The 72,089-nt window shown below is 41.8% G+C and overlaps 2 protein-coding genes across 7 annotated transcripts; one reads left to right on the top strand and one right to left on the bottom strand.

The window, feature by feature from the left end:
• Positions 1–1,612: 1,612 nt before the first annotated feature.
• Positions 1,613–28,695, bottom strand: mmadhcb (metabolism of cobalamin associated Db). Of its 6 annotated transcripts, none has more exons than XM_059647471.1 (8): positions 28,302–28,688; positions 22,837–22,870; positions 21,756–21,900; positions 18,210–18,427; positions 17,090–17,198; positions 15,936–16,066; positions 4,092–4,178; positions 1,613–2,171 (listed from the first exon to the last, which is right to left on the bottom strand). In XM_059647471.1, exons 2-8 carry the CDS (start codon positions 22,843–22,845, stop codon positions 1,968–1,970), a joined length of 903 nt encoding a protein of 300 aa, XP_059503454.1. In that variant the 5' UTR covers positions 22,846–22,870; positions 28,302–28,688; the 3' UTR covers positions 1,613–1,967. The 6 variants fall into 6 exon arrangements, with proteins under 6 accessions (XP_059503454.1, XP_059503450.1, XP_059503452.1 ...); XM_059647467.1 differs by having other exon boundaries at positions 28,281–28,688; XM_059647469.1 differs by having other exon boundaries at positions 28,233–28,688.
• A 76-nt stretch (positions 28,696–28,771) lies between these two features.
• LOC125454087 (spermatogenesis-associated protein 24-like) lies at positions 28,772–46,440 on the top strand. Its single transcript, XM_048534403.2, has 6 exons — positions 28,772–28,904; positions 34,556–34,621; positions 36,029–36,159; positions 39,447–39,517; positions 46,092–46,194; positions 46,289–46,440. The coding sequence occupies exons 1-6, from the start codon at positions 28,812–28,814 to the stop codon at positions 46,398–46,400; spliced, it is 576 nt and encodes a 191-aa protein (XP_048390360.1). The 5' UTR covers positions 28,772–28,811; the 3' UTR covers positions 46,401–46,440.
• The last annotated feature ends 25,649 nt before the right edge of the window (positions 46,441–72,089 follow it).

The raw sequence follows: 72,089 nt of genomic DNA on the forward strand, positions 1-72,089 counted from the left end.
TTGTACTCATGACTACTCATCATATTGCCTTGGCCTCATTCTACAAAGTCGACTGCCTCAATAAAATGGTGCCTTTTTCAGCATTTCACACCATTCTATGGCAACTATTTCACTAGCATGGCTGTGAAGAAGCCATCATCTATGCTCCATTGCAGTACTGAAAGCATGCTGCACTGTTAGAAAAGCTGCCTACTGGAGATGTTAAATTGAGGTCCCATCTGCCATCTGTTGGAGGTAAAAGAATCACTGTCATTCTGAAGAGGCGTTTGGGGTTCTCCTTGGCTAATACTTAACACTCAACCAGCATCACCAAAAATTATTTAACTGCATGTGGCATTTGTTGTGTACAACTTTTCTGCCACATTCCTCCATTACTAGCAGTGGCTATACTTCCATCATACTTAATTGGCTGTAAAGTGCTTTGCGACATCCTGATGTCTTTGAAGGCATTATACAAATGCTAATATTACATAGAACATAACAGCACAGTACAGGCCCTTTGGCCCTCGGTGTTGTGCCGACCCGTCATACCGATCTCAAGCCCATCTAACCTACACTATTCCATGTACGTCCATATGCTTGTCCAATGATGACTTAAATGTACCTAAAGTTGGCGAATCTACCACTGTTGCAGGCAAAGCATTCCATTCCCTTACTACTCTCCGAGTAAAGAAACTACCTCTGACATCTGTCCTATATCTTTCATCCCTCAATTTAAAGCTACGCCCCCTCATGCTCGCCGTCACCATCCTAAGAAAAAGGCTCCCTTTCCACCCTATCTAACCCTCTGATTATTTTATATGTTTCAATTAAGTCACCTCTCAACCTTCTTCTCTCTCATGAAAACAGCCTCAAGTCCCTCAGCCTTTCCTCGTAAGACCTTCCCTCCATACCAGGCAACATCCTAGCAAATCACCTCTGCACCCTTTCCAAAGCTTCCACATCCTTCTTATAATGCGGTGACCAGAACTGTACACAATACTCCAAGTGCGGCCGCACCAGAGTTTTGTACAGCTTCACCATAACCTCTTGGGTCCGGAACTCGATCCCTCTATTAATAAAAGCTAAAACACTGTATGCCTTCTGAACAGCCCTGTCAACCTGGGTGGCAACTTTCAAGGATCTGTGTACATGGACACCGAGATCTCTCTGCTCATCTACACTGCTAAGAATCTTACCATTAGCCCTGTACTTTGCCTTCCGGTTACTCCTACCAAAGTGCATCACCTCACGCTTGTCGGCATTAAACTTCATTTGCCACCTCTCAGCCCAGCTCTGCAGCTTATCTACGTCTCTCTGCAACCTACAGCATCCTTCGTCACTATCCACAACTGCACCGACCTTAGTGTCGTCTGCAAATTTACTAACCCATCCTTCTACGCCCTCATCCAAATCATTTATAAAAATGACAAAACAGCAGTGGACCCAACACTGACCCTTGTGGTACACCACTAGTAACTGGTCTCCAGGATGAACATTTCCCATCAACTACCACCCTCTGTCTTCTTTCAGCAAGCCAATTTCCGATCCAATCTTTCAGCAAGCCAATTTCTTTTCCTTTAAAGCGATACTTCAGTAAAATTTGAAATAAATAATTGTATCCACACTCCTGGAGTTTTATAAAATGTAATTTATTATTTGCTCAGTTGAGATAGACTGCCTTACTGGAATTGGAACAAACCACAGAACGTGAACCAAATGTCATCAGTAAACAGTTCTGAAGCATCACTGATGTAGACTTTAGTAACATTTCCATTACATTGTGTACATATCCCAGTAACAGTTTTCATGATCAGTCTTTTACATTTTCATTTGAAGTAAACTAAAATAAATATCACTGATATATTCAACATTTTACAGCCCGCTTCTCAAAGTACAATATACATTGGCCACCAGAATGCATCAATAAAATGGAGCTTTTTAAACAGTCTTCTGACCTCCTTTTAATGCTAAAATCATGACTGAAATCAAAGTGGGGTGCTCCCTTGCAGTTTCTTCATAACTGAGCAATCTGTAGGTGCATTTGTGAAAAGACTACCAACAAATACATGAGTCCCCCAAAGCTTGTGCTGAATAACTTTACAACAACCAAGATCTTCAATACGGAAACCGAGATGTCGGTAGCGCTCATCTGTTTCAAACAGTGCATTATTTGTGTATGGTCCAAAGTACTGTAAGAAACGATATGAGGTATCACTGCAATTATTTGAAAAAAAATACTTGACTGCTTTAAGCAACATAATATTCAACAAGAAAAACTGCTACTGCTCTAAATGTTAATATACTTTATTCCTCAAACAGTTACAAATTTTTTTGCAAGATTGGTCTACTTAAACTTCTAACAGGGCAACACTGATCTTGATTAAATCATAAAACACTAATATTCAACACAGGAGACTGCACCAAGTTAGTTAACAAATCATGACAGCATCCTATTTGATGTAGTAATTCATCTTTCATTCACAAGATCAGATACTGACATGATTCAGATGTAGCAGGGTATTTTGAAACTTCAGTGGGTCATCATCCCTAACCTTCATCAGTCACCTCAGGCCCAGTTATGAATCTCATGGTCAGGTTTATGAACCTTGGCAAATGGCAAATTTTTGCTGGTGATGGTGAAAGACGTGAAGCTCAAGAGATGCTTTCAAATGGAGGACGTTTCAGGAAGACAGTCTGTGTTTCCTCTAAGCACACACAGAGGCAATGGAAATGTATATTTTAACCTTTTCTCCAGTTTTACTGGTCATTGAAATTGGTGGCCTATTCAAGCATTAAAACCAAAGAACAGGACTCTAAGGCACAGGAAAATGAGCAGAGGATGACAGATGACATTTACATTCTTTCTTCCTGAAATCTTGATTTAATTTCTAACTTATATATTTACTCTTGGATAGAGCTTTCAAAGTGAGAGTATGTGCGCATAATTGTTTATAAAATTAACAAGACAATGTGGGTCAGAGTTTTATTTCTATTACTCCAATCTTACTGCTAGGCTGAATTCCATATTGGCTACTTGGTAGAGACTGTGACGGGATCCTAGAAGCAATTATTGAAGATGCAGCCAATGTACAGGCTGTATCTGGGAGCCTAGTTCACTTAAAGAGGCAGGATGACTCCATGGCTGGAGAATTGGGTAGCCAGCAACCCAACTAGGGAAGGTTGGTGTTCCTAATCCTAGATGTGAGAATACCTGAAGACCTAAATGTTTCAAAATATAAAGGTGCCCAGAACTGCGAGTCCATCAATTGGAGAGGAGATCAGCTTCACAGAATGATCTGCAATCTATGCTGGGCTACTTTGCTGGATCTACCTGTGGCTCACAACATACCATCTACAGGCGTTACTACATTGTGTATGTAGAAAACACACAATTGGCATTTTAATTGGTTTGATTAGCTCTACACCATGGGCAGATGGGTAGCTGTCATCATCTTTATCCCCACCAAGAACTGCACCATGGGCTGCATGCACCATGCCGACATGTAGGCAGGCTAGACAATTGCGCATTGTCAGCACATCAACCTCAAACTGTATCCCCCACAGAATTAAAATCCAACCCATTATGTACCATGGCACAACTAATTCTACTGTCATGTAAAACTGAATCATTTCTACAAAAGGCCATGAGATGTCATTATTCTGATCTTCTCAGATGTGATTATAGTAACATCTCTGCATAAAATATCCATTGCGTGTTGCATACTGCTCTTCTAATCAGGTAACTTCTCACTATTTAAAAACCTCTTTGGTTGCATAAATTCCTATCATGTTTGCAAGCCATTACAGCAGTTAGCATTTTGCAGTTTTAACAAAATGAAATGGCTCAGCCCTTTCAAACCTCAGACTTAAATGTTAGGTGACAAAAGGAATAAAGTTTAAATTGTGCAAATCTGTCATGAGAACAAACTCTCAGAAAGCCAGGAACTAATCCAAATGAATCACAACAATAAAGCACTTCTAAAAAAAATCTAGTTTAAAGACTATCAAAAAGAACTTCACTACAAAGAAAATCTTTAAAGTTAAAGCCTTCATGACCAAATATCCCTAATGACGGAAGAATTAAACAGTAATTACTGAAAGATACCTACTGCAAGGCCTGAGGATGGATCAATGAAGTCCGCCCAGTAGCCCTCTGAGCGAAGTGCATAGCAGATTTCCTTGGCACCATTAACAAACTATAAAAATCAATAATTATTATTTAGTTTAAAATAAAGTCTCTTTAAAACAGGAGGTACAAAATGCAGACAGTTATGACTTTGTTCTTGATTATTTTTCATTGGTAAATGGAGATTGAATAAATTTTAAAAATCAGGTAGACAAAGCTCCTGCAACCTCTCAGTTTAAAATAAGTATATGGAGATTAATGGTAGAAAAGTTCATTTCAATGTATCTACATTTACTGTTGAAAAATGAATTGTCAATGTTTACCACACCTTATACAGCATTGACACTGTAAACACAGATTTCTGAAATAGTCGAGATTAGTCTCAATACACAAGCAAAGATCCTAACAAATGGGACGATGAATAGAACTAAACCAAAAACACTAATTGATTATTGGCCCTAAAATATAGTGAACAATTATCCAGAGAACATCAAATAATTGTTGAAAATGTCTTTGGTCAGATTTACATCTAACAAAAACATGGTCTCATTGAGTGAGCGTAGAATTGAAGGACTGAATAACCTTCTTCCCCAGCCCAAGAAAGTGGAACCTTTGTCTCAGATAACAAAGCGTGGAGCTGGATGAACACAGCAGGCCAAGCAGCATCTTAGGAGCACGAAAGCTGACGTTTCAGGCCTAGACCCTTCATCAGGTGAAGGGTCTAGGGCCAAAACATCAGCTTTTGTGCTCCTAAAATGCTGCTTAGCCTGCTGTGTTCATCCTGCTCCACACGTTGTTATCACGAATTCTCCAGCATCTGCAGTTCCCATTATCTCTGGAACCTTTGTCTCAATTGTGCTTTAGATTTTTGGGCTCCTGCCAGCTATATTTTATTCAACATAACGTTCTGTGTTAATCTACAGTGAAACAGATTGTCAAAAGCATGGTTTCTCCATTTTCCATCATTTATTTGTCCTTGGTAGTTGTGGGTGGGCAAAGGATCATGGAATATGCCTAGTTTATTCCTCCCAGGTTCACGGTTGATTTCATGATTTCAGAACAGTTTTGCGCAGAGACATGGCTTTGACTGGTTCTTGGGGAAGTGGCTGCAACCTTGTTGAAAACAGGAGAAATTTCTAGCTCGAAAAGAAAAAGCATCTTTCTCAGTCTCCTGTGCAGAAAGTAACAAAAATCTTCTGATAGCTGTTCTCACCGTTTCACTAAACAGCTCTATCTTCAAATAAAAAGGAAAGGATAGGTGGAAGGAAGCAAACAAACAAAATTCTCAACCAATGAATGGAAGATAGCAGTGGTACGCAAACAACCGTGTTTTATTAGCTAAGTACTAAAAGGATTCAAAAGGAAAAGAAAACAACTCATCAACTCGGGTAGTCTGATACTATCAAGCTGTTTCTCTACTATTTTTCCTTTTCTCCCTATGAAAATCCTAGTTTTTTCTGTGTCTGTTTGTATGTATATTTTACAGCATTTGTTTAAAACAAGAAAGGGGCAAGTTAAAGTTATTAGCAATTCATGTTTCTTTCCTTGCCATTGGTTAAAAGTGGCTTGATTACATCTTTTATTTTCTTGTTAATGGAAAATTTGCGTTTCATATTCTTAACCTCATTAAACAGTTAGGTAAAATTATGAAATTTGGTGGTTTAATCAAATTTCCACTGGCAACAGCTCAGGAATAATGGGGCTCAATTTCCAGTGCACTATCCCTGTAAATTGATACAAATTAGTCAAAAGAAATTACCATTGTTAAATTCATTAATAAACATAATGCCCTCACATAGCCTCCTTCTTCAACCTGCCAACACTTACACCATTAACAATCGCAAAAGAATCATTACAGTAAAACACTTCCATTCTTTCTGCATTTAAGGCAGTTTGAAATCAACAGAATAACATTCTCCTGATTTAAATCAGCTTACTGAAATACATTGGAGAAAACAACATTGATTTTGGACATATTCTGGCAAAGAAAGTATTTCATTTAGACTGGCTCAGATTTCACGTTCATAGCAACTCCAGTAAAGGCATAAAGCACAGGAAAATCAAGGCAAGACAGGCAGGAATCATTACAAGTGTCCACAGAAGTTCAGAAAAAAAATTAGGGCATTTTGTTTAATCAGGCATTTTTAATACTAAATCTCTTGGTGATTAATAGTTTCTATCAGTTAGCTTCCGTTAATTTTCGTAATAAATCTATGGGTATTTCCAATGAAGTTGAATTGTAAATAGTCACATTTGAAACATAAAATGAGAAAGGAATTTATAATACAGAACATACATGCTTTAGGTTCTGCAGTAAAGCTGTTCCCAGTTTCACAAGGTCTCAAACATGACATAACCAACGGAGATAACATCCTGGAGTATTTGCTAGTGTTACAACAACTTTTCAGAACTGTGAAGCAGACCATGTGGTAGGCATTAGCCAACATTATTTGTGAAAAAGACTCTCCCCTGCTGCAGCGTTCCCATTGGGAATATCAAAGGAGAAGAATTTTTACACAAGTTCTTGGACTTGGAGAGTAGCTCACAAGTCTGTCCTCTGATTCCACTCTCCCATTTTCAGTACTTGTAGCTCCTTTTGCTGGGGGCATCGAAAGAATTTCATATCTTTTTCCACAGCCAATCTCCTGAGCACATTCATCAAGTCAGGTATTACAAAGGGCACAGAACGTCACTTACTGTGTAATGACAGTTGACAGTCCAAGCATACGATCAACAGAAAAAAAAGTGTCCAAAGTTCTTGGAATTCTTATCATATGTGGAATGAGATATACATTTTATAAAATATAATACCTTACAGGAATACATTCAAGTGTAAATTTAAAAGTTGTCCAGACTGATAGCTTTTTACTAATGAACCACAGCAAGTCTTTTTAAGACCATAATGTATAAGAGCAGAATTAGGAAATCAAATCTATTCCACCCTTCAATCATGACGAATACATTTCTAAAACCCATAACCCTGCCTTCTCCCCATAACCTTTTATGCCCAATAGCCTACCTTAGTCTTAAATACACAGCAAAATGGCCTCCACAACCCTCTGTGGCAACAGGTTCCGAAGAATCACCTTGTCACAGTTGTAAAGGGTTATGCCTTCAGAGGCGGTGCCATCAGGTACTAGTTTCTCTGACACATGGAAACATCTTCTCCTCGTCCACTCAATTCTTCAGAAGAAGGGTCCCGACCTGAAACGTCACTTTTCCTGCTCCTTTGATGCTGCCTGGCCTGCTGCGTTCCTCTCAATATTCTGAGAGTTTCAATGAGATTCTCTGTCATCCATCTAAACTCCATCAAATACCAACCCTCATGCGGCAAGCCATTCATCCCCAGGATCATTCTTATAAACATCCTCTGGGCCCTCTCCATTGCCAGCACATTGTTCCTTAAATTCATTGCTTGTAATATTCGAAATATGGTCCAACCAGAGCCTTAGTAATAGATAAAAGTGTGGAGCTGGATGAACGCAGCAGACCAAGCAGCATCTTAGGAGCATAAAAGCTGACGTTTTGGGCCTAGACCCTTCATCAGAAAAGGGCGATGGGGAGAAGGTGCTGAAATAAATAGGGAGAGAGGGGGAGGTGGACCAAAGATGGATAGAGGAGAAGATAGGTGGAGAGGAGTGTATAGGTGGGGAGGTAGGGCAGCTTGAGGTGAGTGGAAGGGATAGGTGAGAGGAAGAACAGGTTAGGGAGGCGGGGGCAAGCTGGGCTGGTATTGGGATGCAGTGGGGGGGGGGGGGGGGGGGGGGGGGGCGGCGGAATTTTGAAGCTTGAGAAACCCACATTGATACCGTTGGGTTGCAGGGTTCCCAAGCGGAATATGAGCTGCTGTTCCTGCAACCTTCGGGTGGCATCATTATGGCACTGCAGGAGGCCCAGGATGGACATGTCGTCTAAGGAATAGGAGGGGGAGGGGGAGGGGTGTGAAGTTAAAATGGTTCATGATGGGAGGTGCAGTTGTTTATTGCGAACCAGGCATAGGTGTTCAGCAAAGCAGCCCCCAGGCCTCAGCTTGGTTTCCCCAATGCAGAGGAAGTCACAACTGGTACAGAGGATGCAGTATACCAAATTAGCAGATGCGCAGGTGAACGTCTGCTTAATATGGAAAGTCATCTTGGGGCCTGGGATGGGGGTGAGGCAGGAGGTGTGGGGGCAAGTGCAGCACTTCCTGCGGTTGCAGGGGAAAGTGCCGGGTGTGGTGGGGTTGGAGGGGAGTGTGGAGCAGGCAAGAGAGTCACGGAGAGAGTGGTCTTGAAGGGTGGGGCTGGGAAAATGTCTTTGGTGGCGGCGTCAGATTGTAGATGGCGGAAGTGTAGGAGGATGATGCATTGTATCCGGAGTTTGGTAAGGTGCTATGTGAGGACGAGTGGGATTCCCTTTTGGCGGTTATTGTGGGGTGAGGGGGGGGCGGCGGTGTGAGGGATGAGGTGTGGGAAATGCAGGAGACACGGTCGAGGGTGTTCTCGACCACTGCAGGGTGGGGTGGGGGTGTGTGTGGTTAGTTGCGGTCGTTGAAGAACGAGGACATCTGGGATGTACAGGAGTGGAATGCCTCATCCTGGGAGCAGAGGCGGTGGAGGCAAAGAATTGGGAATAGCGGAGGGAATTTTGCAGGAAGGTGGGTGGGAGGAGGTGTATTCTAGGTGGCTGTGGGAGTCGCTGGGCTTGAAATGGACATCGGTTTCTAGGTGGTTGCCTGAGATGGAGACAGATGTCCAGGAAGGTGAGGGATCTACAATCCAACCCCACCAAAGACAATTTCCCATCCCCACCCTTGTCTGCCTTCCAGAAAGGCCACTCTGTCCGGGATTCCCTTGTCCGCTCCACACTCCCCTCCAACCCCACCACACCCGGCACTTTCCCCTGCAACCGCAGGAAGTGCTACACTTGCACCCATCCCAGGCCCCAAGATGACTTTCCACATCAAGCAGATGTTCATCTGCACATCTGCCAATGTGGTATACTGCATCCACTGTACCTGTTGTGGCTTCCGCAACATTGGGGAAACCAAGCGGAGGCTTGGAGACCACTTTGCAGAACACCTATGCTCGCTTCTCAAAAACAACTGCACCTCCCAGTTGCGAACCATTTTAACTCCTCCTCCCATTCCTTAGACGACATGTCCATCCTGGGCCTCCTGCAGTGCCATAATGATGCCACCCGAAGGTTGCAGGAACAGCAACTCATACTCTGCTCGGGAACCCTGCAGCCTAACGGTTTCAATGTGGATTTCTCAAGCTTCAAAATCTCCCCTCCTCCCACTGCATCCCAATAGCTGCCGAGCTTGTCCCCGCCTCCCTAACCTGTTCTTCCTCTCACCTACCCCTCCTCCCACCTCAAGCTGCACCTCCATCTCCTACTTACTTACCTCATCCTGCCCCCTTACCTGTCTGTTCTCCCCGGACTGACCTATCCCCTCCCCACCTATAACTCTCCTCTCCACCTATCTTCTCCTCTATCCATCTTCGGTCCGCCACCCACCTCTCCCTATTTATTTCAGAACCCTCTCCCCCTCCCCCTTTTCTGATGAAGGGTCTAGGCCCGAAACGTCAGCTTTTGTGCTCCTAAGATGCTGCTTGGCCTGCTGTGTTCATCCAACTCCACACTGTTATGTCAGATTCTCCAGCATCTGCAGTTCCCATTACCTCTAGCCTCAGTAATAGATCCCTGCTCTTGTATTCTAGTTCTCTTCAAATAAATACTAGATTTGCAAATTCCTTCCTAAGTGCCAAATGAACCCACATTAACCTTAAAATCCTGAACTAGGACTCCCAAGTTCCTTTGTGCTTCAGATTACTAAAGCATTTCTCCATTAATCTATGCCTCTATTCTTCCTATCAAACTGCATAATCACACACTTTCCCACATTGTATTTCATCTGCCACTTCTCTGCGCACTCTCCTAACCCATCCAAGTCCTTCTACAGCCTTGCCGCCTCCTCAACACTACCTGTTCCTCCACCTTTCTTTGCATTAAATCGGCAAACTTAGCAACAATACCCTCGGTTCCTTTGTTCTGATTAATAATCCAAACCTCTATCCATGCCATATCTTGTCCCTCACTTTATGGTCTTTTATTTAACAGCATCCTGTTTGATACCTTGTCAGAGATCTATTTGGAAATCCAAATAGATCACATCCACAGAGTCTTCTTTGTCTAATTTGCTTGTTGCCACCTTACAGAATTCTCACAGATTTGTTAGGCATTACCTCCCCTTGACAAAGTCATGCCCATTCAACCCTGTTTTACCATACACTTCCAAGTAGGGAGTGCTTACAGGGATATGGGCCAAGAGCTGACAAATGGGACTATGCAGCTCTCATAGAGGTTGCCGCCTCGCCGATGGAAACTTTAATAATCACTCCTGAGCCCTCCTCTGCTTTAACTTTGCATTTAGGTTTGCATGCAGGTGAACCCACTCTCCCATGCTTTAGTTTAAAGCCCTATCTACAGCACTAGATATGTGATTTGATTCTGGTCCTAGAATAATTAAGATGGAGCCCATCCCATTGAAATGGAATCACTAATGGAAACCAATGGTTCACAGTTCATCATGCATTTCACAATTCAAAACCAGTCGCCCCATTCCAGCCTGGAAAATGAGGAAGTCCAAATCATCCGTTTCTCCATAGTCACTATGCGTGCACAACATGCAAACAAAATATAACTGGGCATGAAATGCTTTGAGTCAATCAACCAATAGGAATAGTGGAAGTCTTTTCCCAGAGAACCAAGAAAAAACAAGCAAGCAAGCAATTTTCTCCATCTCAGCACACCAACTGAGCTTTAGATTTCTACAGTGCAGCCAAAAGTGAATTTGTAATGAAATATTTGCGTTTAAATTTATTTGATTATTGCTAATAAAACTGCACAACATCATTGCTTAGAGTGTCTCTATTTATGCAACATGATATCTTGTATTGCAATTCCCCCGGTTGTATATTCAGCTCATGGTCATATGACTTGGTTCTGATAGCCCACGAAGTAACTTGTTTCTAGCTACACAAAAGAAGCCATGCAAAAGAACACACAAGTTTTTTTAAAAAATTCACTCACAGGACATCAGCATTACTGGTTAGGCCGGTGTTAATTTCCAACCCCTAGTTGCCCTCTAGAAGATGGCTGTGAGCTGCCTACTTGAACTGTGGCAGTCCGTTAAAAATAGGTACACCCAAAATACCATTAGGAGGGAGTTCCAGGATTTTGACCCAGTGACACTGAGGGAATGATGATATATTTCCAAGTCTGGATGGAGAGCTGCTTGGAAATGAAATGAGAGGTGATAGTGTTCTATTGTTTTTGCTACCTTTGTCCTTCTAGAATGGTAACTGTTATGGGTTTGGAAAGTACCATCTAAGGAGACTTGGCGAATTTGGGCACTACAACTTGCAGATGGCAGATTGCAACCTTGCTGCCACTGAACATCGGTGGTGGAGAGGCTGAATGGTTGAGATGTGGTATCAAATGGGCTACTTTGATTCGGGTGGTGTCAAACTTCGAGCGTTGTTGAAGCTGCATTCATTCAGGCCAGTGGAGAGTATTCTGTAATACAGATCAGACTCATCCTTTGCAGACTGATGCTTATTAGGGACATATTATGACTAGATCAGTTTAGTTTCTCATCAACAGTGGGGGTTTCAGCAGTGCATGTTAAGGGGTGATGGTTAGATTCTCTCTTGCCTGGCACATCAGCGGTGTGATTGCCACTTGTTACTTGTCAGTCCTAGCCTGTATATTGTCCAGATCTTGTTGCATTTAGGCATGAATTGGTTCAGTAGGAGTAGGTATTGGCAATGGATGCCTTTGAGCCTCCTCCACCTTTCACTAAGGTCATGGCTGAACTCAAAAAGTTCTACCTAGTCATATATCCCTTGATGTCCTGTCTTTCCTCCCTCGAAAATGTTTAGTGACTAAGCATTTTATAACACTCTGGGGCAGAAATTCCAAATATTATCAAATGTTCTGAGCGAGAAAGATTCTCTCATCTGTGTTAAAACAGGAAGTCTTCAGAAAAAGTGCCTTTTAACATCATCCCACTGGAGAAAGGACTGAATTTTGATGATCATCAAACGATTTGCCAAAAGTGACTAGCAACTTGTTGCTTTGGGAATTTCACAAGAAAGTCTCCATTCTCACTAATCTTCAGCAAAAACTCAAAGCAATCACTATGTTTATTATTTTTCAACTAAGCTTTATTATTTCACCCAAAACTAAAACTAAATAAAGTTACTGAATTGTTTCAATGCAATAGATGTGAGTTTGTGAGCATAAGTTGCATGTTTGTTCATTTCACTATGTCCAATTTACGGTTTTCAATTATTGAAATTGTCATTTGAGAAAACAGCTGTTTTGTAAACATTTTCCTTTGGATTAGTTGCAGATTCATTAGCTTCTGCACATTTTTTTTCCACATTGATAGAATAAACTAACAATATCGTTTATTCAGAGAAACCACAATATTGACAAATATGCCCTTGGACAAGATTCTTGGCCACTGTTATTTAACTTCAATTAATATTGACAGGACACAGAGTTGAAAATATTTGGATAAATGTTTAAGGAGGAAGTTTCACAAACCTGCCCTTATCTGAATTTGAAATAAACTAATATTTTAACTTGTGTTTCTATATCATTACTAATACACATCCCTTTTTTTCTGATTATTAGGTTAATGCAAGGGTACAGTTCAAATTGCTTAATGCATCATTTTATTAATTGTTGGGATTAATGTTTACTAGTTGAAAACCCTAACTTGATCCAGGCAATAAGACAAAGCATTGTTTAATTCACAGAGAGAAGTCAAATTTGATTAAGTATTGCAGATAAATAAATATTCACCTATTTGGAGATATTGTTTTTTTTAAATCAATTATGAATGAGCAAGACATCTTGCATATAGGATACTCATCACGAGGCGGAAATGCACCTTTTGACTTGGTTGGAGGATAATAATGTTAGATGGCTATTACCAATTAGTGGAACTGACTGAATTAAGCTATTTTACTTGCATTTTCTGTTCCATTTTCCCCAAAAGAGAATATGATATTGCTTCTGTTTTGTTACATTTTTTGGATACAAAGAGCAGCGCTGTAGCTCAAGGCATTATTTAAAACTTAAGGATTTTTTTAATAATTGAGAATTACTCCCCTAGTTTGAGAGAATCAAATCCAACAAGTCAGAAGTATTGCTGAAAAAAAAAGTGCCACCTACTGGTAGCCGCAAGAAAACACTGCCAGCCAGATTACACTGCTGGAATAGAACTACAGATGCTGGAAATAATATAAAAAGAAACAGAATATGCTGGAAATACTCAGGCCAAGTGTGTTAACATTTATGCCTGATGCCCCCTTCATTAGAACTATCTAAGGAAGTGCTCTTTTCACCAGGTTCACTCCTCCCTGTTGCAACACAGTTTAATTTTTAAGTGCCAGTACTTTGCCTTTTTCTGCCTGACTGGGAGAACTGAAGTTTCCTGTCTATTACTGCAACAGTTGACTTTATGGTTGGCTACCAGCAATTGTTAATCTAAGGTTCCAAATTGAAATCCCATAACGATAAGTTAAAGAGAACACTGGTAAATGCTTTTGTCATTTTATAGTTGCCAGAAGCCTCATTATAACAAAAGATGACAATGTGACTTTTTCGACTGCCTTCTATCAGAACAGGTTAGAGTGGAAATCTTACAGAACTATTAGTCCTGGATCGTTTTCTTCATTCACTTTTTTTTCTCCTATTAGTCTTGGATCGTTTATTTTCATTCATTTTCAGCATCTCAGCTGATTGCACGGTAGTGAGGGTGGACAGGAGTTGACATTTGTGGGTGATGAGAAGAATGTTTAGACAGCGAGACTAGCTGTCATGATGTAGGGCAAACCTGACAGTTCAGCTGATATTTTCCTGCCAGGTAATTGTGTGTGCTCACTTGTAGTTTTAAAATATCTCCTATGGTCAGTATTCTCACATGATCTTTAAGATTCACAGCAATATTTGCTTTTATTGAATAAGTTAAGTTCTGTGGATGCTGGAGCTCTGAAATAAAAGCAATGCATTAGCAAAACTCAATAGATCTGACGGCATTTATGAAGAGAAAAAAACAAAGTTTAAGTTTGAGTCCAATAGTACGTTTCTTTGGGACTTCTGAAGTCATACTGGACTCAAAATGTTGTGTTTCTCACATTACAAACGCTGCTGGATCTGCTGAGTTCTTCCAGTGCTGTTTTTAGTCAACTTACTTCAAGTTCACCAAAACACAAGCACTCAGCATTTGAGCACATGCAGCACACTGTTTGCGTAAAAGCACGAGAATGTTAGATCTATCCATCAATAGTTAGTTTTCTGTTAGTTTTACCTAATGCAAACACTACCATCCCTGCTTCTTCAACTTGTCTATCATCTCTCCACCTATCTTCTCCCCTATCCATCTTCGATCTGCCTCCCCCTATTTATTTCAGAACGATTTCCCCCTCCCCCTTTTCAGATGAAGGGTCTAGGCCCGAAACGTCAGCTTTTGTGCTCCTAAGATGCTGCTTGGCCTGCTGTGTTCATCCAGCTCCACGCCTTGTTATCTCACTACCACTGTGAGATTTGGCTCATTTGCATGAGAATCTGACTGAAGGCTATCTGCACATGTGCTAAGAAAACCTGTGAATTAAATGAAAACCTGTCTGAATAATACAAAACCAACAACTGCTGCACTAACCCAGCCAGATGTTACCAACCAATCTGTCTTGAAGCTATTTCACCTCCAACATTTCTCCAAGTGATTCAAATTAAAGACTATCAGAGGAACCGATATTAACAACTCAACTGCTGGCACTGTCATCACACAGATAGCATTTATTTTGAAGCATTAACCAAAATATTAAAGAGATTACAAAATGGCTGAAAAACTGCTTGGCTCAAAATTAAGCTCTCAGTTTAAAAAAAGTGAGCCAGAAATAAAACACATCTATAAATTAGTCAAGTCTATCAACAGATCACAGAAACCCAACAAAATGAAAGTTTTGATACAGCAAGAAAGCTGGTGGAAGAAAAACAACGGGTGAACGAAAAATCAAGGGATAAAACAAACTTGGTTGCAAGATGCGGAGTTCTGCCTGCTTTCTATTTGTCAATGTAGAGATACAGAGTTAAAACAGGTTCTTGATTGTTAACGGGATCAAGGGTTACCAGGAGAAGGCAGGAGAATGGGGTTCGGAAATCTATCAGGCATGATTGAATGGAACAGCACACTAGACGGGCTAAATGAAATTTTCTAATTTCAATGTGCTACAGGGTGGACAGGCTTGTTGGAACTATGGAAGGCCAACATGTCAACACAGTTATTTCAATCAGCAAGATCAGACACGTTTTAGTACACCTCTGGAAATGGAGAGACTTGATCCTGCACAATCTGGCCCAGAGGTGGGGGCACCACCACAAATGTCACAAGTCACCCTCCCTCAGCTTACAAGTTTTCTTTTTAATCAACTTGTTCAGATGTATTGTGATATATTTCTGGTGCATGTCGGTCTTGAACCCAGACCTTTTGGCCGAGAGGAAGGATGTTAACACCATGCCACAACAGCCCTTATCAAAGTGTGTAATTTCCAATCTTAGGTAAACTTAGGCTTAAACCATATGGGCCCAGAAAGTGACTGCCCACCACTATTCAGCCTATTACACCCAGTAATTCTCAGTGTCTCATCAATTCTACCAATTATTAAGTAAAGCTTACGAGCAAACGAAAAGACATGTAAATCAAGCAGCATTGAAAGGTAATGTCAAGTTAGCGTTTTAAGCTCTAGACATTAAAATGTCTATTACTTACTTTCTCCAGTAGTTGCTCTCGTTCCTCCTCCACAGCTTCATTCCAAATTGTCATATCATTAACACTCCGTTGTGTGACAGTAAGTACTGTGAATCCTGCAACTGGAGCCTCAGGAAACATTGATTGAAAATCTTGGAAAATAACATGAAGACCAAATAAATTCTGTGGCTCAAAATATACAAAATAAAAAATTTCAAGTAATTTTGTTGTACGCACACCTGGTTCTGAGCTGTGTAAATCTGTAACATGGACTACTAGTGGCAAGAAACAATAACTTTCTTCCTGATCTAACAGCTCAGTTGAATTTAAACCGCTGCATTTCTGGTTCATGCAAAAAGTTTAAAGTACCACATATGCTTGTTATGTTGTATGATTAGAAATGTTTAACAGTTGTGTAATTAGGAAAGGATCAATGGCGTAGACTGAAAATAGTCTAGTGAGTTTTGAGAAGATTTGTAGCTCAGGTTGAGGTTCTGGATGGGAGTTTGCTCGCTGAGCTGGAAGGTTAGTTTTCAGACGTTTCGTCACCATTCTAGGTAACATCATCAGTGAGCCTCCGACGAAGTGCTGGTGTTATGTCCCGCTTTCTATTTATCTGTGTAGGTTTCCTTGGGTTGGTGATGTCATTTCCTGATCTTTTTCTCAGGGGATGGTAGATTGATTTGGAGCCAATGTGTTTGTTGATGGAGTTCCGGTTGGAATGCCATGCTTCTAGGAATTCTCATGCGTGTCTCTGTTTGGCTTCACATCCATCCTAGGACAACTTCACTACCATCCCCTGAGAAAAAGAACAGGAAATGGCATCACCAACCCAAGGAAACCTAACCAGATAAATAGAAAGCGGGACATAACACCAGCGCTTCACCGGAGGCTCACTGATGACGTTACCTAGAATGGTGACGAAACGTCTGAAAACTAACCTTCCAGCTCAGTGAAAATAGTCTTCATTCTGCTTCTCCATCAAAATGAAAGAGGAAAAACACGCGAGACACAGAGACAGAGACAAAAACATCTCGCGTCCAAACTGTGGAAGAGGACATCAGGGCAGCATGATACTAATATACGCACACATGCAACTTCTTTAGCTTATTATAAAGTAAATGTGCCTTTATATTTAAAACTCTAAAGCTTAAATTCTATGCAAATAAACAGACCTTTGCGAAGTAGTTCTGGGCAAGTTTGTATTGCACATTCTACCTTTGCATTCTCAAAATAATTTTCAGCAGTTGTGATTTCCTGTGGTTGAGGCTCAGCTTCATTTCCCTAAAAGAAATGTGACATATAAAAGGACAAGTTATTGCAAAATAAAAATTCATGGATTAGTGGTAATAGGAATATATATGCAACATATTGGCTAGTTAATTCACCTCCTGAATCCCAAAGCCTATCCATCATCTCCAAGTAACAAATCAGGAGTGCGATGGAATACACCCCACTTTCATGGATGGGCAGAGTTCCAAAAACACTCAAAAAAGCTTGACAGCACCCAGGACAAAGCGACCCACTTGATTAACACCACATCTACTCTTTCCACCATCAATGCTCAACAATGGTACTGTGTACTATCTACAAAATGGTCTGGAGAAATTCACCAAAGTTCCTTACACAGCACCTTCCAAAACCATGAGCACTTTGTTCTAGAAGGACGAGGGCAGCAGATGCACACCTTCAAGTTCGCCTCCAATCCCCTTATCATCCCAACTCAAATACAGAATAGAAATTTATTGTCATGTGTAGTTTTACATGAAAAATAGACTGAAGAGTTTCATCAGCCAAACCACCACAGTGCCTGCAATGACAAAACTCATATGTAAAAATAAAAATGAAATTAAGACAAAGTTCATCATTGTTCCTGAACTCAGGGGAAGTTGAATGATGGAAGATATAGTGCCACCCCCCTCAGTGTCTCAGGTTCAAAGTCCTGGAATTCCCTTCAAGGCACCTGCAGCTAACCCACTGCAGGTGGACTGCAGATGTTCAAGGAGGCAGTTCACCACTACCTTCTCAAGGGCAACTAGGGACAGGCAATAAAAGCTGGCCACTCAGTGATACCCCCATCCTGAGTGAATAAAAGAAATGTTGATCACCAGTTTCACAAAAGTAACTAAATCTTATGTTACTTGATTGATAGACATTGAGCTTTGATCACATTTCATTACAAGTTAGTATGAAACAGAAGACAAACAGGAAGAAATTCAAATTATTAGTCACAGGAGGTTGACAACTGGTTAACATTTACAGTCAATAATTAACTAGAAAACGGTGATGTCTTGCCTGAAATTCGTTGACAAATTGTGCAAGAATGAATTCGTGCTTCTCACAGGTTAACGGCTCAGTTAGCACATCTGGAAGTGTCCTATTTGTTGAAATTCTCTTCTGGTTAGCAATGCCATTAATATGGGAATCAAACCCTATGTTACCCGGCAGCTGAAATCGCTGATCCTGAGGTCCAAATGGTCCCATCTGTTCATCAGGCCATACAGTCTGTAAACCTGGCAATAAAAGCATGAATAAAAGACATGTTTATTTAAACTCAGTATTAATTTTCAACAACTACACAGAAGTGGGGAGAATAGAAGATAAACAAAACTCTGGTGCGGCCACACTTGGGAGTATTGCGCACAGTTCTGGTCACCGCATTATAAGAAGGATGTGGAAGCTTTGGAAAGGGTGCAGAGGAGATTTACTAGGATGTTGCCTGGTGTGGAGGGAAGGTCTTATGAGGAAAGGCTGAGGGACGTGAGACTGGTTTCATTAGAGAGAAGAAGGTTGAGAGGTGACTTAATTGAAACATATAAAATAATCAGAGGGTTAGATAGGGTGGATAGGGAGAGCCTTTTTCCTAGGATGGTGACGGCGAGCACGAGGGGGTATAGCTTTAAATTGAGGGGTGAAAGATATAGGACAGATGTCAGAGGTAGTTTCTTTACTCAGAGTAGTAAGGGAATGGAACGCTTTGCCTGCAACGGTTGTAGATTCGCCAACTTTAAGCACATTTAAGTCATCATTGGATGAGCATATGGACGTACATGGAATAGTGTAGGTTAGATGGGCTTCAGATTGGTATGACAGGTCGGCACAACATCGAGGGCTGAAGGGCCTGTACTGTGCTGTAATGTTCTATGTTCTATTCCAATGCTATTATGAAGAAGTTTCATAAGACAGGCTTAATTTTTAATGTTATTAATGTTTATTTACAGATCTTTTGTTGGCAGCTAGTTATTTATTTACATTTTATAAATAAACGTGTATACTATACTAAGTAAATCAGAAGCAAATTGAGAAGCAGATCGTGAAGGGGTTTTGATTGTTGCGTGTGGTGTTTGCTCAGTTGCTGAATAGAATTAATGTTTATGTAAATGACTAATACTCACTGACCTGTATTATGCACTCACATGTGCGACAGTTCCACTAAAATGAATGTATATGGTGCAAATTAGCAATTTCCATGACACAACACAGACTAATTTTCAACTAAGTCAAATATAAAGCAATGACCAGAGTCCATCTGGACTGCTACATTTTGTTTTGATTCCCACTTCCGTTGAAAGACTATGAACTGGTTTTGAAACAGCATAACTTGAATTCCTGAGACTTAGTCGTGTTACGTGAAGAAAAGTAACAAACTGTCAGCATCAGAGATAATGGGAACTGCAGATGCTGGAGACTCCAAGATAACAAAATGTGAGGCTGGATGAACACAGCAGGCCAAGCAGCATCTCAGGAGCACAAAAGCTGACGTTTCGGGCCTAGACCCTTCATCAGAGAGGGGGATGGGGGGAGGGAACTGGAATAAATAGGGAGAGAGGGGGAGGCGGACCGAAGATGGAGAGTAAAGAATTTTCTTTACTCTCCATCTTCGGTCCGCCTCCCCCTCTCTCCCTATTTATTCCAGTTCCCTCCCCCCATCCCCCTCTCTGATGAAGGGTCTAGGCCCGAAACGTCAGCTTTTGTGCTCCTGAGATGCTGCTTGGCCTGCTGTGTTCATCCAGCCTCACATTTTGTTAAACTGTCAGCATATTTTGTTTGGTAAAAATGGGCATAGCAAATTACATAATTGAAGTTTAAGACTATGATGGGAAATCTTACGAATTAAATTGAGAAAATTATTCACGATGATGAAGGGTTCAAACAAAAGGAAACTAATTACAGTGTGAGCTGGGAGAGCACAAGCACCTGAAGGGTAAGAGATGCGAAGCAATTACCAGTGAAGTCTACTAAATACATTCCTTCATGCAAAGGGTGGGGAACTCACTGAAAAAATTTAAATGAGTTCAGTGAATAGCCAGATGTATATCTAGAGAAGGAAGGCTTTATAGTAAAGCAGGTAGCAGCTGCTAACTTCCAAAAACTAAGAACTTTTCCAATCTTACATGGCTTCTTCATTTCTCTATTTCAAAACTCTGGTTCTCACCTGCCACAATCACCACATCTTTAATAAGTTGAGTTCTTCCTGTGTCCCCTTATAATTTACAATAGAAAGACCCAAAATCATAATGTGCAGGCATAGCTTGCTTAGCAATGAGTGTTTGAACTTAAAAGAAAAGCAAAAATACCCGAGAAAGAGTCTTCCAAATGAGTTTTATCTATCCAGACTCAGTAACACAAATGTTAACAGTCAGGAAAATTAATATTGTTGAAAAAAAAGGAATGCTGTCAAGTCTTTTGCCTTGAAAGCATCAGGACAAATGCAAGAATACTAAATTTCAAAGGAACCACAATTTACATTACAAGGGAAAAGGATGTTGATTTGTTTATCCAAGCAAGGCAATGCCATGGAGAATTTACCATTACGTTTTAAGTTTTGTCAAATCTTTTGTTAAATTCTTAAAAAACCAAATTGACCCTGATTGGTTCACATGTTGCAATAGGGAATATTTAATAAAAATCAGGAAACTGTCATACAAAACCAAACAACTGTGGATGCTTGAAATCAGGAACTGCAGGAAAAACTCAAGAGGTCAGGCAGCATCCGTGGAGAGAACGTAGAGTTAATGTTTTGAGGATGAAGAGTCATTGGACTATAAATGTTAACGCTGCTTTCTCTCCACAGATGCTGCCTAACTTCTTGAATTTTTCCAGCAATTTCTGATTTTAAAACTGTTACACAGGTCTAACAATTTAAAAAAAACTTGCTTCAAAGTTGAAGCTGTGTAGCTATTCCTACCAACAGCACTGCACATGGAAATTGGATGAGTGATTGATAGGTCCAAATCATTGGAGCACACCTGCACAGTCCTACTCGAAAACAAATTTGAAAAGTTAGCAAGATAATAAAATGTGAGGCTGGATGAACACAGCAGGCCAAGCAGCATCTCAGGAGCACAAAAGCTTTTGTGCTCCTGAGATGCTGCTTGGCCTGCTGTGTTCATCCAGCCTCACATTTTATTATCTTGGAATCTCCAGCATCTGCAGTTCCCATTATCTCTGAAAAGTTAGCAAGTTAGGACCTGCTTAAGAATAAGGAGCTGCCTACTGGTTTACCTGATCGGATTAGTCCTTATGGCTTACCATACCGACAGATATATGGATTGTCTGACACACGTTGGTGATGTCACTTTATGCGCTATCTATTTATGATTGATTCTGCAAAGTGAATTGGCCAAATGGTTGAATGAGTTACCACAATCAATTCTGAGCAAGCTTTCCACAAACATAATGAGAGATAATACACTGTAAACTTTTGTTGTGTTTGAAATGGAGTATTCTTTTAATTGTCCTGATGATGGAAAATAAAAGGCTTCAATAGCATGTCTTCTTCTTTTAACAAGAGTCAAGATTCTATACTACCAAGTGACAATTGAGGAAAACGCTTCCTACCTTGATCGGGTGGTATAACTGCAACATAAGGCTCATCAGACCCTGAAGAGCCTGCTGTGGAAAATGTTCTAAAGGTTGCAATCCTTCTAATCAATGCATGAACACCTGGCAAGTAGGTCACGAACCTGGCCTTCGTGCACAGTGCCTGTTTGAGTGGTTTATAGAAGTAAAAAAGGAGTAAAATAAAATTAAATTGAATATACATAATTTTTCAAATGATAAGCAAATGCTGCACCAGCTAATTGTTTCAGCTCAGAATCAACCTAGAAAGGTAAATGTTTCTGTTTAAGAAACAAATATGCTACATTTGAAGGCAAAAGGGACAATTTTGACCCAGGATCCTCTTTAATTTCTTGCCCAAGTCTGGCTGAGGTTTGGACTCTGGATTGTTTGGCAGGTCAATGATGCGCCTCCAGTGTTGTGTTTCAGACTGCTCTCCCAAGTGGAACCAGGAAATAGAAGAAAAGAGGGCAAAATAAAAGAGAAAGTGGTGCTAACATATTCACCAAGTCTATTAAATAGGGACAAAGGATGGGAGAAAAATGTAGCACAGTGCTAAATATAATAAATCCACGAGGTAACAAAGAAAGAAAATAGACAATAGGAAAGTGAGATAAAAGATGAGAAAACAAAGCTTTACAATGTCCTTAATAAATGCTTACAAATGGTGAATTACGTGACAAAGTTAATTGCACACAGACTCCAGTTTCTAATGACTTTAAGGATCCAACATTAAACACACTCAGGCAGTCTCAAGTTCTTAGTGGGCAGGGATCTACACGAATTGCTTTCAGTTCAGCACTTGAGCAATTTTGGAGAGGTCCCGTGATAGCATGGAAGAGGTGAATGCTACGTTGATGTAATGGGCATACTCTGACGCTGTTTCATCTCACCTCTAACATAAATATTGTATGTAAAAATGCCATTCCCCAGGTCTAACATCTGCCAAAGAAATGTACACAGGATTAACAGAATATATTTGCCTCCAAATGAAAAGTGGCCCTTTTCTAGCAGTGTAAGTTTAGTATTTATTCATACACTCTTCAGAAAGATTAAGGTAAGAAAGTAATCCAAAATGTACCTTAGCCATTTTGCTCAGGTTCTGCACCCAGCACCTGTCCCACAAAACAAAACAACAAAATGATTACCAGGAATTTAGTTATATTAAAATATTCCACAATTAACTTTGACAAAATGGGACAAAGCTTTTAGTTCAGGCACTCAGATTTTCTGTTTCACCCTTAAATTTATTTCTAGAAAATGATCAACTACAAGCCTAAAAACTTTCAGTATTTAAGTCATCATATACAGTAAATTACCTTGACACATCAAAATTATACTCAAGATATAGCATGAGGTTATTTTTAAGACACTGGCACTAGACTCACTGGCTAAACTATAATGGGTGCTACCATAAAGGCAAGCTAAGTAATGCAGTAGCTGTAACAAATTTAGGTTTTAAGAGGTTAAATGCAGATAAACACAATCCGTCCTGACATAATCTCATAACATCAATTCCACAAGAAAAAAACTAATAATTGTACAAGTGGATAGAATCAGCATTAACTTGCTGCACATCTGATGATACGAAAAAGTGTACAAAGATTTACTGCTACTTCTTCAGATAAATAGTTAAACATTAATTTTACTTTCAGCGCTATGTAAACTATGAGGGTTAGTGACATCAGCTCTGTTTAGCAAGGATCAGTTGAAAATTATCTATAAAGAACTCAAAATGGAAATCTCTGAAGACAATCTACAATTACAATTTACTTTTAACTTCTGGGGAAGCCTTCTTTCTGGTCTAAGGAGGAAAACTGTTATTTGTAAGAGAAATACTTTTACAAGTTAGTGGTTATATGAAAGACAGCAGTGAGTATTCAAATCATTAGCTTCAGGCAAATTTTTCACATTATACAGTCAAAGGACAACAGGGTTGATCACCCATTAGAGAACAACTGGTGGTAAATTTATCCTGGAGGTTATCAAACATCAGACGAGGGGCAAGGTTGAAAATGAGGGACCTTGACAGTGACCTCAGCCAGTGTGGGAATTAAACTGGTATTGTTGGCAGTGGTCTGTATTACAAACCAACGATCTAACCAACTGAGCTAGCTGATCCCCAAAAAGTTCATTTTTTAAAAAATAAGAATACCAGTTTGGAAAAAGAAATAATTCTCTTTGACAAAATATAGACATGTATATTGAAATGAAAAAAGAACTATGGTAACTTTTATTAGTTAAGCTTTCTTTCAAACAATTCAAGTTTGGTTTTCACACATCCCATCAATATCATTTCTATGCTAGAAAATAAATAATTACAAAATAAAGAAATATCCTGGGAGAGAAGGGAAGGGAGAAGAATGATAATCCTCATTTCTGATGGACAAATTTTAAATATGACAGGCCGTTACCCCAATTGATAGAGTAGATACCACCCACTTTTGCCTTCAGAAGGACATGAAAATGCCGTTACATCATCACTTTAACGATCAGAAACACATATTTAAAATAATATCACTGATGACTTTTGGAAAGCAAATGCTTTGTTCAAGGGTCCCAAGTTAGCAAACCCTGCTCAGCATTTCAAATTTTAAAGCTATTTCTATCCAGGTTATATTTTAGAAAGTCACTTTACAGAATCACAAGTCACTCGTCAACTAAAACTTGGAGATTTTGAAGCAACATTTCAAGTATGTGGATGTGAGTTTGCTCGCTGATCTGGAAGGTTAGTTTTCAGACGTTTCGTCATGATTCCAGGTAACATCATCAGCGATTCATCGGAGGCTCACTGACGATGTTAACCTAGAATGGTGACGAAAAGTCTGAAAACTAACCTTCCAGATCAGCGAGCAAACTCACATCCAGAAGCTCAACTTGAGCTACAAATCTTCTCAAAACCCGCTATTCCAAGTATGAATGAATACTGTTACGTAACAGGCAATACTCAACCTCAATTTCTCATTAATTTAAATCCAGTGAAGCACTAATGTATCAATACACTCCAGTTATAGATCTGATCCTTAACACACTATATCTTTCACTTAAAAAAAATTGGTTTTACCCTCCAGCTTCCAAAAAAAATAAAAAACCTGGAGTTGGTTGATCAACAATTCAGATCCTATTTAATATAATCAAATATTCAGGTTGAGTATTCTGTGGGAATTTGGAGATGATGATTTTGGGGACTGGAACTTGAAAGAGAGTGAAACCATAAGCCCAGCTTTGTTGGATATCTTTCCCTAAACTCCACGTACTATTGACAATTGGAAAATGGCAGCCTTCACTTGGTCCACCGTTGTTAGAAATAATGCTTAATGTCATCAAACTGGTGATTAAATAATGATCCTGGTCTTTTGTGCAATAACTCAATCTGCCATTACCCCCTTCTTCAGGTTCAGCAACATGCCCAACAGGTCAGGAGCAAGAATCTCCCTCCTACAGAAAAGATGTTGTGAAACTAGAAAGGATTCACAAAATTCACAAGGATGTTGCTGGGGTTGGAGGGTGTGAGCTACAGGGATAAGGTGAATAGGCTGGGCTATTTCCCTTGCAGCGTCAGTGGCTGAGAGGTGATCTTATAGCGGATTATAAAATCATGAGGGGCATGGATTGGTGAAATAGACAAGGTCTTTTCCCCCAAGGTGGGACGGTCCAAAACTAGGAGGGTGTAGGTTTAAGGTGAGAGGGGAAAGATATAAAAGGGACCTAAGGGGAAACCTTTTGATGGAGAGGGTGCTGTATGTATGGAATGAGCTACCAGAGCATGTGGTGGAGGCTGATACAATTACAATATTTAAAAAGGCACCTGGAGGGATATACGAACAGGAAAGATTTAGAGGGATACGGCTCAAATGCTGGCAAATGAGATCAGGTTTATATAGGATAGCTGGTTGACATGGACGAGTTGGACTGAAGGTTCTATTTCTGTGCTGCATATTTCTATGACTCTATACCACTATTAAAAATCTCAATGTTCAATACATATCACTGGTACCGTCATACACAAAGAAATGCATGTCTGTAATAACAAACAAGCCAAGTGGAGTAAACAAAGCCAATTTAGCAAATTTATCAAACTGATGTTAGTGGAAAACTATTCTTCAACCCACACAAACACCTTCCGTTAGCATGGATGAATTGTTCCCATGCTCTACATCTTTCTGACTAGGAGTGACCACGATGCAAAATTCACTACAATTTCTCCAGTTCAAAACACTAGCCTGTTTCAAACAGCCTGAAAAATACTCTCTAACTTTGCCAACATCCAATGTCACCCCCTTTTCAACAAAATAATAAACTGTGAGGCTGGATGAACACAGCAGGCCAAGCAGCATCTCAGGAGCACAAAAGCTGACGTTTCGGGCCTAGACCCTTCATCAGAGAGCCTTTTGTGCTCCTGAGATGCTGCTTGGCCTGCTGTGTTCATCCAGCCTCACATTTTATTATCTTGGAATTCTCCAGCATCTGCAGTTCCCATTATCTCTGATACCCTTTTCAACAAAAGTGGCTTCAACAGAATTGTTAAGATTTTGAAATAATTCCCATGGCAGAATGCAACCAAAGTCGCAGAAGTGGTGACTCAGATCCCAGTGACACTGGTCATTGGTCTACTGACCTTTTTAACCATAAAACAGAAGTTGCTGGAAAAGCTCACCAGGTCTGGTAACATCTGTGAAGAGACACCAGAGCTAACTTTACAGGCCCAGCAACATTTCCTTAGGCCTCTTTATCCTGGTTGCCAAGAAAAGCATCTCCAAGGTTGCCAGGAAGAATGGACAAAACAGGCACAGAACCTGCTCCAGCAGAACAATCAGTAGGACAACTACAATAGGCTATGAAACAATTATTTAGCAATAACACTAAGTGCAAGAGCTATCATTTACAATGAACAACCCTTTCGTGATGAAGCCACTACAATCACACTACATTTTAAAAACAGAGATGAGCCTCGATGATAACCAAGCATTTCCTCAGCATTATAATAAAATGTGAGGCTGGATAAACACAGCAGGCCAAGCAGCATCTCAGGAGCACAAAAGCTGACGTTTCGGGCCTAGACCCTTCATCAGACAGGGGGATGGGGTGAGGGTTCTGGAATAAATAGGGAGAGAGGGGGAGGCAGACCGAAGATGGAGAGAAAAGAAGATAGGTGGAGAGAGTATAGGTGGGGAGGTAGGGAGGGGATAGGTCAGTCCAGGGAAGACGGGCAGGTCAAGGAGGTGAGATGAGGTTAGTAGGTAGGAGATGGAGGTGCGGCTTGGGGTGGGAGGAAGGGATGGGTGAGAGGAAGAACAGGTTAGGGAGGCAGGACAGGTTGGACTGGTTTTGGGATGCAGTGGGTGGAGGGGAAGAGCTGGGCTGGTTGTGTGGTGCAGTGGGGGGGGGGGGGGGGGGGGGGGAGGCGTCGAACTGGGCAACCACTGCATCCCAAAACCAGTCCAACCTGTCTCTGCCTCCCTAACCTGTTCTTCCTCTCACCCATCCCTTCCTCCCACCCCAAGCCGCACCTCCATCTCCTACCTACTAACCTCTTCCCACCTCCTTGACCTGCCCGTCTTCCCTGGACTGACCTATCCCCTCCCTACGTATACTCTCTCCACCTATCTTCTTTTCTCTCCATCTTCGGTCCGCATCCCCCTCTCTCCCTATTTATTCCAGAACCCTCACCCCATCCCCTTGTCTGATGAAGGGTCTAGGCCCGAAACGTCAGCTTTTGTGCTCCTGAGATGCTGCTTGGCCTGCTGTGTTCATCCAGCCTCACATTTTATTATCTTGGATTCTCCAGCATCTGCAGTTCCCATTATCACTGATACAATTTCCTCAGCATTTCTCTTTCAAGTCAACTGGTTGAAACTAGTACAAAAGTACCACAGAATCCATATGCATCTCAAAAATATTTGGATTGTGACTGTCATCGCCAAACGGAGACCAGGCAACTTCTTGTGAAGCTAGAGACTGAAATCACGCCTGTATATGTGCAAACACCTGCCGTGTACCCACACTCTATGAAGAATCGGTACTGTTGTTGAGTCATTCATCCCAAAAAAAAAGACACTAATTGGTAGGAAGACAGACTAATTTAGCAGCTGGGGTACAGATTTTGGAGGAACCACCAAAAAGAATGGTTTCAGCCTTCCCAACACACAGAATGAAAGTTTCTGCTCTGGGAGGGAGCTTGATGAGTGAATAGTTACAGGATGATACCTTTAGTTTATGTGTGCAAACCAACTATGGGCCTTCGCATCATCGACGGGGTCGGGGGGGTAGACCAGGGGTGAGAAACGAGGGGCACAGGGACCAAGGATCAAGGATCAATAGAGTGGCGATGGCCATTCGGCCCATCGTGCCGCGCTACTCCTGAAGTGAGCTAGTTCGGACACGGAGAGTTTACAACATTTGAGTGTTGAAATTACGGTACATCCTCCACCAAGGACGTTTAACCAGATAAGCACGAGAGAGACCTACAGATCCAACCTGGCTTGGGCCCGCTAAACAGCTGCCGGGCTTCGCTCACATATTGACCTTTATTTTCTGACAGCGAACCTCACGATGCGGGTCCGGGGCGGGGCGGAAGACAATGCTGCCTCCTCTACTTCAAACTCACAGGAAGGTGGTCCACGTTCACCTTCTCTACTTCTTCTCCGAAAGTGTCCCACCGCCTCCGGCCAACGTGCCAAACGCACGTACGCATGCGTGTGGCGTCAGAGCGTTCCTACCGACACCCGTGGCGCTCCATAGCGACGGGACCCTACGTGTGCAATCCAGGCTTTATTCTGGTGGTCCATTCTGACATCACGAAGGTTCTCTCAAGCATTTACATTCGTTGAACAAATATGATAAACTATTCATTCCCTGCCCCGTCTGTAAAACTAAATCTGGCGCCAGATAGAAACAGAACATCGATTTCTGATGCCTCCCCCCCCTACCGCGAAGCTGTCGTCAGGCTCATTTCCTGAATTTCGCTGCAATTGGCTGTTTCTGCGGCCACTGTGGTTGAAGCGGCTACGCGATTGGCTGGACCCGCTTCTTGCCCCCTCCTCCGTACCCCTGGCCATGGCGGAGGGGGAGACGCACCGTGTTGTTTATCAGCAGCTGCGGGAGGTCATCGTCGAGCAGCAGCGGAAGATTTGTGCTTTCGAGGAGCTGGTGAGCAGTGGCCCCCCGTTCGGGTGGCCGATTGTGTGGAAGGCATGGCGCGAAGCCTCCAAGAGCTGGTGCCACGCGGAAAGACCATACATTATAGGAGCAGGAATAGGCCATTTAGCCCATCGAGTCTCCCCACCACCGTTCAGTGAAATCGTGGTTGATCTGATCGTCGTCAATTTCGCTTTCCTGTATGAACCATTATTCATTTACAACCTGTGATCAGAGATAGTGGGTACTGCAGATGCTGGAGAATCCGAGATAACAAAGTGTGGAGCTGGATGAACACGGCAGGCCAAGCCTCCCTACCTCCCCACCCATACTCTCCTCGCCGCCTATCCTCTCCTTTATCCATCTTCGGTCCGCCTCCCTCCTCTCCCTATTTATTTCAGAACCCTCTCCCCCTCCCCCTTTTCTGATGAAGGGTCTAGGCCCGAAACGTCAGCTTTTGTGCTCCTAAGATGCTGCTTGGCCTGCTGTGTTCATCCAGCCCCACACTTTGTTATCTCTTCATTTACAACCTGTCTATCTTAGGCTCAAATACACTGAAGAACCCATAAGACCGTAAGCTATAGAAGCAAAATTATTGGATTCAGCCCATTACGTGGCCTGCACCACTCGATCACCCACACTGATATGTCTCTCAATCCCATTCTCCTGCATTCTCTCCTTATAACCTGGCCTCAACAGCCCTCTTTGGAAATAAACTCCATAGAATCACTATCCTTTGACAAGAGTACATAGGAACAGAAGTAGGCTGTTTGCCTGCTCAAGCATGCTCTGCCTTTCAATAGGATCATGACTGAACCAATTTTCTTGCTTTTCCCTATAACCCTTGATTCCCCTATTAACAATCTATTGCTTTCAGTCATAAACATACACAGGCGTCTGTCCCCACAGCTGTCTGTGGCAAGGCATTCTAAAGACTCTCAACCTTTTGAGGGAAGCAGTTCCTTCTTATTTTCAGTCTTAAATTGGTATCCCTTAATTCTGAGACTATATCCTCTGGTCCTAGATGCTCCAGTAATGGGAATTATCCTGTCAGAACGTAGCCTGTTAAGCACCTAACATAACTATTTGTTTCACAAGATCACCTCTCATTTTTCTAAACTCCAGTGAATAGTGTGTCAACAGATTAGTAGGGTATAGTAGTTAAGAAGGCATATAGGACACTTGCCTTTATCATTCGTGACACAGATTGTATAAGGAAGGAGATTGTTGTGTTTGGTTGGTTCGCCAAGCTGGTTTGTTGTTCTGCAGATGTTTCATGACCTTGCTGGGTGACATCATCAGTGCAGCCTCTGATGAAGTGTCGGTGTGTCTTCCTGGTTTTTAAACTCTGGAGTCCGTTGAGCTGGATGACAGCACTACTGGAAGAAGAGCAAAACCCCAGTGAAACCATCTCCACAGACAATGCCTCACCACTTTCAATGGCCAAACATACAAACAACTCAACGGGACACCCATGGGATCACCTATCTCTGGACTCATAGCAGAGGCAGTGATGCAAAGACGAGAAAGGATGGCCCTTCTGCTAATCCAGCCAAACCTATGGATACACTACGTGGACGACACCTTTGACAACATTTAACAGACCAAACTAGAGGAGACACACAAACTTATAAACAACAACCTCACTGGAATAAAATTCCCCAGAGAGGAGAAGAAGAACAAATAGCTCCCAATCTGACATCACGAAGGTTGTCTCAAGCATTTACATTCGTTGAACAAATATGATAAACTATTCATTCCCTGCCCCCATCTGTAAAACGAAATCTGGCGCCAGATAGAAACCGAGTATTGGTACACAGCTGGAGTATTGCTCGCAGTTCTGGTCACCACACTGAAAGAAGGATGTGATTAAACGGGAGGTGGTGAAGAAGTGATTCACCAGGATATTGTCTGTGATGGAGTGCTTTAGCTATGAAGGGAGGCTGGATAAGATCAAGTTATTTTCTATTGAGCAGAGATGACTGAGAAGGAACTTGATTGAAGTGTATAAGATTATGAGGGCCATAGACAGGGTGGATAGAAAACAGCTGTCCCTCTTAGTGGAAGGGTCAATTACGAGGGAGCTTAATTGTAAGGTGAAAGGCAGAAGGTTTAAAGGGGAATTGAGGAAAAATCTTTTCAGCTAGAAGGTTGTAGGAGTCTGGAATGCTCTACCTAGAAGGGTAATTGAGGGAGGAAACGTCAGCAACTTTACAAAGTACTTGGGTGAGCACTGGAAATGTCATAACATTGAAAACTATAGGCCAAGCGCTGGGAAGCGGGACTAGTATAGCGTTAGAGTCATTTTTATCGGTCATAGACTCAATGGGCCAAAGGGTCTCTTCTGAACTATAGTTCTATAAGTCACCCAAGAATCTTGTATGTTTCATTAAGATCACCTCAGTTTTCTAAATTCCAACATGTACAGGCCCAGTCTGCTCAACCTGTTATAAGACAGTCCGTCCATACCTAGCATCAGTCAAGTGAATCTTCTGTTGATTGCCTTCTATGGACTCTGGTGTCTCGTCAGCCATCACCTTTTCTAATTTATGCATCCCTCCTTATTCTTCAGCAGCATTTCAAAATTCACCTTCTTTCATAACAACTACTGTGAACATCTCAAACATCACAGTGCAGTTCAATATTTGGATGATCATTTGAAGCATCCCATATCATACAAGGCCAAGTGGCGTAAAATCAGACCACAGTAGATAGGTGCTTGATGAATAGTGTGGGCATGATGGACAGAGGTGCCTCTTTCCATGCTGTAAATCTCTGTCATTATGATGCAAAGATTGATGCTTAGCTGCATAAAGAGACATTAGGGTGCAAGTAACTCACTAATTTCCTCAGGGAAGGAAATCTGCCATCCTTACCTGGTCGGGCCTACATTTCCCTCCAGAGCCACAGCAATGTCATTGACTCCTAACTGTACTCTGAACTGCCCTAACAAGCCTCTCAGTTATAGCAATCACTGTAACATCTGAAGAAAGAAATAAAACTGGATGGACAACCTAGCATCTATCTAGACAATGGCAGGAACACCCTTGTTAACCCAGTAAAGTATCCTTTATTAGCATCTGGGGGCTAGTACCAAAATTAAGGGAGCTATTGCACAGGCACGTCAAGCAACAGTTTGACATAATCAGACAATGTCCCAGACACTACCATCAGCGTCCCCGGATATGCCCTTCCTATCAGCCAGACAGACCCAAAAGAGCGGGTGGCACAGTGATATACAGTTATGACGGATTTGTCCCTTGAACTCATTAACATTGACTCCTGACCCCATTAAGTCTCATAACCACATACTCGTCTCCTTTGGCTGATGATTCACTACTCCCTCATGTTGAAAAACACTTGGAGGAAGCAAGGCCACAAAATTCCCTCTGGGTGGAAGGTTTCACTGTCCACGACCAAGAGTGGCTTGGCAGCAACACAACAGATTGAGCTGATCCTTAAGGATAGAACTGCTAAACTGGGTCTGCAGTAGGTGGTGAGGGAACCAACAAGAGGGAAAAGAATACTTGACCTCATTCTTAACAATCTGCCAGCTGATGATGTATCCATCCATGACAGCATCGGAAAGAGCGACCACTACACAGTCTTTGTGGAGACAAAATCCCACCTTCACACTGAGAATACCCTCCATTTTTCTCCGTATTTTTTCTGTAGCAATAACACTGTATTCTTCAATCTGTTCTATGACCCTGATGTACTTATGTAAGGTGTAGTTTTTCTAGATAGTATGCAAAACAATACTTTTCACTGTATCTGGATACATGCGACAATAATAAATAAATCAAATCAAATCAAATCACCGGGTAAATAGGACAGACTTCAGATAGATCTAGGAACTCAAGACTGGGCCTCCTGCAGTGGGCCATCAACAGCAGTAAGATGGTAAGGGTAATTAAACGAACAACTCTACATCCTATATGGAGGCCTCAGAAACCAGGTATTAAGTTGCAGTGTGAGATACAAACCACGCATCAACAACCTATAAGCCTGCAAAACAGCAGAACAAAACAGCCACAAGATGGTAAGGATAATTAAAAACAAACCAGCTCGGCGAGCCAACCAACCACAGCAGCAGAATTGTATTGCAGTACAATCTGCAACCTCATGGCCAGGCATATCCCTCACTCAACCATTACCATCAAGCTGGGATCAATCCTGGGTCAATGGAGAGAGGAGGAGGGTATACCAGGAGCAGCAACAAGCATACCTAAAAATGAGGTGTCAGTCTGGTGAAGCTACCAAACATGACTAACTACGTGCCAAACTGCATAAGGAGCAAATGACAGACAAAGCTAAGCGACCCCACAACTAATGGATCATGTCTAAGCTCTGCATTCCTACCACATCCGGTCGTGAATGGTGATGGACATTTAAATAGCTCACTGGAGGAACGGTCTCCACAAATATCCCATCCTCAATAATGGAAGAGCCCAACATATTATTTGAAGAATATAAATATATATAAAATGGAAGATTAATAGAAAGTATTTTGAGTTGCAATAAAACTGCTGAATTTTCACCTCAGTCTGAGCCTGTGCCAGAGTGGTTTTCTTACTCTTTGTCAGATATTTATTTGGAGTATGAGGAATCAAAGTCCTAGGTGAATACCTGAACATAGTTGTAGCTCTGCCAGGACCAAGCCCTGAAGATGGAGCTAAATAAGTCAGTGACAACTTTTTCTCTATACATGTGCATCTTTCTGTTTCTAGCACTCAGTATCCCATGTGTGTGTATTTTTCTTTGTATCTCAAATATGCAGACTTTTTTCATGGATCTAACAGTTTGGATGGTAATTCTAACAAGGTAGTTATGACAGCAAATAGTTTTGTATGTACTTTTCAATGGGAGATCTCGTGGCACAGTGGATTGTAACCCTGCCTCTGAGCCAGAATACTTGAGTTCAAATCCAATCTCAGGACTTGATGGCAAAAGAAGGTGTGTTAATAATGCAGCCAAACAGATTCAGTGTTAACCTATAAATTCTTCCAACATACACTAATGACAGCTGGCAAAATCAGGAGAGATTCCTGGTCAGACAAATGATGGAAAGAATATTGGAGCCTCCATTGTCACTACCCATAGCTCTAGGCTATAACATGAATACAAAAGTGTGTATTGCTGCAGCAACTTGGACTCTTGTATGAATTCTTAAGTCACCACCATACTTTTGATGCACCTTACAATATCTATGTCACAGAGAGACAGAGTAATAACAGAAGCTTGGGTTATAAAAACAAAAACTAAAGCTTCTCAAATCATTGCAGATCTTTGCAACATATTCCTTTCTGTTTTTTACTGAATTGTACTGTAATATTTAACAACTTATTGTCAAGTATTTTACCTAACTTATTTGATGACTACGGTTGACAATCTACTGAAATGTGACGCTTTATTACTGTTTTTTTTAGTTAGGTTGCAGGTTTAACTGCATCCAACTATTCTATATTCTGCATCAAACTCTTATAAAAGGGATAATGTCAAACCTTTTTGTTACAGTGCAATCATATTTATTGTTAATGAATTGTCTATACTGCAGTGTAAAATTACTAGACATCAACATAGCAGCCCAGTGATAGGATCAAGGATTCTTTATATATTTGAAACAAAACTGTTTACCACAATACGGTGCATTCCACATGTAGGTAAAACAGCGAGAAGAGAAAACTGTATGCAGAAAGGAACTTGAAGACGTTGTGAAAGAGTTGGAGGTGAGAACTTTGAAGCTTATAGAGGTAATCATTAACAGCAGATGTTTATATATTTCCAATTTTCAGCATTTAATTTTTTTTAACAATACTGCATACATTTTTATCCCCTTTGTATATAATTGATCAGATTCCTGTTAAAAAAATTGACCTGGACTTCACTATATTTAGGCAAATCTTCTAGGCTTGTTTTAAATCTTCACCAATTTGTCCTTTCCAATTTGGGTTCAAGCTCCCACCCAGATTCTTGGGCGGTAAGTTACAATGTCTTGTCAACATCTACTCTCCTCTCAGATCCTAGCATACTCATCTACATGACATTTTAGAAAAGCCTAACCTAATTTCCTTTTCATCCTTCCCTATTGTATCATGAACCCCTTCGGTATTGTATCCAAGTAGAAATGCTGACTAGCTACTCTTTAAACCCTAACTCTATCTATCCTGTACACAAAGAGATGGCTCAACAAATACTCTTTAACGACCTGATACTCTTAATACTTCTTTGAGATTTGGGTATTGCCAGTCTGTCCATAAGCATTACAGCTGCCTTTGCCATTGTTTGCCAGTATGAATATCTTCCATCAACTTTCAGAACAATCAGGTCTTCCTTTAATCTTTTAACGGCGGCATAACTCAGGCCTCCTGTCAAGCAGTCTTCAGTACAAGTTACCTGACTCACATCATTTTATACTAAATTAAAGGCAGCCTTGAAACCATTTTATAAACCTCATAATTTTAAGACTTTTGAGAACAGTCACCAATTCTCCAATTTAACCTGGTAGCTAAGATCCTTCAATCCTGGAACTATGCTGCTAAATTCATTGCATCCTTTTGGTGGTCCTTCACATCTTTCTGAAAATGATGCCCTGAACGGACAAAATACTGTTGTTATAGCTTAATCAGTGCTTCATAAACATAAATAAGAAAGATAATTTTCCTGCTGTTGCTTTTTATCACTGTGAGACCCAAGATCCCATATGCTTTGCTAATTATTCTCAATATGTACTGATCTACAAATATGTACCGCAAATGCTCCTATCCCTGCTCACTCTTTGCAATTTTGCCACTATATCTCTTATCCTTAGGAGATCTTCTTATTCTTTTTGCCAATGTGCAGCTTCTCACACTTCTCTTTATAAAATTCCAGCTGCCACTTCCCCACCCATTCTGTTATCTTAACTGCGTCCTGTTGCAGATAATTGGTATTCTTGCCGTGTCCCTGCTCCGATTATTCAGGCAACCTAACTATCAATCTCATTCACCCTGAGGAAATTTTGAATGTTTCCTCCCATGTTGGTTATCATCTATGGTTGAACTATCTGCATCGTATTGCAAAGGGCCGAACTGTTATTCAGTTTTGAGGCTACAGCAGCTAAGTAATTCTGTTAACTCTGTCGTACTTCTTTATAGGATGAAAAACTTGAGCATGCTAAAACTAAAGCATTGCTTACCAAGGAATCTGAAAAACTGCAGTTTGCACTTGGTGAAATAGAGATTCTGATGAAACAGCTAGATCGGGAAAAGAAGGCCTTTGAAAATGCGTAAGTTTTGCTTCATTTAGCTACATAACTTCAGTAGCTATATTTCATGCAGTAATTAATTGGCTGTGAACTTGTTGGGGATATCCTGAGGGACTGGAAGAAATTAAACAATTGTAGGTTTGTTCTTGAAACTTTTGTGCTGCCTTAACACGTGACAATTTTTAGTCCTAATTTTACAGCTTTGAAAAATTTATAACTAATTATAAATATAGATTTAATGTTCATATTGTAGGTAGAGCCTTGCAACACTCTTATGTATTTCATTCCTGCTTGATCTGAAGTACACAACTGCTGTGATAGGCGTGAAGATATGGTACAACTAGTTTTATATATTACCTTCATGCACAAGTCTTTTGCATGATTTTATTTTTGTGTGTTGCTAGCATTCTTAGTTTTAATTTTGAAATGTGTAGTGCTGCCTCATTAACGTATCTTGCTCTGTTGAAATTTTGATTGTCATAGGATGCTATAAATTGGATTATTGAGATTGTTATCTGCAGAGAGCATAGAACAGTACAGCACAGTACAGGCCCTTCAGTCCATGATGTTGTGCTGAACTTATACCCTATACCTAAGGTCTATCTAACCTCCACCCCTACTTTATAATATCATCCATATGCCTTCTAATAGGCACTTAAATGCCCCTAATGAGGCCAACTCCACTACCCTCTCCGGCAATGCATTCCATGCCCCGACCACTCTCTGAGTAAAGAACCTACCTAGGACATCTCCGCTATATCTACCTCCACTTACTTTAAAACTATGCCCCCTCATAATAGCTACCTCCACTCTAGGAAAAATGTCTCTAGCTGTCCAGTCCATCTCTACCACATTCATATGCATGAATGCTTTGCCTTAGAAACTCAGGATTAGACTAAGAAAAAATAAAATGAACTACAGTTAAAATATAATTTAAAATGTTGTGGATGGAATTGCAAGAACTTAACAGTTGAGGGAGTTGAAGAACTACAGGAAATGCATTAAACTGCTGTGGTGTGTGATCTGTGAAGAAGTACAGTAGGAATAATGAAAATTATTTTTAGCTGTTTGTCATCTTTAGGTTAACAACAGCCTCGAGTACTATTTGAGTTAAAACTTAAAAAAAGATTGAAAGAGGGCATTAAATTTTCTTTCATAGACATAATTCCTTCTAAAATGCAGTTAGCATGGAGAGGTGTCTTTACGTACTACTGCCTAAGTGGTTTTACTGAATTAAAATGTTTCTGGGTGGAGGACGAGGCAAAGTTCTGACTGTACTAGTTGGCCCTAACACGATGTGGTGGAAAGCCCTGCTGCAGCAATTGCATCATGTCTAATTGCTGAAGAAGACATCGGTATTTTTATTAATTAAACTTCCTGGATCATTATGACTCTATAACTGATTCAAAGTGCAATACTGTTCCCATTTTTATTTGCACACCCACTTAATATGGCTGAGTTGGCAGGGAACCTACCAAATGCATTCTTAGCTGATTTTCATCCTTTTCTCCCATCTGATAGATCTTCAAAACAGGTACTGGAGTGAAAGAAAATCTAACCAATGGCCTTTGACAGACATATAAAATATATTTAAATTCACCTCGTAAATACTAGCATCCAGTTTTTAATCTAAGGTTGACAGGAGTAAATTTACCTCTGAATCAGTGGATGTGGGTTCGAGCCCCACTCTAGAGCCTTCAACAGAAAAAAAATTCAAAAAGATAGCTCACCACTGCCTTCTGCAGGATGGATAGGGATGGGCAGTAAATGCTGGCCGTGCCAATGGTATGCATAACCCAGGAGTAAAGAAAAAAATTCCATGGCACTATTTTGAATATTTTCCATTGTCTTGGTCAGTAAAAGTCAGTAACAAGGGGACATAATTTTAAAGTGAAAGGCAGGAGGTTTAGAGGGAGTTTGAGAAAAATCTTTTTCACCCAGACAGTTGCAGGGGAGGTGGGGCTCCGTATTGCTCTGCTTGGGAGGCTAGTTGAGGCAGGCACAACTTTTTCAAAAGTGCTTGGATGAGTGCTTGAAGTGTCATAACATTCAAAGCTACAAGCCTACTGTGGGACAGTGAGACTAGTTTAGGTAGCCATATATTTTTGGTGGTCCAGACTTGATTGGCTGAATGACGTCTTATGTTCAGTATGGTTTTCTGATTCTATGATTGTATTGGTCAATCAATGTCACGAAAGCTCTTCATCTAGTTATTATAACATTGCTATTTGTAGGATCTTACTATTCTTTGAAAATCCTTTGCTATATTTTCTAGCAAAGGACTTCAGGAATCTCTAAATCACTTCAAAGGTTTTTTGGCTGCAAAGTGCTTTGGAGAGTTCTGAAGTCCTGACAGATGCTGTACAAATATGAGATTCTCTCTTTAAATTCAAATTAAATTGTAGACTTGTTTTATTTCCTCAGGCAAATTATTGAGCATTAATCAACCCTGCAGTGAAACCCAGTTATTTTAATGAAGGACACCTTCTTCTGTAAATAGAAGTTGGTCGATATTGACAAGCTCCTGATGTGTACTGATTGTGGCTCTAAATTCCTTTCACCTAATGATTTCTCTGCAATTTTACTCACATTCATTGATCCTGAAGAGGAACTACAGTTAATCCACTGATAGTTCATCAGTTCACAGCTGATCTGTATAGCTTGTGTTTATATCTGCCAAACAGGTAATCATAGTACAAGCCATGAAAAGGCTCCCAAACAATCACATTCGGCACTAAAGATAATACATAGCCAGATCAAACAGTTTTAAACACATTCTCCAAAACAGAAAAATACAGATTCTTTCACTTATATTGTTGACAGTTCCACTATGTACCACAGAACCTGACAGTGGAATTTATGAATATGAATGGATGTTGTAACTCAATCTTATTGGAGCCCTGCACTTAGCTATGGGACCATCCTTGCATTCTGTTGGAGTCCTTGCTAAGTCTGATGCCAAGGTTTGCTAGCCAGAAGTGTAGGTGGGATATCGGTGTGCTGCCAGATCAATAGATGCATGTAAAGCACTATGTAACCTGATTACAGGATTAGCAAAGGTGAGTTTTGTTAAAAATTAGTGTTTGTCTGTAATTCCTGAGGATTATAGGAAAATATATCATCCCAAGTTCACCAAACAGTTCACTTTAGATTTTATGGCCATCTATTGGATGGGGGGAGTCAATGTTAAAATCTTTGTTTATAGTTAGCTAATACTGTGATATGAACTATTATAATTTAAACCTTATTTAAACATTTTTATTCTGTTTTATAAGTCAAACATATCTCTATTTTTATTCTTCGCAAAGATTGGAAAGCATTAAAAACAAAGCATTAAAAGAGTCAACAAAAAATGACAAGTTGATAAGCAAATGCAATGGTAAGTGATGGTGCCTTTCTAAATATTCTAAACATGTGCAGATGTGATAATGGAATTTGTTACAAGGAACAGGAATCAGCCTTTTAGCCCATTGAGACTACCCCAAATTTCTTGATCACAGCTGAGAATGGCATCACTGTCATTTCTGCTACTTCCTTTTCCCTTGATGCCAGAAACCTTTTGATTTACATTTTGAATCTGCTCAATGGTTGAGCTTCCACAGCCTCTGGGATAGAGAATTCCAAAGTTCCTCCATACACTGAGTGAAAACATTCCTCTTCACCTCAGTTTTAAATGGCTTGGACCTTATCCTGAGATATGATACTTGGTTTTAGAGTCACCAGGAACGATGAACATTCTATCTGTTGTCGTTGGATTACTCACTAATGGGTACGTTCGTCCACATAAGAAATTCTTTGTCACTAGTTATAGATTCTGTGGGTCTTTACATGGCTGATGAGCCTGATGCTTAAATTGCATCTCCAACCAGACATTTAGAATGTATTTCCGGGAGGTGGAATTGGTCTTTGGCCTTGAGATTGCTGACATTCCTTTCTCTGGCCCCTTTGCCAACCGGTGTTCTCAAAGATAATACGGTGTGAAGCTGGATGAACAGAGCAAGCCAAGCAGCATCAGAGGAGCAGGAAAGTTTGACCTTTCGGGTTGAGACCCTTCTTCAGAAATGGGAGAGGGTAAGGGGGTTCTGAAATAAAACGGGAGATGGGGGAGGCAGATAGAAGATGGATAAAGGAGAAGATAGGGTGAGAGGAGACAGACAGGTCAAAGAGGTGGGGTTAGAGCTCATGAAGGTGAATGTAGGTGGGGAGTTAGGGAGGGGATAGGTTGGTCCAGGGAGGATGGACAGGTCAAGGGGGCGGGATGAGGTTAGTAGGTAGGAGATGGGGTTGGGGCTTGAGGTTGGAGGAATGGTTTGGGAGGCAGGGACTAGCTGGGCTGGTTTTGGGATCGGGGGACGGGTGATTTTGAAGCTTGTGAAGCCCACATTAATACCCTTGGGCTGCAGGGTTCCCAAGTGAAATAAGAGATGCTGTTCCTGCATCTTTTGGGTGGCGTCATTGTGGCAATGCAGGAGGCCCAAGATGGACATGTCGTCCGAGGAGTAGCGGGGGGGTGCGGGGGGAGTTGAAGTGGTTCGTGACTGGGAGGTGTAGTTGTTTGTCGTGAACTGGGCGTAGATGTTCAGCAAAGCGGTCCCCAAGACTCTGCTTGGTTTCCCCGATGTAGAGGAGACCACAATAGGAACAGCGGATACAGTATACCACATTAGCAGATGTGCAGGTGAACATCTGTTTGATGTGGAAAGTCTTCTTAGGGCCTGAGTTGGGAGTGAAGGGGGAGGTATAGGGGCAGGTGTAGCACTTGCTTCGGTTGCAGGGAAAAGTGCCCAGGGTAGTGGGGCTGGAGGGGAGTGTGGAGTGGACAAGGGAGTCAGGGAGAGAGTGGTCCCTCTAGAAAGCACAGAAGGGTGGGGAGGGATAATGTCTTTGGTAGTGGGATCATATTGCAGATGGCGGAAATGTCGTAGGATGATGCGTTGGATCTGGAGGTTGGTGGGGTGGTATGTGAGGACGAGGGGGATTCTGTTTTGGTTATTATTGCGGATAGGGGGTGTGAGGGATGAGTTGTGGGAAATGCGGGAGACACAGCCGAGGGCATTTTCGATCACTGTGGAGGGAAAGTTGTGGTTCCTGAAAAAAGAGGACATCTGGGATGTGCGGGAATGGAATACCTCATCTCGGGAGCAGATGCTGTGGAGGCGAAGGAATTGGGAAAAGGGGATGGCCTTTTTACAGGAAGGTGGGTGAGAGGAGGAATATTCTAGGTAGTTGTGGGAGTCGGTAGGCTTAAAATGGATATCGGTGTCCTGGTGGATGCCAGAGATTGAGACAGAGAGGTCCATGAAGGAGAGAGAGGTGTCAGAGATGGTGCAGGTAAACTTAAGGTTGGAGTGGAAGGTGTGAGTGAAGTGGATGAACTGTCCGAGCTCCTCGTAGGCACACGAGGCGGTGCCGAAACAGCCATCAATGTAACAGAGGAAGAGATGGGGTATAGGGCCAGTGTAGCTATGGAAGATGGATTGTTCCACGTACCCTACAAAGAGGCTGGCATTGCTTGGGCCCATGCGGCTACTCATGGCCACCCTCATTGTCTGTAAGAAGTGGGAGGAATTAAAGGAGAAGTTGTTGAGGGTGCGGACAAGTTTGGATAAGCGGATAAGGGTGAGAGTGGAAGGGACTGGTTGGGCCTGTGAGATAGGAAGAAGCAGAGGGCCTTTAGGTTATCTGCATGGGGAATGCGGATGTACAGGTATATAGGGTGTTCTCAAAGAATTGTGTTCCTTCACACAAGTTACCTTTGGTTTCCTTTGAATGAGGGTCTCCCATGAGTTCACTTCTATGTTGCATTTCATGAAGGAAGCCTTCAAGGGGGTTTTGAAATGCTTCCTTTGTCCTCCTATCATTTGAATGTCTTCCTTGTGCTGGTTATAGATGATTTACTTCGGCAGTTGGAACACAGATATTCTAAGCTTGTGGCTGGCACAGTGGAGTTGATTTTGGATGATCATGGCCTCAATGGTGGTGCTATTGGCTGCTTCAAGGATGTTAATGGTTAATACACCTGTCCTCCCAGCTGATGCAGAGAAGTCTGTGAGAGTCCTCTAATTTTCAGTGCGATCCACTTCTCAGCCTTTGAAACTTTAGAGAATGCAGACCCAGTTTGACAATTGTTCCACATAAACATTCCTGTGATCCGAGGAATCAATTTCCTGAACTTCCATTGTACTTCCTTTATGGCAACTATATCTTGTCTTAGATAAGGGAATGTAGACTATCCACACTACTCCAAGTGAGGTGTCACCGAGGCTCTGTACAACTGTAGCAAGATAGCTTGTGTACTCAAATCCCCTTGAAATGAGTGCCAACATCCTATGCTATCCTAAATACTTGCTGCACGTGCATACTAACTTTGAAGTGTCTTTTACATGAAAACTCTCTGATCCTTTGGAAACCTGCATAATTGGCCCCGAGATACATATCATTTATACAGACTGTGAACAATTGTGGACCTAGCACTGACTGAGGCACCCTACTATTAACAGCCTGACTGAGGCACCCTACTATTAACAGCCTGTCATCCAGAGATTGGTCTGTTTATTCCTACTCTGCTTTCCATCTATTAACTAGTTCTCAGTCCACACTAGTATCTTATCCACAATTCTATAATTTTATTTATTATAATTTTATTTATTAACTTTTTACATGGATTCTACATTTACAGAATATCAGTTGATTATGTTACAAGTAACGTGTTTATAAATGCCATCAAGTTTGTCAAGCATGATTTCCTTTTATAAGTTGTGACAAAAGTTAGAAATTGAATTTCAAAATAGAAGCAGGTAATTTTTAAAATTCATTCATGGGATGGGGTGTCACTGGCTGGACCAGCATTTATTTTCCATCCCTAATTGTGGAGAGGGCAGTTAAGAGTCAACCACATTGCTGTGGTAGCAAAGTGTGGAGCTGGACGAACACAGTAGGCCAAGCAGCATCTTATAGAACATAGAACAGAACAATACAGTGCAGGACAGGCCCTTTGGCCCTCGATGTTGCGCCGACCTGTGAACTGATCTAAGCCCCTCCCCCTACACTATCCCATCATCATCCATATGCTTATCCAAGGACTGTTTAAATGCCCCTAATGTGGCTGAGTTAACTACATTGGCAGGCAGGGCGTTCCACGCCCTTACCACCTTAGGAGCACAAAAGCTGACGTTTTGGGCCTAGACCCTTCATCAGAAAAGGGGGATGGGGAGAGGATTCTGAAATAAATAGGGAGAGAGGACGAGGCGGACTGAAGGTGGACAGAGGAGAAAATAGGTGCAGAGGTGAGGATGGGTGGGGAGGTAGGGAGGGGATAGGTCAGTCTGGGGAGGACGGACAGGTCAAGGGGGCGGGATGAGCTATCTCCCCACCCATACTCTCCTCTCCACCTATCTTCTCCTCTATCCATCTTCGGTCTGCCTCCCCCTCTCTCCCTATTTATTTCAGAATCCTCTCCCCATCCCCCTTTTCTGATGAAGGGTCTAGGCCCGAAACGTGCTCCTAAGGTGCTGTTTGGCCTGCTGTGTTCAACCAGCCCCACACTTTGTTATCTCGGATTCTCCAGCATCTGCAGTCCCCATTATTTCTGTTCACATTGCTGTGGGTCTGGAGCCACATGTAGGTCAGACTAGGCAAAGTGACAGATTTCCTTCCCTAAAATGCATTAGTGAAACAGATGGGTTTTTCCTTCATGGCCATCATTAACCTCTTATTTTCTGATTACCATTGAATTCAAATTCCATCATCTGCCACGGCAGGATTCAAACCCACTTCCCTAGAACACTACCTGGGTCTTTTATTAATGGTTTAGCGATTATACCACTAGACCATTGCATACCCAAGTAATGTTGGTTACTTCTCTAAAAAACAAGGCAAGAAAGACCTTCTAAATAGTGGCCTAAACCCAGCATTTGTCAAAAAGCAGGTGATTGTAGACCCTTGTAGTGTTAATTGAAAGATGTTTGTGCCACATGTTTAAACATTTAAGACCATTGGCTTTATTTTCAGTTAAGAAGAATCTAAGATGGAATGAGTTTTAGTTTACTTCAGAGTTGAGTTTAGAAGCAAGTTTTGTTTCTCTCTCAGAAGATCAGGGAATCAGTCACCTCTGCAGAAGTATTTAGGTTTTAAAGATTCCAAGCCAGGAGAGTTTGTTTAGAAAATATAGGTTATTAGAATTGAGAAACTTTAGGCTTTTAGATTTTGAAAAGTTCATATTGGCAAATTTGGAAAGGACTCATTGATTGTCTCCATTGCTCATAGCAAAACAAAATCTGAGAAACTTATAGAGTTGAAACAGTTGTATGTTTTCTCTGGACTGAGCATTTATAATGGAAAGTGTGGGGAGAGATGCATTAAATTTTGTTTGCTGTGTGGTTCGAGACCTTTTGTACTGTCTTCTTTATTTAGATAGCTTGGTTTGTTTCTTCTTTTGTGTAATAAATTTCGTTTGTTAGACAAAATGTTTGAATATGTTTCTGTGACTAACCACCATGTTAACTAAATAAACTAGGTTCCATTCCGAGATTAGATCAGTACTGCCATTTGTCGGTAGCAGAACAAAATCCATATTGTCTTTTCCCAATTTTGTAGTTCTTTTCTAAAATTTTAGTTATCACATCCTTTATAAAATATTCTAACAGTTTCCCAGCTAATGATGTCAACCTATTAGCTATCCACATTTGCTTCTCTTAAATAATGAAATTACATTTCCAATTTTCAGTCAGCAGGAGTCCATCCAGAACTTATAGAATACAAAAGACAATCACCAGTGATTTCAAGTGCATCTTTACTATATTAATTTCCTACATCCCTTCAGTTTCACAAGGCACTTAGTTGACTAGTATTTCTGGGATATTTTCCGTATCTTCCTCCATGAAGACCAACAAAAGCTTCAAATTTAGTTCCTCCTTGTCTTAGTCTTCCCTGTTTTTCACTATAAATATTCCTTACTCCCCCTGTAATGGGCCCATATTTACCCTTGCTAATTGTTTGCCTTCATATATTGCTGGAAGCTTTTATTGTATAGATTAATGTTCCTTGCTAACTTACATTTATATTTTCTTTTCTCTCAGTTTCTTGGTCATTCTTTACTTACTCCTAAATTACTCCCAATTATCAGGTTTACCACTATTTCTGGTACTTTTATTACCCACTCTTTTGATTTAATGAAATATTTGAGTTATTAACCATAGTTGATTCATTTTTATCTTTGAGTATATAATTTACTTCCTGAAAGCCCATTAAGTTTTAAACAGAATGAATGTATTAACATTGATGATTTTCTTGTCCTTTCCCACCCTATCCTACACTTGGGTTCACTCTCTGCCCCTCTCAATGTACGCGTGTTTGTGTATATTTGCTGTGGGGACAATGAAACAAAAGGTTCTGGGTCGCATGTACCTAAACCTCATGACCCCAGTCATTATGGTCTGCAATTCCACCCATTGCATTGGTGTTGTAAAGTAAAGCAAGATAAGAAATATATGTTGTAGCTCCATCTCTGAGAACCTTTCACCAATGTTTCTGGCTGTTGGTCTTGGGATGATCGTCTTGCTGCTCCTGAGCAGTAATTCAGAAGTTCGAAATCTCTGATTGTAAGTTATGTAACTTCTGAAACTTGTCATTTGCAGCCCTCTTTTAACCTGTTGTTCTGTCCCTTTTCAGGCTGTCTGTGTTGACACACCTACTGCAAAGAACTGTAGGTCCCAAAAATGGTACTTATCCAAGAATGAACATATGCCAAAAATTACAGATACAAAATTGATACAATAAGAAGAATATTTAATTACATTGTCTAATGGTTAAAATTTGCAGTTTATTGAAAGGACAGGTTTTATATGTCCTGGAATATGCCTGATCGATTTTCTAAAAGAATAATTCAATTGATCTAGAAAAATAGATTTAGATAGAAACTAATTATTTCTGAAAACTAATTGTTTTCTTTGCAGAGATTGAGAATCTGGTGGAAAAACAAGATGGTATTTTGACTGTCAAAGAGGGTCAGATTAAAAAACTTAGTCATCTTCTTGAAAAGCAGAAAAATACTTTGAGGTAAGTCTGTAAACTTCTGTCTATGAGGGCTTTGATGTGTTTCGATCAAAATATTCGTAATGTTTTAAAGAAACTAATTTTGTGTTCTATACAGGCAACAGGTTACTGACTTTGAAATACAGAAGCAGCAAGATGCCTATATAGCACGAGTACTGAAAGACAAAAAGAGGAAGACATTTGGAAAGTTTCATCATGCCCCTAAGTAGCAAGTTGCACACATTTGTAAATAAACAGGCATTTTTATTATATGCTGCACACTTGTTTGGTTCTTGTTTTACATTTTGAGTTTTGTAGTGAAACTGATGCTGTGGTTTCCCTCCAAGTCATCAGTGGTGTATTTGGCATAACAACCAAAAGACAGTCAAATCAGTGTGGCTATCATGCAGCCTGTTCTGGTGTTAGCTTTTCTAATCATGTTCCTGCTCACTGAAGACAATTTTTTCTTTACCAACAGTTGAGTGAAATACAGTGATATGAGTAAAAATTGGGAATTTGCATTCAATCCCTGTGCCACAACTTATTCTGCTGTGGAGGTAGTAGGAACTGCAGATGCTGGAGAATCTGAGATAACAAGGTGTAGAGCTAGATGAACACAACAGGCCAAGCAACATCGGAGGAGCAGGAAGGCTGACGTTTCAGGCCTGTATTTGCATTCTGTTTGACCTGAAGTGATAGAGCCTCATCAGAATCCTTCGGGTTTATGGGTGTAGATGTAGGTTGACGAGCAGTGCCATTTGTTACTGACTGCAGATATGCAATGACTGAAATAGATAAAGATGACTAAGATTTAAGTGTTTTGTTGCATCAGAAACATTGGGATATTATTTTGGTTGTTGCAACCTAAAGTTTTAGTGATATTCACTATTTTGAATGGTGCTAATATTTTTTTTAAAATGATGGTCAATTGCTTGTAAAAACAAAAGTATCTCTTCTTGTAGCCATGATTTTGTTGACAGGTATAAGAACATAAGCAGTAAATACAAGAATATTCAGGTCTTTGAGCCCACTCTGCCATTTCTTGAGATCCTGGATGATTGTCTATTTAAGACTGTTTTCCTGCATTCTCAATATATCCTTTGATATTTTCAATATATAAAAATCTATCAATCTTAGTCTTGGACCATTCTCAACAACTGATTCGCCAAAGTCTTTTGGATAGGAAATTCCGTACATTCACCACTCTCTGAGTAATAAAATTCCTTCTCATCACAATCCTAGATGCTCTTATTCTAAGACTGCATCCCTGTGTTCTCGACCCACAAGCTAGTACAACAGCTTTCCTGCACTCACCTTGTATGTTTGAATGAGACCATATTTCATTCTTCTATTCGGAGGATATAGGCATAGTCTGTTTAGCTTTCCTTATTGAGTATTTAGTTTGTTAGAACAAAATTGTCCGTCATAATATGGCATTTCAATAATTCTCACTGAAAGTGCAAAAATGAAAATATTTAGTTATAATTCAAAGATGTTTGTAAAACTGAATTTTAACATGAATATTTTTATACTTTTAAAGAGCATGTCTTATTTTCATCTTTTTTTTTAAATTGTGGACTTAAATGAGGAAGAACTGTTTGAAAACTAGTGCTTTAAAGGATTGCTGCATGTTTTGAAAGGCAAGTAACCTGACACTTATAACAAGCATTGGATAAACAGCCTTTTGAACAAGCTGGAGTGAGCAATTGCAGATGAATTGAAGCTTAGGGGTTGTGTACAGATGTAGATCGTGGCATTAAGAGGTTGATTACTCAATACTCAATTATTGATGATAAAAGCCTTTTATCTGTCAACACCTATGTGATTGGTTCTCAAGCAATTGAATAGCTTGGGGCTGGGAATAAGATAAAGAAGTGTTTTGATTTCCACCAGAACAGGAGCACTTTCTGTTCTCCGCTGTGAAATGTATTTTAAACCCGAAGAAAACTAGTTCATTTTTCCTTCACCAGTTGTTGTATGTTGTTATTGTTGACTTTTAACTGATAATTCACAGACCTTTTATAAGTGAATCAGCTGCATTGTGTTTCTTGCAAACCAGTGGAAGCATACAAAGAATGATGTCTGGAAAGCAACATTCTGACCAACATAAGAATCATAGTGATCATCACAGCATTCCATAAATAGGAGATACGGAAACCTCCCTCAGTTTCCACTGCCCATAACCTATTTTCCCTGTCTGTTTGTTTGTCAGTGTGTGTATGTGTAAGGGGAAGTTTATAACAGAATTAGAGTTTTAATTTATAGTCTTACATGCCAATCTTTTATAACTCTTTAATTGTAGCTAGAGTATAATTAGTCGTAATAAATAGTAATTCTTGCTATGTACAGAAACCTGTTCCGTGCTTTCTATCAGCCTAGTCTGGAAATCAGGTAAATTGGAGAATTTTGTATATATATTTTTAAATCTTTAACTTTTGTGCAATAAGAGGAATAGCGAAGCTTGGTTTCAGTAGGTCGTAACATACCAAATAGATTGATTTATCTTAGTTCTGAATGTTAAACTCTAGTACCTTAAGAAATGCAGGATCAAACATAATTTACATAAGTAAGAGCTTTTGAAAAGAAATCCAAGATTTTGGAAGGTCTTTTGAGCTGCTTCCACATAACTATTAATACTCTTTTTTTTTGTCTACCCTGAACTGTTTAATTGATCATTTTAAAGGATGAGACTGTTCATGAATTTATTTGTTGTGTGGTGACTAGAGCTGGCAAAGGCAAATAGGGTGCATGGAGGACTGTAATGCATGTGTAAGGGATGCTGGTAACAACAGGCAATGAATTGGGGGTTTTGAAGAAGAAAAACAATGAAAGGTAAGGAGGTCCCTAGGAAAACATTACTGTGGCTGGACAGCTTGTTTCCATGATGGAACTATTTGGGAAAGATGACATGCTAAAGATAGAATGACATAGGCAGGATTAGATGGTGGAATTAGTTAAGTGAGACAGAATAGTGGGAACAATTATTATTCGGAACTAGTAAAAATGAAAATTCACTAAATTTGAAGTATACGAATAGATGCTAGAAAAGCTTTTAGGTGAATTTTTTAAAAAATTAGCTTATTTGAAGTATAGGATAGCAGTCAATACTTTACACTAATGGATATGCCACAACATAAATCTATCCTAAAAGAAGTTATAGTTTTGTTGCAAAATCTGATTTAATTTTTTTTTAAACAAGGACATAACCATGCAAGAAGATTGATAGGAGGAAGCTACTTTCTTCAATGATAGATGCTGAAGTGATAATAGACAGATTTCAGCAAAGTAGAGTATTAGCGAGTTTTGAGAAGATTTGTAGCTCAGGTAGAGGTTCTGGATCTGAGTTTGCTCGCTGAGTGGAAGGTTAGTTTTCAGATTCACTATCACTCGTATCCTTACATACGGATGAGGAAGGACACCACTTTGATTGGGACAACACATCCATCCTACGACAAGCCACACAGAGACACACACGAGAATTCCTAGAAGCATGGCATTCCAACTGGAACTCTATCAACAAACACATTGATTTGGAGCCAATTTACCATCCTCTGAGAAAAAGAACAGGATGTGACATTGCCAATGCAGGAAATGACATCACCAACCCAAGGAAACCTAAACAGATAAATAGAAAGCGGGACATAACACCAGCGCTTCGTCAGAGGCTCACTGTTGATGTTACCTAGAATGGTGACAAAACATCTGGGAACAAACCTTCAAGCTCAGTGAACCAGCTTACATCTGGAACACAATAAAGACCCACTCTCTTGTGGACCGAGAGGAGGAGAGTGCTGTCTTGGAGGTGAAAGGAGGACGTCGGGTTGGCTGTGCACCCTTGCGACCGGTGGATCTTAATGCTGGCTTTGGCCTAACGCTGGTTCAGGGGAGCAGCCAACCTGCAACGATGGCTGCGACAAGTGCTCGTGCCCCAGGTCAGGGGGTCCGGAACACCATCCGTGTTTCCGTAAAGAAGGTGGATGAAGGTGCACCTGTGGACCGCACCTTCTTCGTGAAGAGGGCCCTGTTGGACTGTTGTGGGTTCGCTGCTGCGGATATTTACTGCCTGCAGGATTTCCCCGGAGGAGGTTTTTACGACGTGACCTTCAGGAGTGTCAAGCTTTGCGAGCGCTTCCTGGAGGTTTTCAAGGAGAAAGGAGGTGAGGGCCCCCTCTCTGTATTGACCGCTGTCCCGCTGTTTGTGATGCCAGCGCAGAGGAGCCATATGGTGACTGTACATATGTACAACCCGCATGTGCCAGCAGTTGATGTCCTGACCTTCCTCGGAAGGTATGTGAAGGTGGAAGGGGACCTAACTTACATCATGGACCCCTTTGGCATCTGGACGAGTAAGAGGCAGGTCAAGGTGACACTGAGGATGGGCGCGGATGGGAATGTCGTACACCCACCATCCAGCTTCGCGATCGGCGGGAGCAAGGGCTCCCTGACCTATGCAGGGCAACCTAAAGTCTGCCATGCCTGTGGTAGGTCAGGTCACGTGGCGGCCGACTGCAAAGCCACCATGTGCAGGAACTGCAGGGAGGAGGGACACCTTGCAAAGGATTGCCCACAAGAGAAAAGCTGCAACCTTTGCGGGGATGCGGGCCACCTCTATAGGGCATGCCTGCAGCGGGGGACCACCTACGCCCAGGTCGCCGGCAGGGGCAATGCGGGGCCAGCCCCCCCGGAGGAGAGGAAGGCACCAGGGCCCAGCAAGGACCCCAATAATGTGCAGGAGGGCCAGGCCGTGCAGGAGGGCCCAGCCCCGCGCGATGGGCCCGAGGCCAGCAAAGCACCCCTGCAGGCTCCGCTCCCCCCTGACAACCCGGAGTCGATGGAGGCGGCGACAGGTGACCCAGGGGAGTGGACGACGGTCTGGAAAGCGAGGAGGAAGGTCCGTCGACAGGCCCAGGAACCGCAACCATCAGGCAGGAAGAGGCAGCTACAGGGGGGCTATAAGAGCTCCTCTGACGAGGGGGATTCGGAGAGGGCCTGCCCGAAGCAGAACTTAAAGATCTCGAGGGAGAAGGAAAGGAGCACCCCGCTTCCAGGTGACGGGAGGCGTCCTGAGGCTCCCTCCGACACCCAGTCAAGTGCTGCTGGGGCACTGGAGGGCCCCCCGGAACTTCCAGGTGGGAAGGAGGAAACAGCGCATCCCCAGCCTGACCCGGAGCCGGACTCTCCTGCCTCTGCACCCCTGACGGGGGGATGCCACCCGGAAGGCAGCACGGACGGTTTCCTGAGCCCGGAGAGCGTCCAGCGGTTAGCCCGGGCAATCGTCATGAAGGGACCAATGGAGCGGCTGGACGTTGGACTTGGGGAGGGTACTGCAGTCACTGCCCACAATGGGGGTATGAGTTGCGAGCATTAATGTGCGCAGTGTCAAGTCCACCGCAAGATGTGTATCCACGTTGGCCTACCTGACCACCATCAAGGTGGACCTCCTGTTTCTGCAGGAGTGCAGGATACCGCACCTCGGCAGGTACGGGAAATGGTCCGGCGCCTGGACCTGTGGGCCTTCGATCTGGTCGGGGGGTAACAACTGTTGCTCCTCGGGCCTGGCTATTCTGCTGCGGGGACGCGACTTCACCATCTCTCAAGTTCAGGAGGTGGTGGGGGGGGCGCCTCCTAGTGGCTGACGTCACCTACAGGAACACTCCCCTGAGGCTAATCAACGTGTACGCCCCAGCGGTATCATCGATGCAGATGGAAGATCCGGCGTGCGGACAGCGGGTGGGGGGAGTCAACTGGACGTCACGTCCAGATTCCTGATGGGCACGGTGAAGGACACCAAGCTGCTCGATGTCTTCAGCACCCCTGCAGACGGAGCGCAGCGGAGGTACACCTGGTTGCGGCCAGACGGGTCTATTCGCTCAAGGATAAACTTCCTGTTTGTGTCACGGGCGTTCTCGGTCAGGTCCACCGGCGTCGAGCCGGTGTTCTTCTCTGACCACTGCCTCCTGCTGGCCGACTGTCACTTACAGGATGACCAGCCGGCCGGCAACGGGACGTGGAAGCTCAACACGACTCTGTTGACCCCAGAGAACGTCGAGGAGCTTAAGAGGGAGTACGCCGGTTGGAGAACCTTGAAACCCCTCTTTGAGTCTCCGGGCGACTGGTGGGAGATGGTGAAGGAGAACATCAAGAAGTTCTTTGTCCTCAAGGGTGTTCGGAAGGCGAGAGAGAGGCGGGGAAAGCTGTCGCGACTCCAGAAAAGGCTGCAGAACCTGCTCCTTCTGCAGTTGATGGGGGTCGATGTCACGGAGGACCTCCGCGAGGTGAGGGGCCAGCAAGCCTCGCTCTTCGCTGCGGAGGCCTCCAGGATAATCTTCCGGTCCAGGGTCCGCTCCGTGGAGCAAGACGAGACGTGCTCGCGTTTCTTCTTTCAGAAGGTGCACAAAGAGAGCTCTGTGCTTAGCCGGCTGAAGGAGGACGATGGCTGGGTGACGTCATCTCGGCCCGACATTCTGAGGATCAGCAGATCCTTCTATGCCGGACTGTATGACACGAAGCCCACGGACAGCACGGCCTCCGAGTCCTTCCTGTCGTCTATCACGGAGGTCTCAGACGACGGCACGAGGGAGTGGCTGGACCGGCCGATATCCCTGGACGAGCTGACCAGAGCCCTCAAGTCCTTGGAGAGGAATAGGACTCCCAGAAGCGACGGCTTACTGGTCGAGCTGTATTCCGCTCTGTGGGACCTGGTCGTCCACGACCTGCTGGAGGTGTACGATAGTGCACTTCGGGCAGGGGAAATGTGCAAGTCCATGAGGAAGGGCACCGTCACCCTCATTTACAAGAGGAAGGGGGAGAGGGAAGAAATTAGGAATTGGCGTCCCATTTCACTATTGAACGTGGACTACAAAATCCTGGCCATGGTCATAGCCAACCGGGTCAGGTCTGTCCTGGAGTCGGTGATTCACCCTGACCAAACCTGTGCTGTGCCGGGCAGGAAGATCGCTGAGAGCCTCGCGCTCATCAGGGATACGATCGCCTACGTACAGGACAGGCGGGTGGACACCTGCCTCGTCAGCCTGGACCAGGAGAAGGCCTTCGACAGGGTTTCTCATGCTTACATGAGGGACGTCCTCTCCAAATTGGGGTTCAGGGAGGGCATCCGCAATTGGATCCGGCTGCTCTACGCCAACATCGTGAGCGCAGTCTCGATCAACGGGTGGGAATCAGACAGTTTTCCTGTTAGATCTGGAGTCAGGCAGGGCTGCCCGCTCTCTCCTGCCTTGTTCGTGTGCTGTGTGGAGCCCTTCGCCGCATCCATCAGGAAGGACGTGAGCCTGAAGGGCATGACTATCCCAGGCAGCGGAGGCCTTCAGGTCAAGACCTCCATGTACATGGACGATGTCGCCGTCTTCTGCACCGATCGTCGGTCAGTGAGTAGACTGTTGGACATCTGCGGCCAGTTTGAACTGGCCTCGGGTGCCAAAGTCAATAGGGGTAAGAGCGAGGTCATGTTCTTCGGGAACTGGGACGACTGCTCCTTCATCCCCTTCACTGTCAGGACAGACTACCTGAAGGTACTGGGTGTTTGGTTTGGTGGAGCTGGGGCGTGCACTAAGACTTGGGAGGAGTGTATCACCAAATTGAAGCAGAAGCTGGGCAGGTGGACGCTCCGGTCCCCCTCCATCGCGGGTAAGAACCTCGTTGTCAGGTGCGAGGGTCTTTCGGTACTGTTGTATGTGGCGCAGGCCTGGCCTATTCCCTGGACCTGCGCCGCTGCAGTCGCCCGGGCCATCTTCCACTTCATTTGGGGATCGAGGATGGACCGGGTCCGCAGGGACACAATGTACAAAGACCTGGGAAATGGGGGAAAGGGCGTACCGAACGCCACCCTCGCCCTGATGGCTACCTTTGTGTGCGGCTGCATCAAGCTGTGCGTAGATCCTCAATATGCAAACACCAAGTGTCACTACTTACTGAGGTTCTACCTGTCCCCGGTGTTGCGAAGGATGGGCCTGGCCTCGTTGCCGCGGAACGCTCCGAGTAGTTGGACCGTTCCGTACCACCTGTCCTTCGTGGAGAAATTTTTGAAAGGAAACACCTTTGACCACAAGGCTGTCAGGCAGTGATCAGCACATAGTAGCCTCGGGACCCTCCGGGAAAAGGAGAGGGTGGATCCCGTCGTGTGGTTCCCCATGCAGACTGCCAGAGTCGTTTGGCAGAATGCCTCATCGCCAGAACTTTAAAACAAGCACAAGGACATTGCTTGGCTGGCGGTGAGAGGGGCTCTGCCAGTGAGATCCTTTATGCATGCCCGGAATCTCTGCGCCACCGCACGCTGCCCTCGAGGCGGCTGCGGGGGGGACGAGACTGTCAATCACTTCCTTCTGGAGTGTGCCTATGCGCAGGAGGTCTGGAGGGGGATGCAGTGGTATTTGTCGAGGTTCGTCCTGAGCAGCTCCGTGACGCGGGACTCCGTGCTCTACGGGCTGTTTCCTGGGACGCACACCGAGACCAACATCAACTGCGCCTGGAGGACCATCAATGCGGTGAAAGACGCTCTTTGGTCTGCCCGCAACTTGCTGGTCTGCCAGCTGAAAGAACTGACCCCGACCGAGTGTTGCAGACTGGCGCACTCCAAGGTCCAGGACTACGTGCTGAGGGACGCGCTAAAGCTTGGGGCAGCCGCCGCCAAGGCGCGGTGGGGAAAGACCACCGTATGAAACCCCTCGTCCAGAATAGAAAAAAGAACCCTATCTGGTAACTGGGCCCAGCTGGCACCTTCCCCAACTGATCAGCGGGCCAACGGGGACTGTGTGGGGTGATGACTGCCGGGGTGTTTTCTTTGCTTTGTTTTTTTTTTCCTTCTTTGTTTTTTTTCCTTTAGTTGGTGTATGTACCCCCTGGGTAACAAGGAGCGGCTTGCATGACTGGGTAGGTGTGTAAATATGTTTTATTTTTTGTACTTCTTACGAATAAAGTGCATTTTTTCAAATAAAAAAGGTGATGAAACGTCTGAAAACTAACCTTCCAGCTCAGTGAGCAAACTCACATCCAGAAAGTAGAGTATACTTTGGCTGTTAAGAGTCATCAGATGAAAACCTGACTTCAGCTCAGGAGAGAGCAGTTCTTTGTTAGACCTTCTTAACTCATGACCATAGACAAGTCACAAGACTAGATCTTGGCAAAATTTATATTTGTTTTCTTGTAGTTTTTTTTCACATAGTTAAATAAATGTAACTTTTTTGCAGAGGGAGAGGTTTTGATTGTGATAAAGCCTTGAATGGAAGAATAACTGCAAGTAAATTATTTAATGAAAAACTTGTCATCGAGATGCCAACTTGACTGCAAGTGCTTTATGAACCTGTGCTAGTCCAAAATCACTTCTGCTCACGTGCAGCTCAGCTTTGGCACAGTGTTGTATGGTTATAGGTCACCAAACCCAATTCCAAAGAAAAGCACATTACCCATCTTGGTGTTTCAGTTCACTGCTGAGGTATTGCTGCACAGTTGGAGATTAGTATCTATTTGCTGTATCGGGTGAATGTCGGAAAATAATTTTTAAAAAATGAGTTCTCATAGCATCTTGCACAACTGAATGATGCCCAAATTGTTTGACAACAAGTGAAGAATGTTTTAATGTTGTCAGTGTGTAATGTAAAAGATCCCAAGGCAATATCCAAAGAAGAACTGAGACTTCTCTTCTCTTGATCTCCTGGCTAAAAGTTATCCTTCAACATCATCACCAAAACCAAGTTATCTGCTTGATCATCAAATTGCTGTTTGTACGACTTCCTGGGAATAAATTCACTGCTTTCTTTGTTTTTAACAGCATTACACTTCAAAGTTCACTTAAAAAGCTGAAAAGAAATGTGGTAGTCCTGAGGGTGCAGCAATGTTAAATAAATAGAAACTCTTTCTTAATGATGAAGAGAAACTTTAGCTTAATATGTAACTGGAAGGAAATCAAAAAAAAGGCTAAAAGTTTGAAGAAGAGCTGCCAGAGAAAAATCATAATAAAGAAAGAGAGTTTTTCTAGTGAAGAAAATATTGCATTAGGCAAAGATTAAAAAGGAAAAAATAAGTCTTTTGATGATAAATGAATGGCAGGAATGTTAAATGAGAATTTTGCTTTAATAAAGAAGACATGGTGGTGGAAATGAAAAGATATATAGAAAGAAATAATGCAAGAACATTGTAGAGTTAAAAAGTAGCGTTGAAAGGTTCGGTGAGGAGCATAAATCATAAAAAGATCTGACCCTACTGATACATTTCCCAGATTGTGAGGCCCAATCTGCAGTCTCTCCTAGAGGGTTAGATTGTTTCCAATGTAACATTGCCATTTGAGAAAGGAGAAATGGATACATGTTATAACTATAAATAGTGCAGAGAGATGGTAGTGTAGGCAATGTGACTGGACTAGTAATCCAGAACCCGAGGCAAATGTTCTGGGGGCATGCATTCAAAACCCACGTGGCAGATTAGAAGGCTCTCTTCAGGTGCAGTTGTAGAGTCCCTAATCCTGGACCGATAAGCACGGATTCAAATCCCACCTGCTCCAGAGGTGTGTAATAACATCTCTGAAGAGGTTGAATAGGAAAATCGGTATAATCATAGGCTTGTCAACTTAATGTTGGTTGTTAATAGAAGTCATATAGCAGTAAAAGAAATAAATTTTAGATTCACTTTGTAGACAGCCAGCATGATTTGTAAAGGGCAAATGTTTGGTAAATGTATATCAACCCAGTAAGATGGTGGCACAGTAGGACACTCCAGCTGGAGCTATTCCACTCTAACCATTCTTTGTCCTTTTTTTTCTCCCTCTTTTCCTCCTTACTGTGTTTTTTTTCTCCTCTTCAGTCTTCTCGGACACTCGGCCCCAGCCTCTGACTCGCATGCTGCCAAAGTGGGGTCTGTGGTCTGGAATGGGGATGTCAGTGACCAGTGGGCCTGGAGCAGGGAAGCTCATGACTAGCATGCCCAAAAAAGGGAAACAAGCGATAAGCGGCCTAGGCAGGGACGCTAGTGACCAATGTGCCCGGAACAGGGATGCCAGGGACCAGCAGCGTGATGTAGGGGCCTTGGGCAGCAGCCTGGTTGGCCCCCGGGGCAGCCGCCAGCGATCAGACCATGTGGTGGCCTTCCTGCACTAGTCTGCTGCAGATAGCCCTTTGAGAGAGACTGTGATGTTTGTCTCTAACTTTGCTTCTTGTTCTTCTGACTTATTGCTATATAGTGTATAGCTGTAATGCAACCTTTTTCTTCATTTCTCTAATCTGTAACTAAGGATTGTGCCCTGGTACTCTGTACCTAACACGGGTCTATGTGTTGGTGCTATTGGTTAAACTGTAACCAATCTTGTAACTGAAGAATCTGTACCTTGGTACCTTTGTACCTAAGATGGTGCTATTTGTGGCAACATACAAATACCTCACTAATTTGAGTACATTTGCTCTCTCGGTTTATCTCCATTTCTTCATTCACTCATCCTCACTTGGGCTGGCTTTCGATTCTAAGAGAAAGAATTCCTCTTATTCTCTGTTTTAACAGAGAACATTGCTAGAGGGATGGGTTTTTAAAACAGGGAGGCTGTGCTGCAGCTATGTAGGGTGCTAGTGGGGCCACACTCACCAGCACCCAGGAGTTTATTTAATTTCATTCATAGAATGCAGGCACCACTGGCTGGACTAGTGTTTTTTGCCCATTCTAATTGCCCAGAGGGCAGCTAAGAGTCAACCACATTGCTGTGGGTCTGGAGTCACATGTAGACCAGACCAGGTAAGAATGACATTAGTTAATCAGATGGGTTTTTCCTGACAATTAACAATGGATTTACAGTCATCAACAGACTGTTAATTTTATATTTTTTCTGTTGAATTCTAATTTTATCGTCTGCCATGGTGGAATTTGAACTCGGCTCCCCCAAACATTATCTGCGACCCTGGATTAACAGTCCAGCAGTAACACTACTAAGCCATCACTTCCCAATGCAGAGGAGATTCACCAGGTTAGCTGTGGAGTTGAGAGAGAGTTATGAGGAGAGATTGAGTTGCCTGGGACTATAACCGTTAGAATTTATAAGAATGAGGTGGCGATCTTATGGAAACATATAAAATTATGAAGGGAATAGATACGATTGAAGCATTGAAATTGTTTACTCGCAGGTGAAACTAGAACTAGGGGTCATAGCTTTAAAATAAGGGGAGCAGATTTAGGACTGGGTTGAGGAGGAACTGCTTTACCCAAAAGGTTGTGAATCAGTGAAATTTCCTGCTCAGTGAAGCAGTTGAGGCTGTCTCAAATGTTTTTCAGGCAAAGATGGATTTTTGAACAGTAAAAGAATTAAGGATTATGGTGAGCAGATGGGTAAGTGGAGCTGAGCCCACGAAAAGATCAGCCATGATCTTATTGAATGGCTGAGCAGGCTTTACTTGCCAGATGACATACTCCTCTTCCCATTTCTTATATTCTTGTATATTTCCTTGAAAGTGGCATCATAGGTAGGTGGTGAAGAAGACATTTGGCATACTTGCCTTTGTTGGTCAGTGTGGAGTTGCGATGTCATGTTATGTCTGTACAGGATGTTGGAGAGGCCACTTTTAGAATACTGTGTTCACCCTGCTGTAGGAAAGATGTTATTAAACTGTAAAAGGCACAGACAGGATTTAAAAGGATGTTACTGGGACTAGAGGTGTTGAGTTATGTAGAGAGGGTGGATTGGCTGGAACTATTTTCTCTGGAGTATCAGAGATTGAGGGGTGACTTCATAGATGTTTATAACATAATGGGAGGAATGGATAAGGTGATAGCAAAGGTCTTTTCCATAGGGTAGCGGAGTCCAAAGCTAGTGAGCATAGGTTTAAGGTGAGAGAAAAAAGATTTAAAAGGGACCTGAGAGGCAATTTTTTTCACACCAAGGGTGGTTTGTATGTGGAATGAACTGCCAGAGGAAGCGGTGAAGGCAGGTACATTTACAACATTTGAAAGACATTTGGGTAGGTATATGGAATGGAAAGGTTTAGAGGGATATTGGCCAAATACTGGAAAATGGGACTAATTTAGTTTGAGAAACCTAGTTGACACGGATGAGTTGGAGCAAAGGGTCTCCTTCCATGCTGTGACAGTCTATGAATCTATTTGATGTTAAAGCTAATTCAATTCAATGCAAAAAGTTCTTTGAGAAAATGGAGTATAATGGTGATGAGAATACAGTGAATGTTATGTCCATGAGTTTTCAAAAAGATGCTGATTGGACCTTAGTTGTTTCTCAAAGAAAACAGGTTATAGGAAAGAGCACTGAGATAGGCCTAAGTGGATAGATTATGCACAGTCAGTTTTTGATTATCAACTCAGGCAGAATAAATCAGACATTTTCCTGTTTTTTAAATCCTATGAAACTGAAGACAAGGGAAGGTTTTTGCAGAGACAGTAGGAACTGCCGATGCTGGAGAATCTGAGCTGACACAGTGCAAAGCTGGATGAACACAGCAGGGCAAGCGCATCAGCAGAGCAGGAAAGCTGACGTTTCAGGTCGAGATATATTTCCAAGCCAGGATCGTGAGTGATATTGGAGAGGAAATTGCTGGTGGTGTTGTTTCTAGGTGTCTGCTGCCCTTGTCATTCCAGATGGTAGAACAGTGTTGAAATGACTATTTCAATTCAGTTTCTGCTCAATAGTAATCCCAAAATGTTGATGTTGGAGGATTCAACGATGATAATGCCACTGAACATCAAGAGATGATGGTTGGATTCTCATGGTGTATATGCTTCTTGCTTGGTACTAGGGTGGCATAAGTGTTACTTTCCACTTGACAGTCCAATCCTGGATATTGTCCAGGTATTGCTGCATTTGGACATGGACTGCTTCAGTACATGAAGAGTTGTGAATAGAGCTAAGCATTAAGAATATTTCTACTTCAGGCTTGATGGATGGAAAGCCTTTGATGTAAGAGCTAAAGATAGTTGGACATAGGTCCGTACCCTGAAGAGCTTCTGCAGTGATGCCCTGCAGCTGAACGCCTCAAAAGGATTGGATGAATGAAAGAAGGTTATTTTGAGATATGGACCTTCAGAAGGTGCAATCAGTGCTATTGGGGAAAAATTTGAAATGTTTCAATAAAGCAGTTAACTAGCTACCTGGTTCAAAAAAAAACTATTAGCCTGCTACCTAACTGGCAAATTTAACAGTGGAGACTCACCTATCTTTTATTATAATACATGCTACTTTTTTCAAACATCCAATAGAATCATGGAAAAATACTGTTCTTATACTATGTTAAATTCAACCTACTTAGCAATATACTGTTGCACTTACTATATTTGACATCATGGTCCGTTTTAAATATCAATGATCATTTTGGAACAGGACCAATGTAACCATTGTGATTAAATCCTCTTTTTATTGTATACTGTTTAAGCCAATAAATTGTGTATATTGTAACGTTAGGGAAAGAGATACTTCCAAGATTTTGATAAAGCAAGGTGTAGCTGGATGAACACAGCAGACCAAGCAGTATCAGAGGAGCAGGAAAGCTGATGTTTTGGGTCAAATTTTTAGAAGAAGAGTCTGGACCCGAAACGTCAGCTTTCCTGCTCCTCTGATGCTGCTTGGCCTGCTGTGTTCATCCAGCTCTACACCTTTGTTATATCAGATTCTCCAGCATCAGCAGTTCCTACTATCTCTGTAACACTTCCAAGATTTTGCTGCATTTGAGTTCTATTGGCTATTAAATTCAATCCTCTCTGGGAACAAGGGCATATCTTATTTCAAGGTTTTCAATCACTCAAATAAAACAATTCTAGGGTAACTGAAAAACAGCTCAAGGGTTACAGTCAGAACTGAGACTGGAAGAGTGCCCCAGTGCTCTAGTCCCAGTACTCCATGGGTCACAACATTTAAGTACAATCATCCTTTCTGGTTACTAAGATGGTTAATTAAATACCTTGCCTATGTTAAATTTTACATTAAAAACTCTATTAACAGGCTTCTTAATGATCACAATTATCTGAATAATTTAACAGAATGAGTTTCAACTTATTAATAAAGACTATAAGACATAGCAGTAGAAATTAGGCCATTCAGCCCATTGAGTCTGCTCTGCCATTCAATCATGGCTGATAAGCTTCTTAGCCGCATTCTCCCGCTTTCTCCCCGTAACTCTAGATTCACTTGACAATCAAGAACCTATCTATCTCTGTCTTAGATATATGCAATGACCTGGCCTCCACAGCCTTCTGTGCCAGTGAATTCTATATATTCACCACTCTCTGGCCAAAGAAGTTTCTCCTTATCTCTGTTCTAAAAGGTCTTCCCTTTACCCTAAGGTTGTACCCTCAGGTCCTAGTCTCTCCTACCAGTGGAAACATCTACCCAACATCCACTCTGTCCAGGCCATTCAGTATTCTCTTAGTTTCAATTTGATACCCCCTCATCCTTCTAAACTCCATGGAGTATACACCCAGAGTCCTCAAATGTTCCTCATTTGTCAAGTTTTTCATACCTGTCTGTTGCTCTGTTTATAGTACATGTGGCTTTCTTGGGAAGCACAATATTGAGAACTTCCTGCAATCTTTCAGAAGAACGAACAGATGACACATGATCCTGTAGGGGACAAATGTGACATTAGGAAGCCGTTGTGTTTCATTGTTGTAAGACAGGATGTGTAAAAGCAAATTGCCATGAGCTGAATCATAAACTGTTCTGACTAATTGGAATGCTTAAAGAGTCTTCAAAAAAGACAGTACCAATAAAACAACCAGATGTTAAACAGTGACAATGGTGCACATGAAACTTGTTCCCTCACAATCTGCTGGAATGGAGAGGTGGTAAAGTAGCAAGGGGAATTCTTCATTGAGTACAGCTACAGTGAATCAGGTTACTGAAGGTTAGAGAGGTTTTGCCTTTAAGGGAGAAATGTTCCCTTAGTCCTTAAATAACATAAGTAAACAAATTGGCATTTTGAGAATTACTGAGGACGGAGTCATTGATGGTGTGCTTTATGTTCCAGATGGTACGATAAAGGATAAATTATTAATAAGGGCCTCTTAATGGGATCTATGAGCCTGCTGCCTTCTACAAAGTTAATTTATGAAGTGACATGTTAGACCAAATGTTTCTGAGGAAATCGACCCTCGTTTACCTTTTAAAGGGGTGGATTTTATGCTGTGTAATGATTTAACAGATTTGTAACTCTTGGTTTCTCCAAGAATCTCAAGTTAGTTGAAGTGAGAGTTTTTGCAGGAATAACATCCTGCGTTGTTTCCCAACTGTGCTGTAACTAGATTCCAAGCTTGTAAGGTTAGACAGGATAAAGTTTTTAAAAAAAACTACAAACCCAGGACCAAGAAAAGTTAGCGTCAGAAATGAAAGAATGTCACATGTGGCTCAAAGAACCAGACTCTGCTAAAGAAAAAAAAACTAACCAGGGCAGAAAACTGACTTTTATCATGGAAAATGAGCTTTTAATGAAATGTATAAACTGGCGATGATGCTTGAATGTCAGTTTCAGGAAGTGAAACACTTGAATGAGGGTTGAAACATCTAAATGGAAAACTTGTTGAAATAAATTCAGCCAAGATGGATCTTCAATAAAAAAAAACTGGACAAGTTTGAAGTAACAGAGTCTTAATAAAATATCATGTAAAATGACAAATGAACGGGAGAAGGAAATGTTGATGAATCCAACCATTGCCTAAATGCAGAATTAGAAACTCAGAAGGGCAACTTCATTTTGAAAAGAATAATGAAAATTTTGATCTCTGATGTTTTGTGGAGAATAAGGAAGATGAAATATATAATGGGGGCGGGGCGTGGAAAAGAGGCTAGAGTTTAGGATAGCTATGGAAAGCTTTAAAGGACGTGAATGAATTGGAAGAGTGTAAGGAAAATCCAGTAATTTAAGAGTCAGAAATTCCAAAATTATTGGAATACCAATGCAAATTGTACAAAGTTTACTGATGACTCTTAAAGCTAATGCGATTGGACTGACCAGAGCAATTTCTAAGGTGAAAGAAAAGATCAACAAATTCAAAACAGAAATGGAATATAAGAGTGTGAAGAAATATTTGGAGCAACTTATAAGAGGTGATGCAGATTTGGGCACAAGAAAAATAAGCAGTGCTGTGTTGCATTTGGGTAAAATTGCCATTATACCAGAGGTCTGCTCTCTAATTAGAGAGAGATCACTGATGGTGACTTTAACCTGAGGATGACCATGCCTCAAGCAAGGGGCAATGTTGAGGAGGTGGGATCTTCATTGCGATCTTAGCCAGTGTGGGAATTGAATCCTCACCATTAGTGTCATTCTGCATTAGAAAATAAGCTAATCAATTCCCAAGTTGCATTTGGGGAAGTCTTAGGAGGCAGTTGGAGCAGCTAAACAAGACTAGGGTGCAAGAAGATAAAAACAGACAGTATTATCTTAATAAAGCTAGCAGACTGTTAAGTGTACCTGTGAATGAGTGCTGAAGTGCAGTTTCCAGAGTCCAGGAGAGGAAGGTGAACTACCAGAATGTGAGTAGTCAGTTCATGACACAGTGGCTTTTGAGAGCATTTCAAAATCAGAATGTGAAGTGCTAAAATGCTCAAAATAGTGGAATCTTTGGGATTATTAAGATTTGATGACCCATCATGCCACTATTGGTTAAATGGATTACTGAGAAATCTATGCAAAGTTGCCTGACAGTCATTCTGGATTTTAGATGGTGATTTTATATGTATTGTGGATTGTTTCACTGTTCTAATTTTGTACTGGAAAGATTATTGCTTGTTGTAAAATAATGTAATTTATATCTTTAGTCACTCAGTAAATATCTGGGAGCTCATATTTTGTCAACTTTAACAAACGCATTACTGCACCCACGCCAGATTGACCGTCTGGCCTTGGATCATAACAATTGCTGTTACGTGTAGTGTAATCAAAGGTCACAGTGGCATATGTGAATAGTTATAGTATTTAGTATCATTTCTCTTTGGGTTTCGTCAGGTTGTCAAACCTCTATGGTGAATTGCAAGTTAAATTGTTTTCTTGTTGATAGTAATACATCTAGGCTGATAGTTGTGTTCAGGTTATTGATTTTGCTTGTGACTTATTTTCCACAAAGTTCTTTTAGTCTTGATAATTGTCTGGCTTACCTTGTATTGTTTGATCACTTCCAGTAGATAGCAACTGCTTTTAGCAATAAGATTAAAGCAAGTTCTAACATGCTCCTGTAAGCAGACAACATCTCCTTAAGCCATACCAAATATTGTATAAAATTAAATTTTTAAGAAATATAGTGGCACTTATAATTCCAGCAAAATATATGAAATGATTCAGCTTGCTGCAATTGAGCAGGTGGGATTTTCTCAAAATTAAAATGCAAGCAGGTACATCTGATGAAAGGAAAAATTGTTGAAATAAAATAAGTCTACTGTATGCGCCTCCTAGGAGCTGTTAGTCCACAAATGTACATTTGTTCCTTTGTCAGCTGTGACAACCATAGCAATTGGAAGAGAAAATTACATTTCTTGTTGGTAAAAAAATTCATTTACAAATATGAATAAATGAATAACTGTAGACTCTTCTTTAATGGGAAGCAATTCAATCCATTGGCCCATTACTAACTCTTTGCTAGCTCTGACTTAAAAGCAAAACTCTTGGCATATTGGGACTAGACCGGATTGTTTGAGTTTGCTATGTTTTCACTGCTCATTTCTTTGACTTCCCTCCTTTACGATATGAAAAGTCTATTCTTTTCTGTTGTTAATGAAATAATCATACTTATTGCATGGTATTACTTTTGTCCAAATACTATGCTCATCACGGCTGAACTTCTACTTTGTGTGTACAATGTTTTGAATGAGAAGTAAGGAGCTAGATATGCTCAGTAGGATTGCTGAAGATCCTTAGGACTGAATCATTGACTGACTTATGTTTCTCTACGGATGGTACTTGGCCTGCTGAGCATCTCCAGAATATTCTGTTTATGATTTCCAATACTGGTAGGAATTTGCTGTTTGAAATACTTAATTTTCACCTGGAGTTACATCAGTCTTTTTTTAAAGAATTAACTTGAAAAATGAAGAAAAAACACTACCTGGCAGTACAGGTTATAACAAGATTGATGCAAAAGTAGTCACTATAGTCCCAGATGACCATTGGGCAGCTCTCTCATTAGACAGAGAGATAATGGGGGTGGGGGTGGTGTTCAGTAATCTGAGGGTCACCATACTTCAGGTGAAGGGCAGGGTTAAGAAGGAAGTACCTTCATGGTAAACTCAACCAGTGCAGGAATTGAACCTGTGCTGTCGACAACATCCCGGGATCACAAACCAGCAGTTCAGCCAACTGAACAAATTGCCCTCCACTGATGGGAAAAAAAGAACTGTATGCTGGATATCTGAATTGAAAATAAAAATATTTGGAAACACGCAATGCATTTTACAGCTATTAAAATGATTATATAACGTTGTGCATAAGAGGGCAACGTAGACAAAAAATAGCATGCAACAATGGAAGCAAGGTGTAGAGCTGGATGAACACAGCAGGCCAAGCAGCATCAGAGGAGCAGGAAGGCTGACGTTTTGGGTCTAAGCCCGAAATGTCAGCCATCCTGCTCCTCTGATGCTGCTTGGCCTGCTGTGTTCATCCAGCTCTATACCTTGTTATCTCACATTCTCCAGCATCTGCAGTTCCTACGATCTATGCAACAATTTGTGTACAGATGCTGTTCAACAATTACTTAAATAATAAAAGACCACACCAAATGCACAGGACAAATGGCACTCATGTCTGTTATGTATTGTTTATCAAATTCTGTAAATTTGCACTAATTTGCCTCCTGTAGCACACAAGTCAATATTTGAAAAAATGGGTTGTGAAGCCGATACACTTGTGTTTAAAATCACAGGGAGGTAGTTTTGTTATAAATTTTTTGCCATGTAAGGTGACCAAGAATGTGGATAAATACAAGATGATGTGGACAGGCAGATGAATACACTACAGGTAACGTTGTCAGTGGAGTGCAGAAACTAAAATTGAAGCAGAAAAATAAACATCATTTAAAAATGTGATTACTGATTGAAAAGTTAAAAACGTACTTCGGGTCGTACATTCTATGCATCGGGATTTTTATTTCAAAGTACAAATTGGACGTTTGGGGGACCCTATTTATAGAAAGTGATTTGATCATTGGTAAGTTAAGAAGGAAAAAAAATGGGCTACTGCTCACTAGAGTGATAGGTTAAATTTTGAAAGGGGTTAAGACAAAGAAACAGTATTGTATTTGCGGTAATTGGGGAATTAGCTGCAATGGGCATGTAAACTCAATATTTTGAGAAGCATTGGTGGGAACTATTCTGAAAGACTTTTTTAATATGCTGACAGCTATTAACTTGTGGAATGATTCACCATAAATGAGCTTTGAAATTCAATCAATTGTGATGTTTAAAGGAATAGAAGAATTAAGGATGTTGTGGGTACAAAGAAAAATCAAGGGATTGGGTTATAATAACTAGCTCTCATGAAGGAACAAGCATGAGCACAGACATTCTAGTACTTATATCAGAAGTTATAAAATGTTACATCTTCTGTACAGAGGACAGATTTGTGATCAGAGTACCATTGCCAGCTTTTATGCAGCAATAGCTGCATTTCCAATTGAATATTACATGCTATATTTCTGGTTACATAGTTGTACTAATATTCTGAAGTCAAAGTTTCTGCAATTGGTGAGGCTGTCCCTGAAATACTCTATGCAGTTTTGATCTACTTTCCTAAGGAAACACGTACTTACCATAGATGAACAAAGGTTCACTAGACTGGTTCTTGCAATGAGAGGATTGATCTATGAGAATGGTTTGAGTAGACTGGGTTTATATTCCCTCCAATTTAGAATAAAGGTGGACTAATTGAAAATTTTTAAGGGGCTTGACAGAGCAGATATTCATGCCAGGGAATCTAAAACATTAGGTAATGGTGTCAGAATAAAGGATTTGCCATTTAGTTACGGGATGAGAAGAAATTTCTTCACTCAAAGTTGTGCATCTTTAGAACTCTGTACCAGACACCAGTGAACACTCAGTTATTCAGTTTTTTTCCCGATATATAGAGGTTAAGTACGTTTTTGATTTTGGGCCATGATTTTCATGAATGGTGAAACTGGCTCGAAGGCCCTGATGACTTATTCCAACTTTTTTTCCTTACATTTTTAGAGTTAAGTTTACAAATAGAGTAAGTGAAAAATGAAAAAAGGTAATTCAAATAAAAACAAATCATCCATTATATTTAAGGGCCTCGACTTTTTTGGTGAATGGCACTCACTATTACATTTGTGCGTTCGAATAGAATTTCTGTTTTGGTACGATGATTTACAGTTAATTGTTAGTCAGCTTAAGGTACAGAGGATCTGGGAGCAATGTGAATAGGTTATGTGATGGTGTACCTCCTTAACCGATAAGATGGAAGAATACCAATACGCATACAATCTAAACAAATATAAATTAGAATACTTAATGCAATGTAAAAGGAAGAGAAAGAAAGCAAAATAATGGATTGGGAGAGAAAAAGGAGACCTGAAGAAATAGTAAAACATCATGAGATAGTGAAATCTGAGTGGAATTCATCTCTGCTGGTTCCCTACCCTTACAAGATGGATGGCAAATCCAAAGACTGATTATTGGATTGATGGCCATTTATTTTTCCTGTGACTCTCTGACTTCAAAATTTTCTTAATTTCCAAGTTCAAACCTTCAGTTTTGGGCCATATCTGCAGACATCATTTCTGGCATTTTGTGAGAAATCCGGCAACTATATTGTTACAATTTCTAGCAGTCTTGCTGTATGCCACAAGAATTCTAGATTGTGCAAAAGAAGTGGCAAATGCTCCCAGAGAGTTGTTTAATATACCTTCCAACCTATCCCTACAGTGTGGGGTCAGGCCATTCAGCCCAACAAGTCCACACTGAAAAGCATCCCACCCAGACCCCTTATCCTACCTAACCCAAACATTCTCAGCACCATGGGCAATTTAGCATGGCCAATCCACTTACCCTGCACATCTTTAGTCTGTGGGATGAAACCCATGCAGCTACAGGGCGAATGTGCAAACTCCACACAGACAAGGTGCCTGAGGCTGGAATTGAACCCAGGTCCTTGGTGCTGTGAGGCAGCAGTGCTAACCACTGGGCCACCATGTTGCCCTGTGTGTCCAATTCCCAAATTGCCTGCAACAGCAGTGTCATGCTGTACTTCCATTTGTTCTGCTGGATCAGTACCCTAAGTCAATGTTACTGAAACTCCCCAAGAATACTATCACTGTTACTGCACACTAAGGACTGCAGTGTTTCAAGAAGGCAACTCAATACTACCAATTTCTCAAGAATAATAAGGGGAAGAAATTAGAGAATAATTGCTGGGCTAGCCAACGGTGTCCACATCCCATGAATAAGTTTGCAAGGAAAATCTTCAATTAAGATCTTTGTGTAAAATTGTGCAGTCTATTCATGATCAGTTCAAATCAAGGCCGTTATAGGTTTTTTTAATTGCTGTCAATGCAGTGTTAGTTTGTGTACAGCTTGCTTTGTCAACTTGTAATTTCTGAAATTACATCCTTAGCAAAAATATTAAATACAGTAGAACTGACATCACTAAGCTATTGCTAAAAATAATTGTCAGATTTTCCACTGGTCAGACAATTACTATGCGAGCATTAATTGGAGTTGTGAATGGGGACTCTGCGAAATCCCTACCACAGGACTCTCTGAGGGAATTCGCCTGGAAATTGAATTTTCCACTGGACAATTCCTCTACATCTGGAACTGTGCAAAAGTCTGCATGAAAACCGGAGACTTCAGATGTTTCCAACTAAAATAAGTAACTTAGGAAGAGTTAGTCTATTAAACATGTAGTGGACTATTAAACTGATCCTATACTCACAGCCCTTACACCCCTTATACCTCCAAACCTTCAGCAGATACTCCATGTCCTGGAACCCAAATACCCCTCCTTCACCTGCTGCCTTCTCAGCCATTACCTTATTTCAAATTGGCCACCTCCCCAAATTCTAGCTTATTTAAAGTCAGAAATAGGTGCATTTGGAGTGAGAAATATATTCCTGAGCCTTTACTCTGCCCCACCTGACCTAAATTTATCCATTATCTCAGTTAAAATTAAGCTCATTAACATTGATTTCTCTGCAGATGCTGGCTAACCTGTTTTTAATTCTTGTATGAGCACATTGTGGCGCTGTTTATTTTATGTGAGATCCCACCAGCCATACAGTGTAATATTTTATTTGATTGTACTCTTCACAAGATAGTAGACCTTTAGAGTCATGCACTGTAACACTTCAATCTCTTTTCCACTTGACTGTTACTAACTCAGAACCAAGCGTTATGTGTACTTAGATAACAACGCGTAGACCTGGATGAACACAGCAGGCCAAGCAGCATCAGAGGAGCAGGAAGGCTGATGTTTCGGGCCTAGACCCTTCTTCAGATCTGGGGGAGGGGAAAGGGGGTTCTGAAATAATTTGGGAGAGAGGGGGAGGTGGATAGGAGATGGATAAAGGAGAAGACAGGTGGAGAAAAGATAGACAGGTAAAAGAGGCGGGAATGCTGCCAGTAAAGATGAGTGAAGGTGGGGAGTTAGGGAGGGGATAAGTCAGTGCAGGGAGGATGGGCAGGAAAAGGGGGTGGGATGAGGCTAGTAGGTAGGAGGGGGTGGGGCTTGAGGTGGGAGGAGGGATAGGTGGGAGGAAGGACAGGTTAGGGAGGCAGGGACAGGGTGGGCTGGTTTTGGGATGCAGTGGGGGAAGGGGAGATTTTGAAACTGGTGAAGTCCACATTGATACCATTGGGCTGCAGGGTTCCCAGGCGGAATATGAGTTGCTGTTCCTGCAACCTTCGGGTGGCATCATTGTGGCACTGCAGGAGGCCCAGGATGGACATGTTGTCTGGGGAATGGGAGGGGGAGTTAAAATGGTTCGCGATTGGGGGGTGCAGTTGTTTGTTGCGAACTGAGCGGAGGCGTTGCGCAAAGCGGTCCCCAAGCCTCTGCTTGGTTTCCCCAATGTAGAGAAGGCTACAACGGGAACCGCAGGTGCAGTATACCACATTAGCTGATGTGCAGGTGAACATCTGCTTGATATGGAAAGTCTTCTTGGGGGTGAGGGAGGAGGCAGGTGTAGCACTTCCTGCAGTTGCAGAGAAAAGAGCCGGGTGTGGTGGGGCTGGAAGGGAGTGTGGAGTGGACAAGGGGGGGTCAGGGAGAGAGTGGTTCCTCTAGAAAGCAAATAAGGATGGGGATGGAAAAATGTGTTTGGTGGTGAGATCTGATTGCAGTTGGCGGAAGTGTCAGAAGATGAGGTGTTGGATCCGGAGGTTGGTGGGGTGGTACGTGAGGACAAGGGGGAATTTGTTTTGGTTCTTATTGTGGGGAGTGGTTGTGATCAATGAGTTGTGGGAAATGCATGAGGGGAAGTTTCGGTCCTTGAAAAACAAGACGTCTGGGATATCCGCGAGTGGAATGCCTCATCCAGGGAGCAGATGCGGTGGAGGCAAAGGATACTTAAGTATATATACTTAAGAATGTTTAGCAATGCCAATAGCCACCAATATGTGGTTAGGTTAGTTTGCTGACATCAAGAGAGTCTTAGTGAAAAGATGCCTGCCGTGCACAAAATGTAGTTTATTGTCTGGTAGCATTCAAGAACAAGTAGACATTGTTACTGAAACTATGAGGCGAGCAAGTCAATGGGTCTTCACTCTAAAAGATCCCAACCTGTTCTGCCTTTTCCCCACCCTTTCGATTTGAATGGATCTTCAGCAGCCTCCAACATTAACCTTTCAGCATCATTACCTTGTATAAAATATATCTGCTTGGCATTAGCCACACCAAATTCCTTAACAATACAGTTGCTATCTGAAATATCCACTGTCATATATAAGCCTATTGCTCTATTGCCTTTAGATCAATTCCGATCTTTCTTCCTCATCCAGGATTCTGACTTTGAGCAAAAGGCTCTGACACATCCATGAACTTGCTCACAATGACCCCCACCCCCAACACAAGCGTTTATTCATATGATTAATACAGGTCATGCAGAAGTAAGAGTCCCATCACTGATTGTGACTGATTGTCATGGTTTCTAGCCTAGGGCAGTGAGGCCAAATTAATACCACAATCATAACTCATAGTGAGAAATGTTAGCCCGGCACAGCTTAAGGATCAAACCTAAGAATTTCATGATATGCAATGCTACACATCACTAAATTACCAGTCTAGCCATATGCACATACAAGTGGCTTAGTAGACTGGATCACTCCACAGATTTTGCATAAAATTACACATGTAGTCAATCTTTTAAAGTAACTCTTTGAAACAAAAACTATGACAGGTCTGCATGTTTACACATTTAAATAGTCATTAAACAGGATACAGTAAAGCCTTATGGGTGCCTGGCAGTAATTACTTTCAATTGTCTTCTGTTCCTTAAAAAATATACAGCTTTTGATTAATGATGAAAGAAAACACTTTAGTGATTGGGTAACATATTTGGCACTTGAAAATAATTTATTTTTATAAATTGTTTTGCAGAAGAGATTATGCCTTATTTGTTAAATGTATCCAGCTGCAGTTTTTAAAAGACACCTTTTGAGGGCAGTGCTGCAACAGCTCTGAAGAAAACTTGATTTCAGTGACACACACCCACTTGCTATAAATGCGCTTTTCCATTCTTTCAGCTTCTTTCTCTTCGTTCTGATGATGCCCCCTTCCAGACTAGTGCTTCTGATCTTTCTTCCTTCTGTAGTGTTCTTCTCATGCCCAGAACCATAATGGACTCAGCCTGTCCTTGCCTTCCACCCTCTGGTCATCCCCTGCGATTGACATTGCTTCCAGTAAGTTGTCACTACTAATCACATCGTCTTCCTCTTTTATTTGACCTTCCAAAGGGCCTGTTCCTTCCATGATAAACTAATTCACTCT

Source organism: Stegostoma tigrinum, chromosome 7, assembly GCF_030684315.1.
Source record: "Stegostoma tigrinum isolate sSteTig4 chromosome 7, sSteTig4.hap1, whole genome shotgun sequence".
In the NCBI taxonomy this organism is placed as follows: Eukaryota; Metazoa; Chordata; class Chondrichthyes; order Orectolobiformes; family Stegostomatidae; genus Stegostoma; species Stegostoma tigrinum.

Bases quoted from the DNA above. Each gene is read 5' to 3' on its own strand.
- mmadhcb (XM_059647471.1), bottom strand. The intron at 16,067-17,089 runs GTCTGTTTATTT...TTATTTTCCAAG, and splicing joins CCCAGAACTACTTCGCAAAG to ATTTTCAATCAATGTTTCCT. The intron at 2,172-4,091 runs GTAGGTATCTTT...CGTTTCTTACAG, and splicing joins ATCCATCCTCAGGCCTTGCA to TACTTTGGACCATACACAAA.
- LOC125454087 (XM_048534403.2), top strand. From the start codon at position 28,812: ATGGCGGAGGGGGAGACGCACCGTGTTGTTTATCAGCAGCTGCGGGAG. The intron at 36,160-39,446 runs GTAAGTTTTGCT...TTCTTCGCAAAG, and splicing joins AAGAAGGCCTTTGAAAATGC to ATTGGAAAGCATTAAAAACA. The intron at 39,518-46,091 runs GTAAGTGATGGT...TTTTCTTTGCAG, and splicing joins GTTGATAAGCAAATGCAATG to AGATTGAGAATCTGGTGGAA.